This window comes from Humulus lupulus, chromosome X, assembly GCF_963169125.1.
Source record: "Humulus lupulus chromosome X, drHumLupu1.1, whole genome shotgun sequence".
NCBI classification, from domain to species: Eukaryota; Viridiplantae; Streptophyta; class Magnoliopsida; order Rosales; family Cannabaceae; genus Humulus; species Humulus lupulus.
Window position 1 is genome coordinate 137,840,182 of NC_084802.1, and position 72,089 is coordinate 137,912,270.

Genomic DNA, 72,089 nt, shown 5'->3' on the forward strand with positions numbered 1-72,089 from the left:
ATGTTAATAACACTTAGAAGCACGTTTTTAACCAAAGGACTCGGATGGCGAGTTAAATTTCCAGTTCACCGTAACTTTTCTGTAGTAACTAGGGCGTTACACTTATTATTTTAAAGAACCTTTTTTTTTTTACTGATTCCTGCGTTTTATTTGCCATGCTCACCCATATTTACCGTAGATAATATTAAGCTATTTTCTCAATGTTTTTGGCACATGGGCTTCAACTTTAAGTTTACATAGAAGGTTTAGAACATCTCTTAAAACTTTGATATTCATAGGATTGGATAATTTCTGGGCAAATTTGGGTAGTCTATGGTGATTTTTAGGAAATACCCATTTGGGATATAGAAGATGAAGGTTTGGGGTTCAAAAGTTAGATTGCTTAGGAAACATGTTTCTTGGGTGCTTTTTCTCTAAACCGCCGCTCAAGGACAGTAGTGGCCCGATTTTCTGACACACGGTTCCCTAAACGTCAAGGATCTATTGGGAAACTGAGGTGCGTAGCGTAGGGTAGCGCGTGAGATCACACAATGGGCTGAGACTAACTCAGCTCGTATATCATAAATATCATTCTCCCCCGTACATCTATGTCATAACCTTTACAAAATCTTTGGTCGCTTACTAAGTGACTCGTCATTCTTGTTCATTAGGCGATCTAATGGCACCCAAGAAGAGTGTACCCAAGAAAAATGCACCTGGCTCGTTGGCTCAACAAACCAACAAGGGAAAAGAGAACGCCTCCGAATCTCCTCTTCTTCATTTCGGCCCTGTGGGAGAGAGGGAGATCGTGATTGACCCCAACGTGTTCTTCAAGGCAGAGACGATCATCTCCAAGATCAAGATCCAAGGAAGGGTCAATAAAATAATGCTAAGCCACATCATAGAGGTCGGGTCTGGGGTCCTCATTGCCCGACCTTCGTTCGAAGAGGAACGGAGCCATGCACCCCACCAGGACGACTTCACGACGTGGAGTGACGAGAACTTAAAGGCGGGGCCTTCTTTCCCCTAAACCAATATTTTGCTGATTTCCTTAACTACGTGAAATTGGCACTATTTCAGCTCCCCCCAATTTCATACCGACTTCTGGCGGGGTTGAAATACCTCTTCTCAAAGCATCAGTGGGAGGTCCCCACTCTGGCAGATATCCTTTACTTCTTCTGCCTTAAGACCAACCCGGAGCAAAGAGGGCGAGGTTATAGATTCTACTACCTCACTAGATTCCCAAACTCAGCCTCGATTATCGAGCTCGCCAACCACCCCAATGACTATAAGGATCAATTCTTTATGTCGAACGGGTTCCGCAACTATGAGCATCGATATTACAACCGTCCTCGTAAGTCTTCTATCTTTTCTCAACTCACGAGGACGAAGAAGTCTGCGACCCTCAAGGGTCAGTATGACACCTTTTCTGGGCTCCTGCCCCGCGAGAAGGATTATCGCTAGCTCGTGAATGATGTCACAATGCTGGCGTGCCAATTGATCGGTGAAGGCCAGACTTTGGCCTTACGAAGGACACAGGCTATCATTCCGGTAGTCCATGAGCTCCTGCCTCCCCAGAAGGAGACTCTAAGGCTGCTAAACGTGAGGAACAAGAAGAAGATGAAGTGCCTCTTGTGCGAAAGAGGCGGGCTCCCGAGGCTGCTCGGGGTCCTAACCTAGAATGAGCTCCATCGGGGGCAGCAGCCGGCCCCTCCGGCCAAGGTAACCCATACCCCTATAGGGAATTAGATAGGGTTGTTGCTGACTTTAGGCTAGTTAGATTTAATTGAAATCACCGCCACCCTACCAATCCAGATCGTAACATTACCCTGCTCTAGTTCGTGGACCACTTAGTGTTGCGCCATGGTATGAGTTACCCTAGAGGTACTATTGTCGTAGATAACACCTCGACTTTTAGGTCAGCCATTTTTTAGGAGTATGGGACCAATCATAGGTCGTGGCTCTCTTTGCTCCAGGGCGCCTTTGCCCCTGGCTTTAGACAATATATAGACGAGTCTAGCCCCGAGGTAGAACCTGAGCCTGAACCTCCCATAATCCACGAAATTCTAGACTTAGATTTCCTTTCTCCTCTAGTAATCCCAAGGCCGAAGGTCGTGATAATAGACTCCTCCCCCAGCCGGAGGGTAGAACTTTTATTTATTTCTTTTATGTAAATTTCTTACTTTACTTGTGTATTAATTCCCTTCTTATTTTTTTAAGACGAAGAAATGGATCTATCCAGAGCTCCTAACCTCCGTACCACATTCCAGGGCGAAAAGTCCAGCTCGGGTCCTATCATAAAGAAGCCCCAATTTACGAAGAAAACACCTCCTGTGGCAGGAAATGCCTCCAAATCCCCTGCAAAAGGGGAAAGGTACGAGCTCAGCAGCTCCAGCTTCCACCGTGACGAAGAAAAGGATTCCTCCTCCACCTCCTCAGGATCAGGTAATACAAGCTGATCCCTCAACTCCTCTTGTCCCTACCGCTACTGTGCACACTCCAGTCGATCCTCAGGATCTGGAGAAGATCTCTGATACCTTTCAGGGGACCCTCTACGAGACGAAAAACCACATGGTGTGGCACGTTTACAAAGCCAACTCGAGGGATCTGAGGACGATAGAAGAGCGGAGCCCAGAGAACGTCCTGGAGTCAGCCTTGGGGATGACCCTCACAGTAAGATATCGTTCCTTAGTGAATTTCTTCTTTTCATTTTGCCCAAGTACGCGTCTAACTTCTCTCTTTATTTTGCAGTCGACCCTGGCTCAGCACCGCAGTATAGACCAAGCTAGGGCTAGGAATGATGAACTCCAGGCTGAGCTCCAAGCCGCCAAGACTGCCTTGGCTGCTGCTTAACAAGACGAGCAGGCCGCCAAAGCTGTCTTTACAGCTGCATAAAAGGGTGAGTATGATGCCAAGTTCACCCTTGCATCGTCTCAACAAAATGAGCAGGCTGCAAAGATAGCTTTGGTAGCCCTTTAGGTCGATGTTGCTAAGGCAAAGCAAAGCAACTAGAGGCCGAGGCTGCAGTTAAAGAAGAGAAAGCGGCCTCACTGTCTGCCATGGAAGACATGTTGTATCATTGCTTTGCATTTAACCAGGATGGCAACTTCTCTTTCATGGCTTCCGAGCTGTGGGATCCATACCTCGAGAAATTCAAAGCCCAGATCTTGCAAGATCCATCGGAGACAAGGGATACTTCCACTACGGGCGAGCAAGAGATTGAGGAGGTCACGTCCTCAGAACGCCCTGGAGGGGCTTGATGAAGCCTTCTATATTTCTCTTTCCTTTTCCATTTTTTTTATGTGTTTGTAAACAATTACCCTTGGGCTTAGTTCGAGGTTTTTCTCCTCGGGACAACTTGAATTTTAATTCATATATCTAACTTTTAATCTATTTGTCATTTCCTTGATTATCCCTCATGTTTATGCTTTCTTATACTTGCACATTCGGGATTTTAGGAATCGATAATTAGATCATGATAGATATTTCGAATTTGGTTATTTCCAAATTTAATATGTTGATTAATATCATACCTGTTATGTGTCAGGCCTTGGACCCGATTATATCCAGGGTTTTAAATTTTCAAACTTAGTTCGCATTAGGTTTATTGACATCTCGAGCTTTTAGGAAATCCATCGAATATTCAATTTTTGTTAACTTCTAAGTTTTGGGCGTGGTTGTATCTAGCGTTTTAAGTAACTTGAGCTTAGCTCGTGCTAGGTTTATTGATACCTCGTGCTCTCAAAAAGCCATTGGATAATAAAATTTCCAAGTTTCCAACCTGGTTATATCCACGATATTTTTGTACCTGGTTGTATCCAGGATTTTAAATTTTAAATCTGTAACCTTGCTCTGATTCACCTCGGGTTATATCCCCCCCAAGTAACCAGAATGTGAAGACTTTCTTGGTTGCTTTGACAAATAATAATACACGAACTAATTTATAAATAACCTTATAAAGGGAAAATATTTAAAACCATACGAATAGGAAAAACTATATAACAATCCCTCATTATTTAATTAAATGACTTTTATAACTAAGTCTTACATAGATGGTTGGTAATACTATTGATAATACTTCTTTAAGTGCATTGCGTTCCAGGTCCGTGGGGCTGTTTCTCCACTAAGCCGAGCTAACTTGAAAGTTCCCTCAAGCAAATTTTCCACGATCTGATAGGGTCCTTCCCAGTTTGGACCTAAAGCGCCATCTCTAGGGTCCTTTTTCGCCAAAAAGAACCTTCGGAGAACCAGATCGCCCAAACCAAAACTACGTCTTTTGACCTTGGAATTAAAATAACGAGTGATTTTTTGTTGGTAATGTGTGAGCTATAGTTGTGAATCCTCTCATTTCTCATCAATCAGGTCGAGAGACGCGTAAAGTAACTCATGATTCCACTCCTGGCTGAATGTCCTTAGCCTGTGCGTGGCTACCTTTGCTTCGACGGGAAAGACGTCCTCACTTCCAAAAGTCAAGGAGAAAGGAGTGTGTCCTGTGGAAGACTTGTGGGAAGTTTGGTCTGCCCAAAGTACTTGCGGGAGCTGCTCCGACCATACTCCTTTGGCCTTATCTAACCTTTTCTTAAGGCTCACCTTTAGAGTCTTATTCATAGCCTTGACCTATCCATTGGCCTATGGATATGGAACTGAAGAAAAAAATTTAATAACTCTGCACTTTTCACAGAAATCGGTGAAGAGATCACTGTCAAACTGGGTTCCATTATCTAACACAATCTTTTTAGGGAGCCCAAATCAGCAGACAATGTTTTTCACCACAAAGTCCAGGACTCTCTTTGAAGTGATGGTTGCTAAAGGCTCGACTTCTACCCACTTCGTAAAATAATCAATGGCCACCACCGCATAGCGAACTCCTCCCTATCCCATAGGCAAGGATCCTATTAAGTCAATGCCCCATACTGTAAATGGCCATGGGGATGAGATCATCGTCAGCTCGACTGGAGCAGCTCGGGCGACTGTGGCGAAGCGCTGGCATTTATCGCATTTCTTAACATGGGTGATGGATTCTTTTGTTAAAGTGGGTCAAAAATAACCCTGCCTTAATATTTTCAAGGCTAGGTTTTGCCCCCCAGAATGATCTCCACAAAATCCTTCATGCACCTCTTGCATAATGGTTTTAGCCTCCTCAGGCAGAACACACCGTAGAAGAGGAAGTGAATGACCACGTCGATATAATTCCCCATCTATTATCACATATCTCGGAGCTTGACAGAGTATCTTTCTCACGTCCTTTCTTTCTTCAGGTAGCCTTCCTGTTGTAAGGTATTCCACTATGGGGGTCATATAGGTCGGCCTTGTGTCAATCATCTCGACTTCTATCACTTTTTCTGCCACGCTTGGACTCTCCAAAAATTCCACTAGTACTACATTCAAAGTCTCAGCTTCCTTGGTGGTGGCAAGCCTTGCCAAAGCGTCAACATTAGTGTTCTGCTCGCGAGGGATCTGTTCGACGGTACCGTACTCAAATTGTGATAGCTCTCTCTTCACCTTAGCTAGGTAAGCTGCCATTTTGGCACCACGCGCTTGATATTCCCCCAATACTTTATTGACCACAATATGGGAATCGCTATAACACTGGATGACCCTTGCTTTCAATTCCTTTGCCACTCTAAGCCCAGCTAACAAAGCCTCATACTCGGCTTTGTTGTTTGATGCTTTGAATCTGAGTCTCAATGATGTATGGAATTGATGCCCCTCTGGAGAGATCAATATGATCCCAGCACCAGATCCATTCTCATTAGAAGAGCCGTCCACAAATATTCTCCATAACTCCTGCACCGGCTCCTTCAAAAACTTATCTTGAAATCTAGTGCATTCAGCCACAAAATCAACAAGGGTCTGGCTTTTGATCGAGGTCTGTGGTGTGTACAGTATCTTGAACTAGCTGAGTTCTACTGCCCATTTTAAAAGACGTCTCGACGCTTCAGGATTTTGCAAAACCTGCCTTAGAGGTTGGTCAGTCATGACGTGGATTGAATGGAACTGTAAGTATTTTCTAAGCTTCCTCGAAGCTAATATTAAGCAAAATGCTACCTTTTCTATCAGCAGATACCGTGATTCAGCCCCAAGAAGTCTTTTGCTTATATAGTACATCGGTTTTTTAGCACATTCTTCTTCCCGAACTAACACGGCGCTAGCTGCATTTTTTGTCACGGCCAAATATAGGAACAGGGGCTCTCAAGAAATACGCTTAGACAATACTGATGGTTCGGTCAAATGTGTCTTTAGGGCGAGGAATGCCAGCTCACACTCCTCAGTCCATTCAAATTTCTTATTTCCTCTAAGCAAGTTGTAAAAGGGTGAACACTTGTCAGTGGACTTTGAAATAAATCGGTTTAACGCCGCCACTTTTCCAGTCAAGCTCTGAACTTCTTTACGCAAGCTAGGCGAAGGCATCTCCAATAATGACCTTATTTTTTTTGAGTTCGCCTCTATCCCCCTTATATTGACTATGAATCCCATAAACTTTCCCGACGCTACTCCAAAAGTACATTTCTGGGGATTTAGCCTCATATTGTATTTCCTCAAGATTTAAAAAATATTCGTTTAGAATGGAAATATGGTTATCGGTAGTCTTGGATTTGACTAGCATATTGTCGACATACACTTCCATATTTTCCCCAATCTGATCAACGAACATTCTGTTAACTAACCATTGGTGGGTAGCCCCGGCATTCTTCAGCCTGAAGGGCATAACATTATAACAGTATACATTCGTTGCAGTCATAAAGCTAGTATGCTCCAAGTCTGTAGGATTCATTGCGATCTAGTTATATCCCGAGTACGCATCCATAAAACACATGAGTTCATGTCCTGTAGTGGCGTCTACCAACTGATCAATTCTCGACAATGGGACGCAATCCTTCGGACAAGCTTTGTTCAGGTCGAAGAATTCAATGCAAGTCCACCATGTTCCATTCGACTTTGGTACCAGGATAGGATTCGCGACCCAAATCAGGTATTTTGCTTCACGAATGAACCCGCACTTTAATAACCAAGCTACTTCTTCTTCCAATGCCTCAGCTCGAACTGTTCCCAAACGTCTCTGTTTTTGGGATTTCGCAGGCATGCTTTTATCCAAGTTTAGGGTGTGCATGATCACACTCGGCCTTTTTCCCACCATGTCTTCATGAGACCAGGAAAAACCTTCTAGATTCCCTTGAAAAAATTTAACCAGCTCCTTTTTCCTATTATCACCAAGATTTTTTCCAATCTTAATGACTCTTGAACCATCCATGGAATGTATTTTTACCTCCTCGAGCTCCTCAATAGCTTGGAGTTCTGACCTATCCTCGCCTATTCGTGGATCGATGTCATCATTTGGGGAAATGTCTCTATCCTTTGTTCCTTGAGGTTCTTTCGTCCCTAAGGCAACTTCCACTTCCGGGGACTCCTCACCTCCGTCACTTATGGCCATTGCTTGTTGCCCGGGTTGTGATTTTCCCTTCATGGAAATGCTATAGCATTCCCTGGCAGCGAGCTGATCGCCTCTGACAGTGCATATTCTCACAGATGAGGGGAATTTGATTGCCAGGTGGCAAATAGAGGTTATGGCTTCGAACGCCATCAATCCAGGTCGGCCCAAAATTGCATTGTATGTGGCTGGACAATCTATGACCATGAACTCGAGAAGCTTGGAGACAGTTCATGGACCTTCACCCAATGTTACCACTAACTCGATTGTTCCTATATCTACCGACCATTCACCATAAAACCCATATAGAATCACAGAGGTGGCCTTCAGCTTGGTTACAGACAATCCCATTTTTTCTAAGGTGGACATAAAGAGTAGATTCACGGAACTTCCATTATCTACTAGTGCCCTCCTAACTCTCTGGTTGGTGAGCTAAATGGTTATCACCAGAGGATCCTTATGTGGGAATTGGACATGGCTGGCATCTTCCTCTGTAAAACTAATTAGTTGTTTTTCCAATCGCTGTTGCTTTGACAACCGTTGCTCCGGGACAAACTCGACTCCGTTATGGGATTTCAGCTCGTTAATATACCTCTTTTGGGCACCTCTGCTCGTGCCAACAAAATGAGGTCCTCCCGAAATGGTGGCTATATCTCCTCATGTTATCGGAGGAGGATTTTCCTGATTCACCTGAGCTCCGGTTTGATTCATTGGAGCTTCCGGAGCTGACGGAAGGTTTTGTCCACCGGACTGACTAGGAGTTATTCGATTCCATTCGTACTAAGCCAAAGGTCCTGATGTGAGTCTTGATTTAATCCTTCAGGTGTCTGAAGTCATCAGTATTATGACCGATATCATTGTGGAATCAACAGAATTTTGAAGGGTATCTCTTCGCCCTTTGATTCTTTAACGGTTCTGGTTTCTTCCACGAAAGGTGAGCAGAATTTGCCAAGAAGATGTGTTCTGTAGTATCTGTGAGATCGCTATATGTTGTGTAGACCGGTTTAAATTTCTCCACGGATTTTTTTTTCTTTGTTACATTCTGGTCGCCCTCACCATTTCCCTTTCTCTTGTTATTCCCCCTTGGTTATTCTGGGTAACAATTTGAGTCGTAGCTGCTACATCCGTTACGGCTCCAACACGCTGGATAAGGACTTGGCTGGTTCCTGCGATGGAAGCTCGTGCCTCTGAGCTCGGTTCAAGAACTCATTAACAGTATTAACTCCTTTCCTCTGTAGCTCTTGACATAGGTCGCCTCCAACAACGATTCCCGTTCTCATTGCCATGAGCTTAGAACTCCCGTCGGCGTCTCTAGCTCATGCAGCAACATTGGCTAACCTACTTTGGTATGCTTTCAATGGTTCATCGGGTTGTTGCTTTACGTTTTCTAGAGAGTCGGCTGTATTCATAGCTTCTTGAGAAGCCCTGAACGCTCTCCTGAAATCAGCGAAAAATCTCTTCCACAAGCTGATTGAATGCCTCTTGTACTATTTGAACCATTGCCTAGCTTCCCCAATCAGAGTCAAGGGGAATATTAAGCGTCTTAGCTCGGGCCTGATGTTGTGGGCCATCATCATGGTGTTGAATATCCCCAAGTGGTCAGACGGATCTCCATCTCCATCAAACTTTGACAAATGTGGCATCTTGAAACCCTGTGGATATGTAGTCGATGCAATATTCGGGGCGAAAAGCTCGAGCTCATCCTCTGAATCACACTCATCTTTCTCTTTTTTCGATAGAAGCCTTTTCATCAGCTCCTCCCTCTGGGCTAACCTTTCGAGGGTTTGGTCCCTGGTTCCTTGGTTATTCTGGGGTTGTTCAACAGCTCCCATCCTATTGTACGCATTCTGCCGGTTATTATCCCTCCAAGTTTGGGCTTGGTTTTGTGGGACATTCCCGTTATCACATACCTCAGAAGGACCTCCCCTGTGACGAGTGTAACTAACTCCTTCATTTTGAGCTGAATTTCTTCTCTGCGAGTTTAAACAATCTCAGAGATCAGGCTATGGATCGAACCAGGGACTCAGAGCCGAACTCAGATGATTTCTCAGATCGCCTTCGGACCTGCCACTTCAGTGGCTCTCAGTGCAATAACTTCCATTAGTGAAGCTCACTGCTCGAGGTTAAGGCTGATGATCCGGACTATTGACTCGGGTCTGTGGGACATAAGTAGGGGCAGACAGAGGAGGATTTCTCCTACTTTCCCCATAAGCAGGAATGTCCCGCACAGACGGAGGAGGATTTCTCCTGCTATTTTTATGAACAGGTATATCCCGTGCAGATCGAGGCGGTGTCAGATGTCTTATGAGTGATGGGGGATGCCTGACGGGCGAGGCAATTCTTGTCCCATCAGGGTGAACTAAATTAGCCCGCGATCACTCTGCCCCACCATTTCTAGCTCTTTGCATCGGGAGATCCAATTGTGATGTAGGAAGATTGGTCGAAACATTTTGTCTCTGTGAGCCCGCCCCGACACCTCCTCGTGGGTTGCCATGGGTATTCCCATGCGCATGCAACAGTGGTACCGAACATGGGGCGTGGTTCTAACTGATCGACTGATCTGCCGATGACCCCTAGGAAGGCAACAAGGCTGAGCATTTTGGTGATCTTGAGCTGTGGGCGTAGAACTTAGGGTGGCAGTTCTGACTAACCGGCTTGGTTATGATCGGTTATTCCTGTAGGACTTATTAGACCCACTTTGCCTCTTTCCGACATTAACGTCGATTGCAAGAGGGGGAAACAGGGCCAAAACCTACTCGATTTACCTGTTTCCAGTTCTACTGCAGTTAAGTAGTCTGGGTTTGGATTCAGCGGCAATGACGCTGAACTCCTAGTATCGTCGTGGCCCACCGGTTGCTTTCCCGATCATTGTTGAACTTCAGGGCCATGCTCATTTGAAACAGTGGTATGGTGGGCTCCTGCCCACCAGGCTGTTCCATCTCATTGTCGTGCATCGAGCGAGTGACCACCATGATGAGATTTGACTGGGATTTTGATGAAAGCACCAAACTGTTGACGCGGTTTTTCGCCAACAGTGAATTAAGAAATTAACAAGGATGAATTAGTGCTTGATGGTAAACCGAAGTAAGAAAATAACTCTCAAGAACACTGGTCTTTTTACGTGATTCAGTAAATCCACCTTGTAACGCCCTGGATAGCCAAGACCGTTACACTGTGTGTTTATAAAGTGCCAGACTTGCTAACCAAGTCGTTAAAGTAAAACGTGTTACTGAAACAGTAGAGGAACTAGGGTTAAAAGTGTTTTGGTCTCAAAAGTTACATTTTCATTACTAAACATTGTTTCATTACATGGGATCCCGAAAATGACAGTTTCAAAGGTCATTTACAAAATTTACAAGGTTTAAATACATTAGCGGCCGTACTAAGGCAAAATGAGCAGTTAAGTAGTCTCTGTCCTGACACACTCCTCGACCATGGTGATCGAACGGCTGGCTATGTACATTACACCTCGGAGCTCTCCACCTCAGGCTTGGTCCAGCTTGCCCTTGCCCTTACCTGCACCACGAAGCACCCGTGAGCCAAGGCCCAGCAAGAAAACACAGCAATGACAGAGCATTAACAATTAGCAATCAAGTCATTTACTCATTTAGCATCTCATAAATTTCAAGTATATCATCATTCAAGCATACCACATACTAAGGATTTCATCTCATAAAACATAATGCACAGACGATAACCAGGACTAGCGCCCACAGGCTGCTCCCTCTGTTATCCTAATGTTTCTGGCTCCCAGTGGCCAATTCGCGCCCCGTGCGCTAAAATTATGAACGGTACTCTTAGACCGCTTATACGTGTCCCTTGGCATAATACCAACGATGACACAATACAACTTTCGGGAGCACTTAGTCCCATTCACAACCATATATTCGGGTGCGGTTTTCTTACCTTTAGCTTTCAAATGAGTTAGTTACGGGCGATACTCCTTGAGCGCGATCCGATCCTCAAGCCCTAGCTCAGTACCTAGTCACAACCATGAAGGAAGACACCATTAACAACCTTAAATGAGTTCCCAAGCCAAGTTCTAGTACTCGGAACATTGAACTTCACCAAATATAGTAAAAGACTCAACCCCGAGCACCTTAGGTTAAATTTCCAAGCCTAAAATCTCAAAATCCCAAAATCCCTTAAGCGCCCCGGCATAGGCCACCCATGCCGCGGCATGGCCCCCAAACAGAGCCATCCCAGGCACAAAAACAGGTAAGGGCCGCGGCATTGCTTGGACCATGCCGCGGCCCGCCCTTCTTTCTCAGCATGCAACACCCCTTGAAGGGTCGCGGCTCACCAAGAACCATGCCGCGGCCCGACCCTTCGAACCCAGAAAAAAATCACCATTTTCAATCTCCAAACCTCACCTAAAGCTATCCCAAAGCCCCCAAACCAAAACCAATTAATAATAACAACATAAGAATGATTTAGACAACACAATCCAACCAAAAATCCAGCCTAAGACTCACCAAAACCCCAATTCCAACTTCTGAAATTTCAACCCATAGAACTCAAAACCAGCCATGATAACTCTGAAATTCAACCATCAAACTGTAATTTAAACCTTACCTCAGTTGTAGAATCGATTTTCCAAGAATCCCCTGACCTATCTTCAAAGTCCCTAGCCTCAATTTCCACCTTGAATGTCAAAACCATAACCATTTAAAACTCAGTCATTTCTTTAAGTTCCTAACCCCAAAAACGAAAATTCAGAACTTACCTTAGCTCTATCTCAGACCTTGATCAGTTCTTGAGCTAATCCTCCAGATTACTTCCTTCAATTCCCAAAGACACAGCTCAATCCCAGCAGTTCCCTCTCAAACTCAAAAGTTTTTCCCTTTGTTTTTCTGTGTTTTTCCTTTCCTTTGGTTCCCTTTGAGCGTGCAAGTGAGCTGAGAGAAGTATACTTGGTCGGTTTGTGTTTTCTTCTAAAGACTTCCTTAAGTCTAACTTATCCTTTAAGTTAATCCCAAGGCTCGGGGTGCCGGAAACGTCCCCGAGGCCAAAACGGTAAAATCCCCCAATAATCCCGCCTAGACATCCTAACCTCAGATATATCTCCAATTATTTATTTTTATCACCCGATAGTCTAAATCACTACCCGATACCTAAAATACCCCTGACTTGTCCAAAGTCAATTATAATGCCCCGTTGTGACTTTTCCTGCTACCTAGCCCTAGGATCGCCTCGAGTCGCCGGCTGCAGAATTATCCACATCATAATGTGGTTCTCACATATATCTCAAACATATATATATATCATATCATCATATAATATAATCAATTATCATACAAGCATCATTAAACATATAATTACTCATTAAATCACAATTACTCCAGTAATGCCCTCCTGGCACACTAATCAAGGCCCTTAAGCCTTATTAGTGAATTTGGGTCGTTACACACCTAGTCCATGAGTCTATATTATTGCTGTTTTTCTCTCTCTATTTTGACAGAGTTTCAGTATTACAAAATAATCGTCCCCTTTCCTATCCAATATTCTTAGTATTTATAGAGAAATTCCTTGGACAGATTTGGGTAACCCCGTGAGTCAATCACGGATTTACGTATTTATTACATTTTTATGGAATATTCCCATTTATACTAGGATATGATCTGATCATGAAATAAATAGACTCCTAATATTTGGGGCATTAACTATCACAGGCTGGCCATAAACTATCATATAAAGTATCCGGGTCTTCGGGGATCCGCGGACATGCCATATGTTCAATTCACCCTGAGTTAAACACACCGCTGAGCTCGTATCATGGAGGCCATGCCTTATAAATACTACAAGCTCATGCTTATCAATTTATGCATCCCTAGCTCGTATAACCATCATGAAAATAATGCTGTCTACAGGGAACGTACATGGACTCCTTGGCTATTTCTTCCATGCATATATTTTCCAGCTGCATACAATCTGAGGGAAAGACCCTAGCTGAAATTAGGATACACTGTTAGTAAAGTAAATATATTCTCACAAGGGAAGGTTCAAAGCCTAACATCCATCTATCCTACGCAGGTATCAATCTGAGAACTCTCTCACCTTGTTGCATCGAGTCGTGTCAATTCAATATTTCTTAATGTTCATCAATTTCTTTCATGTGAGGGATTGTTTGAAAAAATTGAGTGAATGAGAAATTGATGCCTAAAATGGTAATGATTCAACAAATCACTTTGATTAAAGATGATATTATCTGAATATTGTGTAATTTATTCTAATTGATTTTGGCAAATCACTTTGGTCAAAATTGAGATATCAGAATATTGTGTAATTAATTCTGATTTACTGTCAGAAAATCACTTTGTGTAACAACTGATATGATCAGAATATGTGTGATTAATTCTGATTGATTATCAGAAAATCACTTTGGGTAACTGCTGATATTACCAGAATAAATGTGATTAATTATGATTGATTTTCATAAATTAAGATTCCAGATTCGTTAGATATTTGGGAATTAATGCTCTTGATTCACACACATTTTCAACTCTCCATGAAGCCTATAAAAAGGAGGCTTCTCCTCTCATTCTAGGACACACAGATACAGAGTATCACACACTTAGTCTTTTTCTCTCTTCATTCTCTGTAGTATTTTATGGTGATAGAGGGAAGGTTTGTGTCGAGTTCGCCTAAGCAAATGCGCATTCATCCTTCTTGATAGTGTTGTATCCTGGGAAGTGGTTGCTCACGAATCCTCTAGCACCGGTCAAGTAGAGGGGGCAAAATTGCTTTAAGGAAACGTGTTTCACGTGCCTCAACTCTGCTTTATTCTTTATATTGTATTTTTGTATTTCTATTCTTCAATTAAATATATTAATATGTATATTTCGTTATTCACTACTATATTATTCTAACACTTTCTTTAAAAAGAATTAGTGTCAAATAACAAGTGAAACAAAAAATATTAGGCATTAGTTGTACAGCTGAATCGTTTTTAGTCACAAATAATAATGTCATTTAGAAACAGACATCTAAAGTGAATATAGGACACATACCATAAATCAAATAAACTAATTAGATTTTTCATGAAATCTCATTCCAAACATAGAAAACAAAATTTCTACTCATAATTATACAACAAAAATTAATCAATCCAATGCATTTAATATATTTTACTACTCATAAATACACAGCAATAATTCAAGTACTTGGAATAACAAATCTATGGACAATCCCAATAACTTTAAAGTTATATAATTGGAAAAATCTTTCAAATAAAACTAGTATATAATAGTCACAAAGATAAATATCAAAATAATATATGTACATTTCAAAGAAAAATTTTGCAACGACATGAGGAAGGAAATATCACAACCCGTCGACATATTTAGCTCGAAAATTTTGTGAGAACCAAAAAATATGTTTGTTTTTCTATATAATTGAACATTTTATTTATACATGTATTAATTATGCGATTGAACACTAATACTTGGTAGGATGATGATGGAAGTCTACTAAGGCTCGGGGCAGAGCTCACCCGATCCCAAAAGGGTTGGGAGAGCCCATAACCATAATGGTTGGGATAGCACAAGTTGATCGGTAACAACTCTATTCAAATCAGTTATTTCTCACCTTTGAGGTGCCAACATGGACCAATCACAATAAGTCTATCTTTAAACATTAACCGCCCACTACTACAAAAATAGGTTTTAATTTATATTTTTTCGCTTGTTATTCTTCGGATCTGGCGGAGATATTAACTGAAGTTAATCTGAGCGAAGTTAAAAGTATTTAAAAACCGAAGTTAAAAGCTATCCTTTAACTTCGGTTTTTACATAATAACCAAAGTTGAAGGCATTTTTTCCTAAAAAAAAAATATATTCATTTTATTTGTATTTTTATATTGGTTTTTTATAAAATATTTATTAATAATTTTATTAATTCTAATTTTCAATTATTTGAATATTAATAAATATATTTGAACATTCCAATAAACTTAAAATTAAATTAAATTCACAAATTATATAGACTTAATGTACATATATATACACATTCATACAAAAATAAAAGCTAAGTACCACATAAACAACTAAAGTGTTCATACACCTAAACATGAGAAGTTACCTAAGTAATTATTCAAAATATTGAAATTTCTTATGTATTAAATATTTTTCAAAAAATTTAGCAGAATTTCCCCTATAAATAAGACTACCCAAACCTGGTGGGCAGGGGGCCCACCATACCCCTGTTTCAAATGAGTAATGCCCTGAAGTTCAACAACGACCGGGAAAGCAACCGGTGGGCCACTGTGATACTAAAAGTTCAGCGTCATTGCCGCCGAATCCAAACCCAAACTACTTAACTGCAGTAGAACTAGAAAACATGCAATTAAGGATCCATCTTGCTAAGGCAAACAAGCAAATCGAGAAGGTTTTGGCTCGGTTACCCTCTCTTGCAACTGACGTTAATGTCAGAAAGAGGAAAAGTGGGTCTCATAAGTCCCAAAGCAATAATCGATCCACACCAAGTCGGTCAGTCAGAACTGCCACCCCAAGTTCTATGCCCACAGCGCGAGATCACCAAAATGCTCAGCCTAGTGGCGATCGGATCGTCAAGTGTAAAGAGCTAAAAATGGTGGGGCGAAGCGACCGTGGGCTAATTTAGTTCGCCCTGATGGGAAAAGAATTGCCTTGCCAGTCAGGCATCCCCCATCACCCATAAGACATCTGACACTGCCTCGTTCTGCACGGGTCATTCCTGCTTATGGGAACAGCAGGAGAAATCCTCCTCCATCCATACGGGACATTCTTGCTTATGGGGACAGCAGGAGAAATCCTCCTTTGTCCGCCCCTACTTATGTCTCGCGAACACGTGTCAATAGTCCAGATCCTCAGCCTCAACCATGAGCAGTAAGTTTCGCTAATGGAAGTTATTGGACTGAAAGCCATTGAAGTGGCAGGTCTGAAGGCGATCTGAAAAATCACCTGAGTTCGGCTCAAAGTCCTCAATTAGATCCACAACCTGATCTGTGAGATCGCTTAAACTCACAGAGAAGAAATTCAGCCCGAAATGAAGGAGTTAGTTACACTCATCAAGGGGGAGGTCCTTCCGAAGTTCGTGATAACGTGAATGTCCCACAAAACCAAGCCCGAACTTGGAGGGACAACAACCCGCCGAACATGTAAGATAGGATGAGAGCTGTTGAACAGTCCCAGAATAACCAAGGAACCAGAGACCAAACCCTCGAAAGGTTAGCCCAGATGGAGGAGCTAATGAAAAGGCTCCTGTCGGAAAAAGAGAAAGATGAGTGTGATTCAAAGGATGAGCTCGAGCTTTTCGCCTCGAATATTACGGCTACTGCATATCCACAGGGTTTCAAGATGCCACATTTGTCAAAGTTTGATGGAGATGGAGATCCATCTGACCACTTGGGGTTGTTCAACACCATGATGATGACCTACAACATCAGGCCCGAGCTAAGGTGCCTAATATTCCCCTTGACTCTGATTGGGCCAGCTAGGCAGTGGTTCAAATAGTACAAGAGGCATTCAATCAGCTCGTGGAAGAGTTTTTCCACCGATTTCAAGAGATCATTCAGGGCTTCTCAAGCAATTCGGATTAAGGCTGACTCTCTGGAAAATTTAAAGCAGCAGCCCAGTGAACCGTTGAAAGCATACCTATGTAGGTTCGCCAATGTTGCTACGTGGACTAGAGACGCTGACAACAGTTCTAAGCTCATGGAAATGAGGACAGGAATCCTTGTTGGAGGCAACCTGTGGCAAGAGCTACAGAGGAAAGGAGTTAATATTGTGGATGATTTCTTGAACCGAGCTCAGAGGTGGGTTAACCTAGAAGAGGTGTGATCTTCCGTCGCAGGAACCAGCCAAGTCCCTGTCTAGCCTGTTGGAGCGGTAACGGATGTAGCAGCAATGGCTCAAACCGTTGCCCAAAATAACCAAGGGGGAAATAATAAGAGAAAGGGAAATGGTGAGGGCGACCAGAACGAAATAAAGCAAAACAAGTCTGTGGAGAAATGTAAACCGGTCTACACAACATATACTGATGTCACGGATACTAGAGAACGCATCTTCTTGGGAAATTATGCTTGCCTTCCATGGAAGAAACCAGAACCGTTAATGAATCAAAGGGCGAAGAGAGATTCTTTGAAATGCTGCCAATTCCACAATGATATCGGTCATAATGTTGATGACTGCAGACATCTGATGGATGAGATCGACACTCTCATCAGGGTAGGACCTTTGGCTCAGTACGCTCGAAATCAGGCAACTTCCAGTCAGCCTGTTGGACAAAATGTTCTGTCAGCTCTGGAAATTCCAGTGAATCAGACTGGAGCTCAGGTGAATCAGGACAATCGTCCTCCAATAATCGGAGGAGATATAGCGACCATTTCGGGAGGACCTCATCTGGCAAGCACGAGGAGAGGTGCCCAGAAGAGGTATATCAACCAACTAAAATCCCATAACAAAGTAGAGTTTGTCCCGGAGCAACGATTATCAAAGCAGCATCATTTGGAAAAACAACCTATCAGTTTTACAGAGGAAGATGCCAGCCATGTCCTGTTCCCACACAACGATCCTCTGGTCATAACCATTCAGCTCACCAACCTGAGAGTTAGGAGGACACTAGTAGATAATGGAAGTTTGTGAATCTACTATTTGGGACCACTTTAGAAAAAATGGGATTGTCTGTAACCAACCTGAAGGAAACTTCCATGATTCTATATGGGATTTCTGGTGAAGCATCGGCAGCTATCGGAACAATCAAATTAGTGGGGACATTGGGTGAAGGCCACGAACTGTCTCCAAATTTCTTGAGTTCATGGTCATTGATTGTCCAGCCACATACAATGCGATTTTGGGCCGACCTGCGTTGATGGCGTTCGAAGCCATAACCTTTATCTGCCACCTAGAAATCAAATTCCCCTTATCTGCGGGAATATGCACTGTCAGAGGTAATCAACTCGCTGCCAGGGAATGCTATAGCATTTCCATGAAGGGAAAATCACAACCAAGGCAGCAATCGATGGCCATAAGTGATGGAGGTGAGGAGTCCCAAGAAGTGGAAGTTGTCTCTGGGATGGAAGAACCACAACAAACAAAGGATAGAGGCGTCGTCCCAAGTAATGACATCGATCCATGAATGGGCAAGGACAGTTCAGAGCTCCAAGCTATTGAGGAGCTCGAGGAGGTCAATATAGATCCCAAAGATGCTTCAAGAGTTGTTAAGATTGGGAAAAATCTTGGCGATGATAGGAAAAAGGAACTGGTTAAATTTCTACAAGGGAATCTAAATGTTTTCGCCTGGTCTCATGAAGACATGGTGGGAATAAGCCCGAGTATGATCATGCACACCCTAAACTTAGATAAAAGTGTTCCTACGAAATCTCAAAAGCAGAGACGGTTGGGAACAGTCCGAGCTGAGGCATTGCAAGAAGAAGTAGCTCAGTTATTAAAGTGTGGGTTCATTTGTGAAGCAAAATACCCGATCTGGGTCGCAAATCCTATCCTGGTACCAAAGCCGAATGGAAAGTGGCGGACCTGCATCGATTATTCGACCTGAATAAAGCTTGTCCTAAGGATTGCTTCCCATTGCCGAGAATTGATTAGTTAGTAGACGCCAAGCAGGAAACGAGCTCATGTCCTTTATGGATGCCTACTCTGGATATAACCAGATCACAATGAATCCTGTAGACCATGAGCATACTATCTTTATGTCTCCAATGAATGTATATTGTTATAAAGTTATGCCCTTCGGGCTAAAGAACGCTGGGGCTACCTACCAACGGTTAATCAACAGAATGTTCGTTGATCAGGTCAGGAAAAATATGGATGTGTATGTCGATGATATGCTAGTCAAATCCAAGACTGCAGATAACCATGTTTCTGATCTAAAGGAAGGTTTTGAAATCTTAAGGAAATATAATATGAGGCTAAATCCCTAGAAATGTACTTTTGGAGTTGCGTCGGGAAAGTTTTTGGGATTCATAGTCAATATAAGGGGGATAGAGGCAAACCCAGAGAAAATCAAGTCATTATTGGAGATGCCTTCGCCTAGCTCGCGTAAAGAAGTTCAGAGCTTGACTGGAAAAGTGGCGGCGCTAAACCGATTTATTTCAAAGTCCACTGACAAGTGTTTGCCCTTTTACAACATGCTCAGAGGAAATAAGAAATTTGAATGGAATGAGGAGTGCGAGCAGGCATTCCTCGCCCTAAAGATGCATTTGGCCGAACCCCCAATATTTTCCAAGCTTATATCTGGAGAGCCCTTGATCCTATATTTGCCCGTGACAGAAAATGCAGGCAACGTCGTGCTAGTTCGGGAAGAAGACAGTGCTAAAAATCGGTGTACTATATAAGCAAAAGACTTCTTGAGGCTGAATCATGGTATCCAATGATAGAAAAGATAGCATTCTGCCTAATATTAGCTTCTAGGAATCTTAGACTATACTTCCAGTCCCATTCAATCCACGTCATGACCAACCAACCTCTAAGGCAAGTATTGTAAAAACCTGAAGCATCGGGACGTCTTTTAAAATGGACAGTAAAACTCAGCAAGTTTGAGATACTGTACACACCACGGACCTCGATCAAGATCCAGGCCCTTGCTGATTTTGTGGCAGAATGCACCGGATTTCAAGAGGAGCTTTTGAAGGAGCCGGTGCAGGAGTTGTGGAGAATATTCGTGGACAGCTCATCTAACGAGAATGGGTCTGAAGCTGGGATCATATTGATCTCTCTAGAGGGGCATCGATTCCTTACAACGCTGAGATTTAGATTCGAAGCATCAAACAACGAAGTTGAGTACGAGGCTTTGTTAGCCGGGCTTAGAGTGGCAAAGGAATTGAAAGCAAGGGCCATCTAGTGTTATAGCGATTCCCAGCTCGTGGTCAATCAAGTGTTGGGGGAATATCAAGTGCGTGGTACCAAGATGGTGGCTTATCTAGCTAAGGTGAAGGGGGAGCTATCAGAGTTTGAATACAGTACTGTTGAACAGATACCTCGCGAGCAGAACTCTAATGATGACACTTTGGCAAGACTTTCCACCACCAAGGATGCTGAGACTTTGAATGTAGTACTAGTGGAATTCTTGAAGAATCCAAGCGTGGTAGAAAAAATGGTAGAGATCGAGATGATTGACACAAGGGCGACCTGGATGACCCCATAGTGGAATACCTTACAACAGGAAGGCTACCTGAGGAAAGAAAGGACGCGGGAAAAAAACTCTATCAAGCTCCGAGGTATGTGATAGTGGATGGTGCATTATACTGACGTGGTCATTCACTGTCTCTCCTACGGTGTGTTCTACCTGAGGAGGCTAAAACCATCCTGCAAAAGGTGCATGAAGGCTTTTATGGAGATCATGCTGGGGGGCAAAACCTAGCTTTAATAATATTAAGGCAGTGTTATTTTTGGCCAACTTTAACAAAAGATTCCATCTCCCATGTTCAGAAATGCGATAAATTCCAGCACTTTCCCATAGTCGCCCGAGCTGCTCCAGTCGAGCTAACGATGATCTCATCCCCGTGGCCATTTGCAGTATGGGGCATTGAATTAACAGGATCCTTACCTATGGGAAAGGGAGGAGTTTGCTACGCAGTGGTGGCAATTGATTATTTCACGAAGTGGGTAGAGGCCGAGCCTTTGGCAACCATCACTTCCAAGAGAGTCCTAGACTTTGTGGTGAAAAAAATTGTATGTCGATTTGGGGTTCCTAAAAAGATCATGTCAGATAATGGAACCCAGTTTGACAATAATCTCTTCATCAATTTCTGTGAAAAGCATGGGGTTATTAAAAGTTTTTCTTCAGTTTCATATCCACAGGCCAATGGACAGGTCGATGCTATGAATAAGACCCTAAAGGTGAGCCTTAAGAAAAGGTTAGATGAGGCCAAAGGAGTATGGCCCGAGTAGCTCCTGCAAGTACTTTGGGCATACCGAACTTCCCACAGGACCTCCACGGGACATACTCCTTTCTCCTTGACCTTCAGAAGTGAGGTCGTCCTTCCCGTCGAAGCATAGATAGCCACGCACAGACTAAGGACATTTAGCCAGGAACGGAATGATGAGTTACTTTATGCGTCTCTCGACCTGATCGATGAAAAGCAAGAGGATTCATAGTTACAGCTTGCGCACTATCAACATAAAATCACTCGGTATTTTAATTCTTAGGTCAAAAGACGTAGTTTTGGATTGGGCAACCTAGTTCTCCGAAGGGTCTTTTTGGCAAACAAGGATCCTAAGGACGACGCATTAGGCCTAAACTAGGAAGGACCTTATCAGATCGTGGAAGATTTGCGTCAGGGAACTTTCAAATTAGCTTGGCTTCGTGGAGAAGCAGTCCCGCGGACCTGGAACACCATGCACTTAAAGAAGTATTACCAGTAGTATTACCAACCACTTATGTAAGGCTTAGTTATAAAAGCCATTTAATTAAATAACGGGGGATTATTATATAATTTTTCTTGTTAGGGTGTTTTTAATAATTTTTCTTTATAAGGTTATTGATCAATTAGCTCATGTATTGATGTTTGTAAAAGCAACCAAGAAAGTCTTTACATTCTGGTTACTTGGGGGGCATATAACCTGAGGTGATTCTATTAAAAATCTTGGATGCAACCAGGTCAGAAACTTAGAAGCTTGGAAAATTAATTATCCAACGGCTTTTTAAGTGCTTGGGATGTCAATAAACCTAGCACGAACTAAGTTCAAATCATTTAAAATCCTGGATACAACCAGATACAAAACTTAGAAGTTAGAAAAATTGGACATTCGATGGCTTTTTCTTAGAAGCTCGAGATGTCAATAAACCTAATACGAACTAAGTTTAAAATATTTCAAATCCTGGATACAACCGGGTCCAAGGCCTGACACTTAACAGGTATGATATAAACGAACACATTAAATTTGGATATAACCAACTCAAAATATCTATCCTAATCTAAAAACCAATTCCTAAAATCTCAAATGTGCAAGTCTAGGAAAGCATAAACATGAGAGATAATCAAGGAAAAGACAAATAGATTAAAAGTTAGATATATGAATTGAAATTCAAGTCGTCCCGAAAAAAAAACCTCGAACTAAGCCCAAGGGAAATTTTTTACAAACATAAAAAAAAAAAAGGAAGGAAAGAGTAAAACAATGAAGGCTTCATTAAGCCCCTCTAGGACGTTCTAAGGACATGACCTCCTCGATCTCCTGCTTGCCCGCTGTAGAGGCATCCCCTGTCTCCGACAGCTCTTGTAAGATCCGGGCCTTGAATTTTTCAAGGTATGGATCCCACAGCTCGGGGGCAATGAAAGAAAAGTTACCATCCTGGTTAAAAGACAAGAAATGATACAACATGTCTTCCATGGCGGACAGTGAGCCTGCTTTCTCTTCCTTAACTGTAGCCTCGGCCTCTAGCTACTTTGTTTTGGCCTCAGCCACCTCGACCTGAAAAGCATTCAAGGCAACCTTTGCGGCCTGCTCGCTTTCTTGAAACGATACATGGGCAGCCTTGGCATCATGCTCGCCTTTTTGAGCAGCTACAAAGGCAGCTTTGGCAGTTTGCTCGCCTTCTTGAGCAACGGTCAGGGCGGTCTTGGCGACTTGGAACTCATCCTAGAGCTCATCATTCCTAGCCCTAGCCCGGACTATACTGTGTTGCTGACCTAGGGCCAACTGCAAAATAAAAAGACAAGTTAGACACATACTTGGGCAGGATGGAAAGAAGAAATTCACTAAGAAACAATATCTTACTATGAGGGTCATCCCCAAGGCTGACTCCAGGACGTTCTCTGGGCTCCGCTCTTCTATCATCCTCAGATCCCTCGAGTTGGCTTTATAAACGTGCTCCACTATGTGGTTCGCCGTCTCGTAGAGGGTCCCTCGAAAGGTATCAGGGATCTTCTCCAGATCCTGAGGATCGACTGGGATGCGCACGGTAGCGTTGGGAACAAGAGGAGCTGGGGGATCAACTTGTATTACCTGATCCTGAGCAGGTGCAAATCGAGGAGGAGGACGTGGAGGAGGAATCCTTTTCTCCATCACGGTGGAAGCTAGAGCTGCTGAGCTTCTACCTTTCCCCTTAGCAAGGGATTTGGAGGTGTTTCCCGCCGTAGGGGGGGTTTTCTTTGTAAAACGGGGCTTCTTTATGATAAGACCCGAGCTGGATTTTCTACCTTGGAAAGCGGTACGGAGGTCAAGAGCTTCAAATTGTTCCATTTCTTCATCTGAAAAGAATAAGAAGGGAGTTAATACACAAGTAAATTTAGAAATTTACATAAAAGAAATAGGTAAAAGTCCTACCCTCCGGGCTTGGGGAGGAGTCTATTATCACAACCTCCAGCCTTGGGACTACTAGAGAAGATGGGGAATCTAAGTCTACAATTTCTTGGATTATAGGAGGTTTGGGCTCAGGTTCTATTTCGGGGCTGGACTCTTCTACATATTGCCTAAATCGAGGGGCAAAAGCACCCTGGAACAACGAGGGCCACGACCTACGATGGGTCCCATACTCCTCAAAAAATGGCTGACCTAAAGGTTGAGGTATTATCTACGACAATAGTACCTCTAGGGTAACTCATATCATGGCGCAACACTAAGTGATCCACGCACTGGAGCAGGGTAATGTTACGGTCTGGTTTATTAGGGTGGCAGTGGACTAGTTGATTTGGGTTAAATCTAACTAGCCTAAAGTCGGTGACGACCCTATCTAATTCCCTATAAGGGTATGGGTTACCTTGGCCGGAGGGGCTTGGCTGCTGCCCCCGATGCAACTCGTTCTAGGTCAGGACCTCGAGCAGGCTCGGGAGCCTGCCTCTTTCGCACCAGAGGCACTTCATCTTCTTCTTGTTCCTTGCCTTCAGTGGCCTCAGAGTTTCTTTCTTGGGAAAGAGGGAGCTCATGGACTACCAGAAGGGTAGCCTGTGTCCTTCTTAAGGCCAAAGTCTGGCCCTCATCGATCAATTTTCACGCCAACATTGTGACGTCATTCACGAGCTAGCGATAATCCTTCTCGCGGGGCGGGAGCCCAGAAAATGTGTCATACTGACCCTCCAGGGTCGCAGACTTCTCCGTCTTCGCAAATATGGCTGCACAAAAAATAAACTCAATTAGCATATGTACAAGGAGTATGTCTTTAAAATGAAAAAGAAAGAAGACTTACATGGACGGTTGAAGTATCGATGCTCATAGTTTCAGAACCCATTCGACATAGCAATTCGAAACCCAATCCCAAGCCTCCAATTCTGTAGTTTCTAGCCACAAATCCCCTTAGTTTTTCAATATTAAGCTTAAAGAAGCTTTTGAGAGGAAAAGAGTGAATGGAGAGAAAAAGAGTCGGTTTAGTGTATTTCTGATGGTTTCCTTTTTGTTTCCTTAGGTTTATATGACTTAAGTTAATCTCGAGGCTCGGGGTACCGAACACATCCCCGAGGGAAAAATGGTCAAATTCCCCAATACTCCCTCCTAAAGTCACTAATTTTAAATATATCTCCAATTATTCATTTCCATAGAACTGGTCCTTCTAGTCGTTTGGGTGGCTTGGGAGCTCGATGATCGAACTGGAGTTCGGGAATCTGGTGAGGTAGTAGAATCCGTCACCTCGCCCTTTTTGCTCTGGGCTAGCCTTATAGCAGAAGAAGTATAGAATATATGCCGGAGTGGGGACCTCCCACTCGTGCTTCAGAAAGAGATACCTCAGCCCCGCCAAAAATCTGTATGAATTTGGGGGGAGCTAAAAAGGTGCCAACTTCATGTAGTTAAGGAAGTCAGCGAAGTATTGATCCACGGGAAGGAAGGCCCCCGCCTTTAAGTGCTCGTCACTCCAGGCCGCGAAGTCATCCTGGAGGGGCGCGTAGCTCCGTTCCCCTTAGAACAGAGGTCGGGCAATGAGGACCTCAGACCCGACCTCTATATTATGGCTTAACATAATTTTATTGACCCTTCCTTGGGTCGTAATCTTGGAGGCAATGGTCTCTGCCTCGAAGAACGCATTGGGGTCGACCACAACGTCCCTCTCCACCACAGAGCCGAAATGAGGAAGAGGAGATTTAGGGGCTTTTCTCTTGTTGGTTCATTGAGCAGATGAGCCAGGTGCATTCTTCTTGGGTACGCTATTCTTAAGTGCCATTAGATTGCCTAATGAACAAGAATGATGAGTCACTTAGTAGGCGATCTAAGATTTTGTAAAGGTTACGACATGGATGTACGAGGGAGAATGATATCTATGATATACGAGCTAAGTTAGTCTCAACCCGCTGCGTGATCCCACACGCTACCCTACCCTACGCTACACGCCTCGGTTTCAAAACAGACCCCTAACATTTAGGGATCCGTGTGTCAAAAAATCCGATCACTACTATCCTTGGGGGGTGGTTTAGAGAAAAACCACCCAAGAAACGTGTTCCCTAAGAAATCTAATTTTTGAACCCTAACCTTTCGTCTTCTATATCTCGAATGAGTATTTCCTAAAATTTGCCATAAGTTACCCAAATCTACTCAGAAAAAACCCAGTTTCGTGAATGTCATAGTTTTAGGAGATATTCTAAACCTTCTCAATAAACCTAAAGTTGAAGCCTATGTGCCAAAAACATTGAGAAAACAACCTAATATTAACTATGGTGAAGCATGGGTGAGCATGGTAAATAAAGCACAAAAATCAGTAAAGAAAAAGTTTCTTCGAAATGATAAGACTTACAGTGTGTTCGTCGATAGATTAAGTAGATTTCGCGAGGGAGAGTTCCAGGAAAACTCCTGAGTAATTGAGCAATTGGGTTTCAGAGAGATTGTGCAACAATAGGTTTTTTCGGGATTTCTTTTCTCTGAGAAAGAAGAAGATTTGAAAACACAGAAGAGAGAACATAGAGAAAGTTTTCGAATAAAAGGTGATGAACTGTGGAAATTGTCTACCCTATTTATACGTAAACAACATATATCAATTTGAGCCATCCAATTTGGTCAGTACAAGATCCGAGGGCTATGTTTCAAAGGACAAAACAGCGGCAAAAAGTTGACAAGACAATTATTGCATTCCTCGAAACCCGAACAGACGCCAATTGTATTGTTCCATGTGTCCAATACTCAAGTAGTGGGCAGGAATGGTTTATTTCTATAGAAGTCTAAAAGTCCCTACTGTGTAGGTCAGAAGGTGACGTCATAAACCACGAGCAGGGACTTGGGGGGCAAATGTGTATCCTAATTTTAGCATGGGTCTTTCACTCAGATCGTGTACAGCTGGCAAATAAATGCATGGAAGAAATAGCCAAGGAGTTTGTGTATTTTCCATATAAGCAGCACGATTCTCAGGATGGTTGTATGAGCTAGGGATGCATAAACTGATAAGCGCGAGCTTATAATATTTATAAGGCATGACCTTCTCAGTACGAGCTCAGCGGCATATCCAGCTCGGGGTGATTTGAAGATATGGCGTATCCGCATATCCCCGAAGACCCGGATATTGTATACGATGGTTTATGGGCAGCCTTTGATATTTAATGTCCCAGATATTAGGAGACTATTTATTTCATGATCAGATCATATCCTAGTATAAATGGGAATATTTCATATTAAATGCAATAAATACGCAAATCCGTGATTGACTCATGCGGTTACCCAAACCTGTCCAAGGAATTTCTCTATAAATACTGAGAATATTGGAAGAGAAAGGGAACGATTATTCTGTAATACCGAAACTCTGTCAAAAGAGAGAGAAAAAAAAGCAGTAATAATATAGACTCGTGGACTAGGTGGATTTTAACCACTGAACCACATAAAAAGACCAGTGTTCTTGAGAGTTATTTTCTTACTTCGGTTTACCATCAAGCACTAATTCATCCTTGTTATTTTCTTAATTCACTGTTGGTGAAAAACCGCGTCAATACGTCCTAGAAAGTTTAAACAAAAATAAAGTACTAAAATTATTTAGTTTATATATAACTAGTACCGAACATATTAAATATTAATACAAACTAAACATTAAAACATATTTATACAAATGACTATTTGAATTTTACAACCACAACATATTAATTTTTTTTTTCAACAACAAAATATTAAATTGATTAATACACCAAATAATTATTATGAATAATAATATTTTATAGAAAAACAAAAAATTATATATTTATTAATATAGTAATATTAAATTCGGATTAATAAAGAAAATTATTATAAACACATATTTGGAAGATTCATACATTTTTAAATAGTCAAATGCAACTCCAAATCAATATTATCAACCTTAAAAACTTATACATTATCAATATATTATAAAAAATATAATAAATGCTAAATGATAAGCAAAAAAATATAAAAAAAATTCATACCAACAAATATCTAACGATCCATACCTATTTCAAAGCTCAAAAATGTGTTTGGATGTTGAAAATTTATTCAAAAACCCAAAACAATGGGTATTTTCGACCACCACCCATACCCATTATAAAATGAACAATTTTTTCCTCTCAAAACTAAATATAACTAGTTTTCTATGATCAAGATGTGTTTTTTAGCAAGAATAATGGAAGAAATTGGAAGAAAACAAGAACAATGATGGAGAATAGGTGAAACCCTTTTCTCTCTCATAGTGGTAATGAGGGTTTTCGGTTTTGTTTTGCGTTTCAAAATGAGGAGATGTGCAAGTGGAGAAGAGTTTTTAAGACCTTTAACTTAGTTATTACGAAAATACTGAAATTAAAGGGTATCTTTTAACTTCGGTTATTACGAAAAGACCGAAGTTAAAGGATACCTTTTAACTTCAGTTTTTTTTTTAAAAACTTAAGTAAAATCGAAATTATAGGTTAATACCAATGAGTGCTAAACCAAAAAGAGAAGTGAAAAGTCCGTAAAAAGATTTTAACTTTGCTTTATATGTATTTCCCAACAATTCTATGTATAAAAACTGATGTTAAAGCCTATTTTTGTAGTAGTGGCCTTATTTTTCTATAAATACCACCCACTGAGACTTGAAAAGGTGTTTTTGGGGGGGTTATGCCCTTGTAAAACTATAGCAAACCATTTTATTTTATTTAAAAGTTTGTTTATTGTTATTTAATGATTGTTTTATTTCATTTAAAATTTTTAAGTGGATAATTGATTTAATAATTTTATTTAATTATTTTGTGCATGTGTCTTGTTGTGCTTGATTGGGTGTGTGTGTGTGCGAGTGCATGACACGAAGTGCGCACGCATGAAGAGTAGGCATGAACCTAGACTAAATTATTGGAAAATGAGTGTTTCCCCAATTATAGATTTCTAACAATTTAGGAGAAAGTTTTAGAGAGGCCTGTGTTCACATTTGGAAGAGAAGAGAGAGAGAGAGAGAGAGAGAGTAGGCGTGTGGGAGTGAAGACCAAGGAAAGGAATTTGTTTCCTTATTTAGCTAAGTTGACATATCATTTTCATTTATTATTTTTATTTTAAAGCAAAATAAAGGAAAAATAAAATTTGGGAAAGTTTCCATTTTCCTCACTACAAGAAAAAACATTTACGATAACTCTATAAAAGAGTTATCAAATGTAGTTTATAATACTTTAGCAAGTGTTAAGTCTGCCCATGTTATTAAAAGTCTTGACATTTGATTATATTTTTTTCATGTTATTTAATAGACTATTAAAACGTTATTTTGGTGTTATATATTGTCAATAGTAGCATTATCTAGATGTTATGATTCTTCATGTTACTATATTTTTTTCATTTATTTACATTTTCAAGATGTAATCTTATTATCTTTAATTACATTTTCAAGAAATAATCTTATTATCTTTAATTACATTTTCAAGATGTGATCTAGTTATCTTTAATTACATTATCAAAATGTAATCAAATTATTTTTAATTACATTTATTTGATAAAGTAATCTATTATTTAATAATGCATTTAGAATTTGATAAAGTCTAATGTATTTTTTCTTATCAACCAAAATATTCAATACATGTGTCCCAAATGAGAAAATTTCAAGTGCAAAATACCATAATAAAAGTTTATGCTTAGAAATAATGTCTAATGAGTCTAATAAAAGGCAAATTGTAACATTTTTCCAATGTTATCTCTTTATTAATGACAAGCATCCAATTCTCGTGTCACTATCTTCATCACCTAGATAACATGGAGAAAAAAATGCAATAAGAAAACAAAACTAATGTTATTATCATAAGAATTACGCATACCAGTTGGTTGTTATTTTTCTAAAAACAAATCGACAACATAACATCTATTTTTCAATAAATCCTAAATTTTGAAACCTGCAATTAAATCTCAGATATTCTCAGAACAGCTCCAAAAACAATGACACAGCTCATTATAATATGTAAAATCAATTTTTACCTCATTATGACTTTGTCGGCAGGCCAAGCAATAACACTTCCTACAATTTCTTCAATACAAGTTATCCCTGAAGTAGGCCTCCACAAAAATGCATCAAGCTCTCTTGCAAAATCAACACCAACCTTCATGGTAAATGGTCCAATAGGGACATCAAGAACTAAATCTTTTGCATCATTTGAAATGAAATATCCATAAGCAACAATATTCTGATAACCATTCCAATCCAAAAGCTTGCATCTTTGGCCTTGAATTCCAACACTTCCACTCTGTAATCATCATCCAACCACAAAAATTTCAAAGAACAAAAATATTATTAGAGTTTAGAAGTAATTAATTAACTGGACAATTTATAAGCAAATTGATAATATTGGAACCTTACCAAAGTAGGACTATGTGCATTGGATTGCTCTCCACTCAAACTAGATTGAGACTAACCATCACAAACAAAATGTTAGATACAACAAATAAAGTGCATGCAAAGTAAATGTAAATAAGAATGAATAAATTTACCTTGGGATTCATGAAAGAGTGAATCAACTGCTCCATAACTGCCACTTTTTCCATCAACTCTTTATAATTGTTTTCCATTCGAATTATATGATCATCTTTCTCAGATGCAATTGCCAACTTTGTTTTGGTAACTCCTTTGCCATAAGCTCTCAAATAAGAACCTTTTTCAGGACCAATTATCTTTGAAAGAAGATCTCTTTTTTCTTTTGGAGTTTTTGAAGATAATGATGAATCATCCAGCATGTCCTAACAAAATAACCAGATACAAATAACATATAATCATATTCAAATTATAAATAACTACATTGAAATAATATCAAAAACTAAATTGAAATTAGCAGGTGCATACAAAAGCTTCAGCAACATTTAAATTAACAAGTTCCCCATTTTTCTTTGTGTGCGCCTTAGTTCAGACATCAACCCTAGAAGGTGCTTCTTTACTTGTACTACTATTTGTCTATATGGAAAGAAAACATATGTATAAATGTATAATAATAGTTATTATTAACATAAAAGACTTGAAGTAAATTATTATTTACCATATCATCAATTAATCGAGCATATCTTTTGCGGCTACAAGTGTGCGGGATTCGTTTGTTCCTTATCTCTTTGTACTTATCACTTTTAGCCTAAAAAATTAAAACAAATTTTAAGTTAATATTATATGCAATAATCTAAATCTCAAATGTCTCAAATTATAAGTGAAAAACAGCCACATAATAACCTACATATAAATGTATGAAAATGTTAGATTTCTAACCTTAAATTCAGAGCTCGTTTTTTCTCTAATAAAAGCTCTCCACTCAACATCAGATTTGATAATATCATGCCGCAGTTTAATTCTTTCTTGTTCGTTTGGTGCCTTGCTTATTTTAGCAACCGGCCTTGATTTAGAAGCTCTCCAAAGATCAGTCATGGCTTTAAATATATAACTTTTCCCCCAATCTTTTTCAACAAATATCTTGCCTAAGAAATTAAAACATGAAAATCTATTAATATAAGTAAATATTTTTCAAATTAAGTGAATTGGTAAGATAAATTAAGCACAAGAAACATACCTGACCTGATTTCCACAAAACCTATTTCATCCCAGGAGTAATCTTTCTCCAATCAATTATAGTTGCTAGTACAATTTCCCTCATAAGTGGTCCAAGAAATGAAGATAAACCTATTGATGCATCTCCAATTGGCTGGCCCAATGCATTGATTTTGACTTCTAATCGACCATCACTACTTGTAGCAATTGTGTTCATTTTTGTTGGACCTCTTTTCTTCTTTCCCACAGACTCTTCTAAAGGGCATGCAACATTTCCATGTATTGGTGAGGTGCCTATAGACCTCCTTCTCAAAGATCCCCTAGTGTTTGTTGCATGCGAGTCTATGGCATGCACTAAATATTCAGGTTCAGGAGATTCATCAAAGATTCGAAATCTACGCTTTGGCTTGTCCTTAACATGCATTGACTTTTCAAGTTCAGGAGAATCCTCAATGATTCGAATTCTATGCTTTGGCTTGTTGTTGACATATGTTGACTTTTCAAGTTCAGAAGAATCCTCAATGATTTTAAGGTCTACGCTTTCGCTTGTGCTTCAAAGGTGCAAGATACGCTTTCGCTTGTGCTTCAAAGGTGCAAGAGACTCATTCTCTCTTCGTTCTTTGATCCTTGAAAGTTTTCTATTCCTTTCATTAGCCATGGGTGTCAACCTATTTAAATAACAATACAACATAATTATTCATGAATAGTACAATTTAATGCAAAAGATAAAAACATCGTATACCACTTGAGGAATCAAATATCACTGTAGAAATGAAAATAAGATAAATAACCAATAGAATAAATTAAAATGTATTATCGAAAAAGTTCTATCATAATTAAAATATAATCTTGAAATTGTTCTACATAATTGAAATACAAACTCAAAATGGTTCTACATATTTCTCAAACTAATATGCCCTCACAATCCTCTCTAATATGGATCATCCTCACTTGTATCTTCAAGATAAGTATCAATCATTTCTTCTACCTGTTGAGAACTTGTACTCATATACTCATTTGCATCATACTTCTCTAACTCATAAAATCCTCTCGGAGGTGCTCTCAACACCACATACCAATTGGATGAATCATGTTCTCTTGAGTAGAATATTTGCCTAGCTTGGGAAGCTAAAATAAAATGATCTCTCACAAATGGGTTTTGGCTTTGGTGTAGGTTAACTAAAGTAAATCCATATTCCACATTAACACTATTTCGAACATTAGCTCAATCACATTTGAATACTGGAATTTGAACTATGTGATAATCTAACAATATTATTTGTTTTAGAACCCCATAATATGAAACTACATCGGCAACTTGTGAAACATCCTTTGCACTTGATCTACACATAGTCGTTGCTTCAATTGAAACACCATTATTCTATGTCTCTCAATTTCCTTTGTATGAAATCTCTGACCGTTGATGATGTATCCAGTATAAGAAACTGCATCTTTTCTTGGACCATATGATAGCCATTTTAACAAATCTTATTCACTTGAGGAATGTATAGGAACCTTTAAGTAATATAATAATATTTATAAAATATTAATGTATAAAGTAAACAGTTTTGTTACAAATTAATGGCCACTTTGTAGGAGTAACTTTTCCTCAAGCCATTCTGAAAAGTGCTTTGTATGTCTCTTCCAAAGTAAGCTATTATTCTTCTTATAACTTTTGTTTATTTTCCTTAGTTCATCAATATGCATCCTAAAAGTTTGAAGACATTAAAATCACTCTAATAGTTTATCAAGAAGCATCCTAATAGTTTGAATATTATAATAACTAAGTAGCGATATTAAAAACTTATTGCTAAAAAAGTTCCACAATAGTTGTATTCATCAAAATGCAACGATGAGAACTTTCTAATAACTCATTAGTAAAGATAATTGGTTTCTTCCCAGAAATTGGACGACCTCCAAGTATTACATCATGGCTCCTCTCTTCATTACGAACTTCTTTTACATTAAGGCCACTCCTATGCTTAACGAATTCACTACAAAAATTCATACTCATCTGCAAGGTAACTCTCAGCAATATAACCTTCAGGTCTTACACGATTCTTAACATGGTCTTTGAGTATCTTCATGCGTCTATTAAAGTAGACATGAAGATGTTAATAAATTGTCCATATTAGTAAATTTAAAATATCAAGCATGATAAAGTCACCTTTCAAATGGGTACATCCATCGAAACGAGGTAAGTTCTATTCCCTCTCTCTTCTGGATGCAATTCAGTCCTAATACCCATTTCTTTTAAATCCAAACGAGGTTTCAGCCCATCTTTGGTTTTTCCAGCGACATCTAATAATGTATTAGTGATGCTTTCACACACATTTTTCTCTACGTGCGTCACATCCAAATTGTGACGAACTTGTAATACCTAAATAGACAATTCCAAAAAAAAATATTAACTTAAATTTATCTAAATATTTCTTAAAAAAACATTAAATAATTGTCACATTGACCTTCCAATAAGGCAACTCAAAAAATATTGATCATTTTTTCCATATGTTGTCAGCTTCATTATTGTTTCGCTTCCTTTTCTTTGACTTGGATTTTCCCCATATATTATTAAAATCTTTTAATTCTTCAAAAAATTTAGTACCATTCAAGATCCTTGGGGTAAGGTCATTCTCTTCTTTTCCAACAAACCAACTTTTCTTTGTTCGAACTAGATGATCAACTGGAAAATATTTTCGATGGCCTCGAAAGGAAAACTTTCCACTATGTTTAAGCCATTCTGAATATATATTTTTACCACATAAAGGATAACTACAACTTCTTTTGGTTTTGCAACCAGCAAGATTTCCATATGCTGGAAAATCTTGTATTGTCCACATCAACATTGCTCTCAATTTAAAGCTTGAATCATCAAATGCACCATAAGCATCAACTCCATCAACCCACAATATCTTCAAGTCCTCTATGAGAGGCTCTAAATATATATCAATATCATTGTCAGGTTGCTTGGAACCAGGAATTATCAGTGTCAATAAAATATTGTCTTGCTTCATACATAACCAAGATGGTAAATTATACATAGCCAATATCACAGGCCAAACACTATACGTATTACTTAAATTGTTGAATGGATTGAAACCATCTGTGGAAAGGCCTAGTCTGAGATTACGTTCTTCATTTGAAAATGAAGGTCATTCCATATTCACCAAATCACAAGCTACAGAATCTACCAGGTAGCGCATCTTCCCATCCATGCTTCTATTATTATGATGCCATTTTAAATTTTCAGCCATCTTTTTAGACCTAAACATTCATTTAAACCTCGGTATTAATGGAAAATACCTCAACACTTTAGCAGGGACACCTGTTTAAACCTTGTCAGTATGTAATTCTGACATCCAACAAGAAGTTCCACATTTTGGGCAGTTTTCCAAATTCTCTTTATCCTTTCTAAACAAACAACAATCATTGAGGCAGGCATGAATCTATTCATATCCTAAGGCAAATGTTTGAAGAAATTTTTTAACAGAATACATTGATTTGAGGTTCACATTACCTATTGGAAATATATCATGTAGAAGTTCTAGAAGTTTGTCAAAACTATTAAGCCATTCTAAATATGTATTTTTACCACATAAAGGACAACTACAACTTTCCTTGGTTTTGCAACCAGCAAGATTTCCATATACTGGAAAATCTTGTATTGTCCACATCAACATTGCTCTCAATTTAAAACTTGAATCATCAAATGCATCATAAGCATTAACTCCATCAACCCACAATATCTTCAAGTCTTCTATGAAAGGCTATAAATATATATCAATATCATTGTCAGGTTGCTTGGAACCAGGAATTATCAGCGTCAATAAAATATTGTCTTGCTTCGTACATAACCAAGATGGTAAATTATACATAACCAATATCACAGGCCAAACACTATACGTAGTACTTAAATTGTTGAATGGATTGAAACCATCTATGGAAAGGCCTAGTCTGAGATTACGTTCTTCATTTGAAAATGAAGGCCATTCCATATTCACCAAATCCCAAGCTACAGAATCTACCGGGTAGCGCATCTTCCCATCCATGCTTCTATTATTATGATGTCATCTTAAATTTTCAGCCATCTCTTTAGACCTAAACATTCATTTAAACCGCGGTATTAATGGAAAATACCTCAACACTTTAGCAGGGACACCTGTTTAAACCTTGTCAGTATGTTTGTCTGATATTCAACGAGAAGTTCCACATTTTGGGCAGTTTTCCAAATTCTCTTTATCCTTTCTAAACAAACAACAATATTTGATGCAGGCATGAATCTTTTCATATCCTAAGTCAAATATTTGAGGAAATTTTTTAACATAATACATTGACTTGGAGATCACATTACCTACTGAAAACATATCATGTAGAAGTTCTAGAAGTTTGTCAAAACTATTATTTGACCAACCATTGATAGTTTTTAGCTTGTATAAAGAAACAATGGCCGATAATTTTTTGTATTTTGTGCACCCTGGGTATAATAAAGTTTCTGCATCTTCCAATTGTTTGGCGAAATATTTTTCTTGAACACTTTCTTCTTGTTCATTATAATCATCATCTCCGATATTTGTTACTCTAAATTGCATACATCATCATTGTCCCTTTGTGCTATATCTTCACTTCTAGATAATTTCTCCCCATGATGATACCAAATAGTATATGCTAGATCAATTGCATTGATAACCAAATGCTCATAAAGAACACTAACATACTGGTGACTTAAATTTCGACAATCTTTGCAAGGACAACAAATCAACTTTGTTGGATAAGCAACTTCCTTTTCTATAGTCTCTACAAAATACTTTGCACCTTCCTTATACTCATTTGAAGCTCTACAATGGCATATGAAATCGCACTTATATATCTATTAATAAAATCCTAAGTATATACATAAGAATTCACTAAATGTCTCTTATCCTATTACCTGCTAAAGGATACCCAAGTTTTATCCATCATAAAAGATTCAGTTGATTTATCCTGCTATAACCACCACATTATATGTTAATGCATCATATTATATATATATATATAAATAGGATAATGGCCTACTGGTGGTACTCCAAAGCATTTATCGAAGCTTCAACATATATAAACAGAGGCAGGTGAAAAACCACCCCAAACAAAGGCACTAAAGTAAGTTATTCAAAGAAAAATGTCACTTAATTCTTTTAATTGCTTTTGTAAAAATAAATTAGTACTTTTTTTAAAAAAAAATAATATTAACCACTACGGCCACATTGCTACAGCACACACTCCATACTCGTTCATCAATCTCAAACCTATAAGCACATAGGTTTACATCCCATACATCCCAATCCTTAATACCCTAGTTCCTCTAATCCCAACTCTCTACAAAGTATTAGCGAGGAATTTTAGCAACAATTTTGTTATCTATATTCGACATAGCAAAGATTTACAAAGCTTTAGAGACAAAAAAATTCCTCTCTAAAATCCTTTTTTGTTATAGTGCCAACACAAAATGATATTTACAAGTGTATGTTTTTAACAATCTAATTAATGTACCAATAATCAAACAAATCAAGCAAACACAATTCAATTATAAAATAGCAATACTAGATATGTCTATAAAATCAAACAACATTTCAACTAGACTAGCAACTAACCATCTGTCAATCAAGGTTTTGAAAGGCGAAATCGCGAGGCGAGGCGTTTTCTCTTAGTACCGCGAGGCGTAAGCCTCGAGGCGCAACGAGGCGTACGCCTCAACTATAAGAACAAATAAAATTTTAAAAATATAATAAAATTCATAAAATTCATGAAATTTCATAAAATTCATAACAAACAACACATAAGTTCATATCAAAGTCATAAAAGTTCTAGTTATAAGTCTTAAAATCATAAATAAAATGCATTAAATCTCCAAGAACTCTTCACTTTCTTCATCATCACTCTCATGAAATTGTATAGCTCGTCCATCATCTCCATCTTCACTGTCATCTTCTCCTCCTTCAAATTCATCTTCCTCATCCAAATTCACTTCAATTGGTGCTTGATTTCTTTTCCTCTTCCTCGGTGCTAAACTTCCGCCCTCATCCTCAATCTCAATTTCCCCACCAACTTCGATTGCTCTACTATCACCATCCTCTTCATCATTTGGATTGGCTACCCATTCATCATCAGAAGACACATTTTCAACAATCAAAGGATCATCTTCCTCTCTTCGTGATTGTTTCTTAAAAAATTTGTGCTTCAACTTTTTGTTGTACATAATGTACACCAAACTATTCATCTTTTTTGTGCTCAGACGATTTCTTCTCTTTGTGTGCACTTGATTGAACGTACTCCAATTACGTTCACATGCCGATGCTGAACAAGTAAGACCTAGAACTCTTGTTGCAAATGACTTGAGTTCTGGAACTTCATCTCCAAAGTTGTCCCACCATTCAACTATACAAATTAAAGACATGAAAAAAGAAGCAAAGTAATGAATAATTTATTTTATAATATTAATATAAACTATAATAAAACAAAAAATGAGATAAAAGTTTAAGTATTCACCAGGTGGACGTGATAAGGATGATCTGAAGCCAAACAATCCTCGCTTGTATTTATACTCATCAAGTTGGGCATCGACCTTCACATATGTTTCTTGGTCCTTGATGAGTCTATCCATGCACTTATACAAACCAGTTTTAATCTCTGGATGCTCGGAAACATTGGGACTCCATCTGAATCGAGGATTCAAGTAATATGCAGTTGCATGCAAGTCGCGATGCAATTGAAACTCCCACTTTTGATCAATGATCTCCCAAATCTCCTTATATGAAGACACGTCTCCATCTAAGTTCTTTGCTATCTTTTCTTTTGCCTCATCCATAGCACCATAAATAAATCCCATTGCCGGTGTCCTCTCACCATCAACTATTCTTAAAACATTCACAAGGGGCTTTGTGGTTTTTATGGAATAAACCACACTAGGCCAAAATGTATTATCATTCATTATGATTTTCTTCACAGCTTTCCCTTCAGGTTTCTTTGCCCATGCACAACTTGACCATTCTTTTGAAACAAACATCATTTGTAGTGATTGCTTCAATTGATGCATACTTTCTAAAGTTAGAAAGGCAGTGGCGAATCGTGTGACAGCTGGTCGAAGAAGATCTTTCTTTGCAAATTTTCTTGTTAAACTCAACACCCATTGATGGTTATGGATGAAATTGCTAACTCTCTTTGCTTTAAGCAAAGCATTTTTATGTTGTGGCAATTCTCCAATTTTCTCAAGCATCAAATCAATACAATGAGCAGCACACGGAGTCCAATACAAACTTTTTCTCTTCTCCATTAATAATCTTCCAGCGGCCTTGTATGCACTTGCATTATCTGTGACCACCTGAATGACAATATCTTCTCCAATTTCTTCAACAACATCATCAAGCAATTCAAACAATTTTTGTGCATCTTTTACACAATCTGATGCATCAATAGTTTTCAAAAAAACAGTCCCATAGGGATTGTTAACTAGAAAATTGATCAGACTCCTATTTCTCATATCTGACCAACCATCTGATAATAATGAAACCCCTGTTCGTTTCCATGTTGCTTTGATCTCATTCACAATTTCGGATGTTGTCTTCTCTTCTTCTTTTAGTATCCAAGTCCTCATTTCATGCATTGTTGGAGCTTTCAATCCTCGACCATAATTCCCAACCGAACGCAACATATTGAAATATGATGGGCTTCTTGCACAATTAAATGGGATCCCATTCTCAAAAAAGAATCTCCCAATATCTAAACATACTTGATTTCGATGCTCTTTAGCACTCGTTGGAGTCATTTTTGTGGCAGCGGTATTTTTTTCATTTTCCTCATCTCCTTTATTCTCCATAAATCGATCCATAGGCCCTCTAACACCTCTAGAACTATTGCTAGGACAAGAATTCACACCCTCCAAAGGATTGCCACTACCAAAACCACTAGGTCCATCACCAAAGTAGGATCCACAATCCACCGCCTCATCAAACTTTCGTTGAGAAATAAATTTTGTAGTTTCATAGTCTTTCAAATATTGACTTATCTCCTCCTTGACTTCTTTAGGTACTTTAGGACATGGTTTTACATCTCTGTGTGTGCAAGCAAGATGTTCTTTCACTCTCTTCACCCCTCCCTTAATATCTTTACTACAAAAATTACACTTTAAATACTTTGTATCCTTTTTTTCCACCTTTTTCCGGCACTTCTATTTCAACACTATACTTCCAAGCAGGATATTTTCTACTCATCCTTCCCAACTTAAATTCAGCAACTAAAAGCATAAAATAAAATTAAAAATTCAGCAACTTTAAAACAAAAACTAAGGAAATTAAAAAACAAAAAACAGAGAAGATTAAGGAAATTATTTACCTCTCTAAAATAATCAACTTTGACAAAAACTAAGGCTGGTAGCTGCCTTGACTTTGAGAAAAAGAGGTGAAAAAAAAAAAACTGAGATGATGGGTGAGAGGAGAGAGCTTCTTGCTTGAAAATGAGAGAAATGAAAAGAGTGTGAGGGAGAGCTTGGATGATGGAGAGAGCCTACTGTGCAGTTGGAGCTTGCTGTGAAGTGTGAGAGAGAGCTTGGTGCTGCCGTGAAGGAGAAAGAAAAGAGAGAAAGATGGGAGATGTTGGTTCTGCCGTGAAGGAGAAAGAGAAGAGGGAAATAGGAGAAACTTAGGGTTTTTTTAACTTAAAATCTGATCACTTAAGCCCAAATTTTAAGCCCATTTAATTAAAAAAAAGCCCAAAACATTATTTTGAAAAAGGCCCCACGGTTTGAGGCAATAAAACAGCCATAAAAAATCAAGACCATGAGGCGTACGCCTCAGACCGCCTCGAACCGCCTCGCCTCGGACCGCCTCACCCACGTGAGGCGTGCGCCTCACTGCCACACTATGAGGCGTCGCCTCAGATACGTTTTTTCACCGCCTCGCCTCGAGGCGCGCCTCGAGGCGTACGCCTCAAACGTTTTTTTAAACCATGCTGTCAATATCAATTCAACTAAATCAAACAACACTATGATAATCTTTCTTATCTCGCCACAACACACAAATTTCTCAGATCCTACTTCACTAAGACACACAAGTTCTCAAGCTCCCGTTATCACCACAGCAGACAATAATGATATATATCAGAACCTACTTCACTATGGATGAATATTTAAGATATTCAAACTCCTCTAACATTTGCATAATATTAAAATAAAAATAAACGACATACCTCTTGCAAAATGCAAACAAAAATAAGAGTTTACCATGAGGCAGCTCAATTATCTGCACAACGCATAAAATAAATATTGAAGTGTCAAATCTATGTTGCTATCTCATATATGAATTAATTTTATTAATTAAACATATCTCAAAATATATATTACTGAATGGAAAAAAAATTATGGATGGAAAAATTGTAAAATTTCTTTCACCAACAATAAAGATATGTAAAATTTGTGGTTTGTATATTCCTATAGGCAAGACAGTACTCTATTTATTCTTGCTTATACTCATGTATCACTTTCTAGGAAATTGTATGAGACTCAGTTAGACAAATCCAGGTGTACAAAAGAGACTTTTCTATATCATGGACTGATTGTATCCGCGCATGGTGCTTTCCATAAACTAAAGTACATTTCTAGGAAGTTTATTTATTTTAATATCTTGCTTATCTGAAATTCTCCAACCACATATTGAAATAAAATTAACTCTAACAAGATAAACAAAGACCTCCAACAAGCATATCAACAATTAAATTTGAGTTAACATCTGTACATACAGAAGAAAATGGAATTACTGGTTATTGAAGAATTTAATCAAACAGTTTATATGCACACCAAATTTCGAAAAGAACAAAATATAATATCATCGTAAATGGAAAAATATAACAGAAGAAAGAAGCAAAAATTCATTCCCATTAAGATACAGATACATACAAAGAGAAGAAGGAATAGAAATAATATCCTTACAGAACAAACATATAAATTCATTTCCATACACATACAGAAAAACAGAGAGAGTGAAAGCTTACTCAATTACGCCATTGTAGCTTCATATAAAGCTGTGAAAACTTAAATTACTAAAGGGAAATTGGTTTTCTTGACCATCCACATATGTGTCGGCTAGTGCTTTATTTCAATGGGATTGAAACAATTTTTAAGCAGCTGAGTAAGAACATACCTATTTGTTGAGGATACGAAAGCTTTTGAGGTGGTTTAGAGAAGTCGGCAACGTTAGCTATGTTGATGCCCCATTTAAACGTTGGTGCCCAAAAGTGAACTGCATGGAACAAGCAGTCAATCAATATATAAATCACCAGTCCACAACTTCGTAATTCATAGAGTTGGTGCCATAATTAGAGTTTTCTATCTTGTAAACTTCTTAGACAAGAAGGTCATTGAAATTTTCACCATATGCAAGCTAAGTCTATTGTATTAAAACCATTCAAAAGAACAACATTCTCAAACATGATAGATTTTTATATCCCAATATTGACTATTCAGTTAAAAACAATTAATTTTGTGATCAACCAGAGAAAGCTAGTCCAAGTAATCAGTTGTTTTAAAAATACTCGAACCCTTTTTCCATTTTTTTTGTAGAAGACTATCTAATTTGCATAACAATTACCCAGAAAAACAACATCATGAATTGTTTGCTGGAATTCATAGCCTTACTATTTTTTAGATAAAAAAAAAACCATCAATTGAGCACCCTCGACTAATATTTATCTTAATTCTATACATCTATAATGAAACAACGATTATCCCCAAACCTAAAACGGTTCCCCCTCCCCTACTTAGAAAAGAAAAAAAAAAAAAAGATTACTCTACGAAGATGTATTAAATCTAACATCAAAAGATCGAACATTCCAGTGCCACTGCGAATGAGATCCGTATTATAGAAGAAAATCATATAAATATAAAATGTAATTCGCTAGATATATATATATATGTAGAGAGTGTCGAGAGAGCACACTCGAAATGAATAATAGATTGAATAAAGGGATTTCACTAAAGTACCTATCCATGTTGATGAGAGCTTGAGATCACGAGAATGATTGCTAAAAATCCATGAGGGTGATTGGAGAAATGGAAGAGACAGTCAGGGATGAGGAGAAATGGGAGAGAGAAAGAGAGAGATTGAGAGAGTTGTACTGTATCTTTTTACTTTTTTTTTAATATCGAGCTTATTACTAAATAATTAATAAAATATTTATTGTTTTTAATGTAATTTGGTAACCTTTTTTAATTCGTGTTATGATCTAATGTAATTAAATAATAAAATTCTTGTAGTGCGTTTAGCTATGACATTCGGTCACTATGCATTTAAGAGGAAAAGAGTGAGCTTGAGTGCTCACTTGGTGACTGCCGAAACACATAGAGGGAAAGAGAGACATAACTCGTGAGAAAGAAAGGAAAAAAAAAAGAAAGGGAATAGAGAAATGAAGAGACTTCGAACCTTGGAGAGAAAGGGAGAAAAGAAAGTAAGGTAATCTTGTGTTTTGAATACTTTTAATGACTTTTTCTCTTCTTGATTCTAAGCAATGGTATTTTTGGGTTTTGATGAGCCTAGCTTATTGTGGTGCTAACTAGGGTGTCAAAGGGCTTAACCTAGTGCTAAGTGTTGTTCTACACTATGAAGAGGTAATAGAAATTTTGTTATTTATTTCTTTTCATGATTGATTTTTCATAGGAAAGCATGCTATAATTGTGGTTTGATTGTTGGGAAATTTACATCACAATACTAGTTTTTGAAAATTATTATAGTAATAACTTATGATTTCAACTCTTTCATTTATAGCTTACTTTTTCTTATACTATATTTTATAATGCCGGATATTTAATTTTATATTCATTAATATCTAACGGTAAAAGATATAGGATTGCATTTCTATATATTTTGAATTTCCCAATCATCATTATGTTAGGGATTGCATATCGATTTTCCATTAGAGAAGTTTACATAAATATGGGAAAAATATATATAGTTTCTAAATTTATGGGAAAAAAAATAATTGTACAAAATATGGTAAGTTTTGGAAAAAAAAGTTAAAAATATGGTAAATAAATTACCATAAACTTAATTTTCTTATTTTATTTTCTCTCATCACGATCACTCTCTCTTCTCATTTCTTTCTTTCTCTTCCCCAATTCAATGGCCATCTCAGATTTCTTCTGGCGTTGTTACCTCCGCTGCTGCCTCCGACGACGACGACGAACTGATTTTCTTCTTCTTCTTCTTCTTCTTCTTCTTCTTTCTTTCTTTCTTTCTTCGTCTTCTTTCTTTCTTCTTCTTCTTCTTCTTCTTCTTCTTATTTGGTCTTTCTTATTCTTCTTTTTCTTTCTTCAAATCTAGTTTTCTTCTTTTTCACATCTGATTTTGAACTTCATATTTGATTTTTCTGGGTTTTTTTTTTCTAAATTTGTTTAAGTAACCAGGTACTTGACTTCATATTTGATTTGATTTAAGAAATGTACTTAAGAAAAGTTGACTGCTATTATTTAGTGTAGACTAGGGTAGTATAAGAAGCTAGGTAGTTGAATATTTTAGGGTACTTTTAACATATGAAAGCTTAGGTTAGCTGATTAGTTTTTTTGGTTGAAAAGGGCAAAAGTTGTCAAAAGGTTCTTCTTTGTGATGTTTAGATCAATAGGTTTAGCAGCCAAACATTCATCAAATAAGGTTCTAACATAAATATTTATGTGTTTATTGATTATTTAAAGAAATAGAAATAGAACGTTTGCTCAAAAAATGTATCGATAGGTTTACAAAATTTATTCAGAATACAAGTACAAGAAATAAAAAAACAAGCAAACAAAACTTTTGATTTTTCTGGGTTTTTTTTTTTCCAAATCTGTTTAAGTAACCAGGTACCATGACGCCTGAATCATTTTATTCATATCAGATTTTTTTTAGACCTAGGTGTAACCAGTTACAGTAGCGATTAATTTAGATTTTTTTGTTTAGATTTGATTTTGTTTTCACACCTGACTAAGTAACCAGGTACCATAGCAATTGGTTATTTTTTTTAGAATTGATTTTTTTTTTTTTCAAACCTCGCTGTAACCAGTTACGATTATGATTAGTTTATATTTTTTGTTTGAATCTTATTTTTTTTCCAAGATTGGCTAAGTAATCGTTTACCATTGCAACTATCTCTGTTTTTTTTTCAGACCTAGTTATAACCAGTTACCTTCAAGATCAATTTAGTTTATTTTTTTTCATATCAGTTTTTTTTTCCAAATCTGTTTAAGTAACCAGGTACCATGACGCCTAATTCATTTTATTCATATCTGATTTTTTTTAGACCTATAAGTAACCAGTTACGATAACGATTAATTTAGATTCTTTTGTTTAGATTTGATTTTGTTTTTACACTTTACTAAGTAACCAGGTACCATAGCAATTGGTTTTTTTTTTTAGATTTGATTTTTTTTTTCAAATCTCGCTGTAACCAGTTACCATATCTTCCTACTAAGCTTTGAGCCTCTCAGCCATTTTTTCTTCTCCTCATTCTTCAGTAGTTTAATTCATCCCCCATCCTCTTCACAAAACCTCCATTAAAATTCCTTTCTTTTTACTCAGTTCAATATATACATATATTTTTTCCACAGATAGATCTAATCTAATCTAATCTTAGCTAGATGTTACTAACAACCAAAACCAGTAGAAGATGTCTCCAGTACTCAGTGAAGTTCTTCTTTCTGGGTATATGATAAGCTCCAGCCCCAGATCTAGCCTTGCCCTTCGCCAACCTCCCCAGATTTTTGCATCGCGAGCATCACGATACCATGACCATGCCTGAGCGCCTCTGCTTGTCCGTCGACGGAGATCGACATCTGCCTTGGAGCTTGCTGCAATATTGACGATGCAAGAAGAAGAAGAAGAAGAGGAGGAAGAGGAAAAGGCGTACAAGAAAGAAACTGGAAAAGGAATCACAAATTGATTTTCATTTTAGACTTTAAGTTTAATTAAATTGTTTTATTAAGTTGTGATGGGGTCTGAGTCGTCATTTGTCAGTCTCTCTCTCTGTGTGGCAGGTCAAGGAAGAAATAGATTAAATTTTTTTATCAAATATAAATAATAAAAATTAATACAAATAGATTAAAATTATAAAAATAATCTCAAAATAATAAAAATTAGGTACTAAAAAAAGTATAAAAGATAAAATATGGTATACAAATAAAATTTTACAAAAATATGAAGAAAAAAAACTCCCATAAAAATGTAAACAATCTTTTTAAAAAAAAATTGCCATATTTTTCAAAGTTTATAAAAAAATCTCATATTCAGTGTAATTTCCTCTTTCCATTGTATGGTCCGAATAAGAGCTTTCTTTTTAAGGGCTCAACCACCCAATCCTAAAGAGAGCCCACATACCGACGAAGCAATGTTTAAAAAACACGTATGTTGTGTTAATACTTTAGGTTACTGGTTTAATTTTCTTATATGCATTGTCTTCATCATGTGATATCTTTTTTTATACCAGAGCTTTATTGCATTCCTAAATTAAAAGGGTTTGAGGTATATTGTTGCTTTAGCATGAATGTATGCGTTACTAGTATTATAATACTATATAAGTTAGAACAACCGTAATGAAATGCTAAAAAGCTTGTGCAATATTATATTTAACATATTTTATAAATAATATAACTACAATAGTCTTCCAAAAATTGTGTCAAATTTGGCACATACTAAAAGTTATGGCAAATTTGACACAAAATATAGTATAGACCTAATTTGGTATATCTGCTACTTTTTTATTTACTATATTGTCATTAATTATTATAATTGAGTAATTGAAAATTAATGACCAACTAATTGATACAAAATATAACATAGGACAAAATTATTATTTTTTATTATTTTTTTAATGTCAAATTTTTTGGAGTAAATAATTTGGATAATAAAAAAATTAATTTTTATATGTTCTCAATAAATATTAAATGAATTATTAATTTTTTTTTTTTTTTGTTAATTTATATTTTGTGCATTGGAGACATTGCATTGGAGATGGTCTTAAGTTGGTATACATAAATTGCTATTAGTTTAATTGGATAGTATTTAGTATTTGTGATTTTGTGAGTTTATAATAATAGTTACTTACTAGTATATAATCAATTCTATGCTCTGTATATGAATTTCATTTACCCTTTTTGTTGGTTTATACTTTTTAGTATTTTCGTGATTTTGTTAGTTTTGGTACTATTTAGTAGTTTGTGATTTTGTTAGTTTATATTAATATTTACTTACTAGTATATATCCATGTAATCATTCATATTTTCTGTAGTTTTTGTGATTTTCTTAGAATATATATTATATTATATTGAGGGGAGAGATTCAAACTCGGACCTCCTCTTTATTAGTTTATATTATTTAATTTATTTTATTTTCTTTTTTTTTATGCATGAGAAGTCATATTTTGTTGTTTGATCTCTCCAAATGTGTGAGATTGATGTACAAAAATGAATAATTATTATTATTTTATTATTTATTCATTTTTTTATACAACTATATATATATATATATTCAGATGTTAATAATGGCAATGGTCAAGCAAAAAACTCAGCCAAATTAAATGTAACGTTGTTATCATAATTTGGTTTGTGTTGTGCTTCATATTTTTTAGTATACATATGATCTTATTTTTTTTATTTGAGAAATTGGTGAAAATAATTTTTTTTTAAGTGATTTTGTATTCTGACCTACTTTAATAATTTTTTTGTAAAATTGTCTCTATCTAAAATTTGACCAGTTGTTTAAATTTTTCGACCAACTGTCTAAAATTTTCGACCGGCTGTTTGGATTTCTTGATTATTTGTCTAAATTTTCGAATGACTATCTAAATTATAAGATGTCATTTTGCAAAGAATTATTAAAATTAAGATAGAGTACAAAATAATTTTTAAAAATAAGTGATTTTGCAAAAAAAAAAAAAAAAGACCTTTTTTATTTAAACATTATTGTTTTCCAGTTGTGAGACTTTTACATCAAGCTCCCCAAGATGTGATAGGTGGTAAATACACGTTCTGGTCGGATCAAAATGTCATAAGAAAAATAAAATCCAGACAAAACAATGAGCAATTAGACTTATTTGGAGGTACATGTCTACCCGAATCCTTATACTATGCAAGCTCAATTAATGCACCATGCTTTGACGAGGGAAGCGTTTCAATATCATGATGATGAGATGTGGTTCCAATTTGGGTCTTGGAGGGTGAGGTTTGATATTGGTGAGTTTGCAGTCATAACTGGTATGAAATGTTTGAGCGATATAGATTTATTCAATTCCATTGTGTATAATAGAAATATACTTTCTAGTTACTGAGTCTTTATTCTATTGTTTTTTTAATCCTTTGGTTAGTTAGTTAGTTGTTGGGCTAATGTTTAATCTTGAGCTTCTGTTTCAGCCTATATATATTGGCATCTTAGGTGTAATAAATTATGTATTTTTCTCTTCTTATTTAAGATATTCAGATCAGTTTTTTTCTTGGCCCAAGTGTTTTTTTTTGATCTGGTTCTTTCTTGGGTCCATTGGTCCAAAATGGTATCACAGCCATCATAAACCCTACATTTCTTTCTTCCTTTCTTTCACGTATACCTCCATTCAACCCTAGCCACATACCAGTGAAACCCTTGACTTCTCCCACGATTCTTTCTGCCTTCCAGCCGCCCAACTCATCTTCCATTAGCCTCCATTGTTGCCTTCATCAGCGAGTACTTGATCTCTTTTCCATACTCACCCGCCCATCTTCACTTTCAGTTTTTTTTCTTTTCTTCTCTTCCTTCTCCATGGCAAGAACACGATCTCAGCAGCCTCCCTCTGAAACTGAAGCCACCTCCATCGCCCATGGCATCCCAGCTGCTCAATTGGATGTTCCTCCTCTCATTGATGGTCGCACCTCTCCCGCCGTTCCTCCACCGTCGGCTGCCGCTCCACCATCCGCAGCTCCACCACCTATGGTTCCTCCTGTCATAGAGCCTCCAATCCCGCCCATATATGAGAATCCATATTCTCTTTCTCACTCTGACCAACCAGGGGCGGTTTTGGTCTCTAGCATCCTCCAAGGCAGCAACAACTACAACTCTTGGGTTCGATCTATCACCATTTCTCTTGTTGCCAAGAACAAAATGGGTTTCGTTCTTGGTACGATACCCATGCCCTCGGTTCATGATCTGCACTATATTTCTTGGACCCGCTGCAACTCAATGGTTATGGGGTGGATTATTAACTCTATTTCACCTCCTATAGCTACTAGTATTTTGTACCATGATCGTGCTTCTGCAATGTGGCAAGATCTTCATGATCGGTACTATCAGAGCAATGGCCCTCAGATTTATCAACTGAAGCAGTCCATTTCCAACATCAAACAAGGGGATCTTGACATTGCTACCTATTTTACCAAGTTGCAAACTCTCTGTGATGAGCTGACTATGTTTAGGCCACTTTCTGATGGTACCTCCTCGAACTATCAAGAACAAGATTATGTTTTGTATTTTCTAATGGGTTTAAATGAATCTTATGCCCAAATCCGCTCCAATATTCTGATGATGGAGCCCCTCCCTCCCATTAACAAAGTTTTTTCTCTCATCATTCAAGAAAAAAAACAAAGACCTTTGTCTAATCTTCAGTTACCCATTGTTGCCCCTGTTCATACAAACAAATCTTTTGGGAAGAAACCTTTACTATGCACTCACTGTGGCCTCTAAAATCACACACGCGATCGTTGCTACAAGCTCCACGATTTTCCCCCTGGTTGGAAGCCAAAACCTCGTGACCCAAATGTTTCTTGGACTGCCAACAAACCAGATTTTCAACCCAAGTATCAACCAAAACAGGGAGTAGCTGCTGCCATTTCTAATGGTCCGCCTACAGCAACTTTCACCACTGAACACTCCTTACATATCTTGCTAATCAGATGCAATCTCAACATCCAGAGACCACTGCCTCAGTTTCACAAGTTTCTGGTATACATTCTAACTCATCTTCTTAGCTACTTGATACAGGTGCTAGTCACCAAATTTGCAAAGATAAACTTTTGTTTACTAAGTTTGATGATACTATTTTTCCTAACTTTGTTTCCATGCCTAATGCCATGACTGCCCCTGTCCTTAACATTGGCACTATCAAATTATCAGCCACACTTATTTTACATAATGTGTTATTGTTCCTACATTTACCATAAATCTCATATCTATTAGTGCATTATGTCAAAAATCTGCTTATAATGTAATATTCACACTACATGATTACATTATTCAGGACAAGGATTGCCATACTCTGATTGGGAGGGCTAAATGTATTGGGAACTTATATGTCATGGAACTACCTAGGATTGCATCTATCTCTACTGACATATGGCACTCCAGACTTGGACACCCTTCTTTACATGTTTCTACTAATGCAAATTTTTTTACTTTCTTTTTTAGCTTTAAACAAACAGGATATTCCTTGTAATATTTGTCATTTAGCTAAATAAAGAAAATTGTCTTTTCCTTCAAATAGCCATATTTCCAATTCTATTTTCGATTTAATACAATTTGATATATGGGGACCTTTTATGCATGAGACTAGAGAAGGATATCGATATTTCTTAACTATTGTAGATGACCACTCTCGTTGTACTTGGCTTTTTTTATTAAAAATGAAATCTGATGTCTCCACAATTATACCAAATTTTTTTACAATGATTCACACACAATTTGGAGCTAAAATAAAAGGGGTTAGATATGATAATGCAAAGGAATTAGCTTTCGATAATTTTTTCAAATCACAAGGCATTATTCACTACTTATCTTGTGTTGATTGTCCTAAGCAAAATTCGGTGGTTGAACGGAAACACCAACATTTACTCAATGTTGCAAGAGCTTTAATGTTTCAATCAGGAATTTCTTTGGTATATTGGGGTGATGCTGTTCTTACAGCCACTCACTTGATCAATCGGCTTCCCTCCAAGCCTCTCAAAAAAATTACGCCTTATGAGGTATTACATTCTCAAACTCCTACTTATGATCATTTAAAATGTTTTGGCTGCTTGTGTTTTGCTTCAACCTTGTCAAGCTCAAGAAACAAATTCTCTCCACGAGCTATTCCCTGTCTATTCCTAGGGTATCCCCAAGGTATGAAAGCTTACAAAGTCATGGACCTTGTTGACCCTGATTTTGGGCAACTGACACGGAGTCAAAATACGCTTGACGTGGATGAATGCGTTGAAAAGAACGTAATAGCGAAAATAATAAGAGCACGATATTTTATAGTGGTTCGGCCCCAGAATCTGGTAATAACCTACATCCACTTAGATTGTTATTGATGTGAGATCCAAAGGAGTGATCAAAGAACTAGGGCTCAATGAGTTTCACTAACCTCTGAAGAACAATACAACGTGATTGATATGATCACTCTAGACTCCAGCGATTTAGAAGTCAGAAAAAGAGAAAAATATCGGATCCCCTTCCCTGAGCCCTCTTCTACTATTTATAAGCTCAGGGAAGATTTACATTGATTTGTTACAGATATTATTTCCTAAATAATCGGATACTCAGGAAATCATGGGAGAGAATTTCGGATTCCATCATAACTGCCTAAGATTTCCTCCGCGTGTTACGTGCCTACGACCAGACTGGTCGCATGAAGAGACCGTTCGCATAACTCTGAACATCTTCCTGGTCGATAGTCGAACACAGGTTTTGCCAGGTGTCAGCTACGTGCAATTAATTCCTGTCATGTCATTCACTTCTGATTTTTGGGATAACAGACCTAACCACTAACAAAATAGTTATATCTAGAGATGTTGTATTTTATGAGAAAGTTTTCCCTTTTCTCAAAAATAGATCTATTGATAACATCAATAATTTCTTTTCTAACATCACTTCTTCATTGTCCATGCATGTACCAAATGGAGCGGCTGCCCATGATCCTTCCTCTCTCGAAATGGATATTTCACAAAGGCACCAAACCCATTTCGGCATTGACAACAACACAAATGAAGTTATCACTAGATCAGGGAGACCTTCTAAACCTCCCTCTTTTTTACAACAATATCACTGTTACAATAGCTTAGCATCTACCAAATCTTATACTAAATATCCTTTATCTGATTGCCTTGATTATTCTAAATTGCATCCTTCTTTTTATACAATTATTTGCAATGCTAGCTCTATAAGTGACCCCACATCTTACAAGACAACTAGCCTTTCCTTAGAATGGACCAATGCTATGAATGACGAACTAAATGCTTTAGACAATAACAACACTTGGACCATAGTTGACCTTCCCACTACACATAAACCGATAGGATGCAAATGGATTTATAAAATTAAAAGGAATTCCAAGGGTCTTGTTGAAAGATATAAAGCTAGGTTAGTTGCTAAAGGCTATACCCAACAAGAGGGAGTAGATTATTTTGACACTTTTGCCCCTGTTGCTAAAATGGTCACCGTTAAACTTTTGTTGGCCATTGCTGCCCATTATGGTTGGTATTTACACCAATTAGATGTAAATAATGCTTTTTTGAATGGTGATCTTGATGAAGAGATTTACATGTCTCTACCTCAAGGATACACACTTAAGGGGGAGCAAACTAATTTCCAAAAACCAGATTGTAAAGTACACAAAAGTCTATATGGTCTCAAACAAGCTTCTAGACAATGGAATACTAAACTAACTACTTTCTTACTTGCCTATGGTTTTCAACACTCATATACCGATTATTCTTTGTTCGTTAAGCATGACAATACAATCTTTTTAGCTCTATTAATTTATGTTGATGATGTTATGATTATAAGCAATTCTACCCATGCCATACACACTCTTATTCTATACTTATCATCTTGCTTTCAATTAAAAGATCTTGGTGAACTAAAATTCTTCCTTGGTCTTGAAATTGCTAGGAATAACAAAGGCCTTTTCCTATCTCGGCGAGGATATGCTCTCCAAATCCTTGAAGATAGTGGAACACTTGGATGCAAAACAACATCTTCACCAATGGATGTCAACCTCAAGTTATCCGCTGAAGATGGTGAACTTCTTGAGGACCCACAAGCCTATAGAAGACTCATTGGTCGCCTCATCTACTTGACCATCACACGGCCCGATCTCTCATATGCCATCAATAGATTAAGCCAATTTGTTTGTTCGCCGCGACAACCCCATTATCAAGCTGCTCTCAAAGTGATACACTACATCAAATCCACTCCCAGACGTGGTCTATTTTATCCAACCAGCAAGAGCTCCATTACTACTACACATTGGCCCTTAGAACATTCCATCAAAGTTTTCTGTGATGCTGATTGGGCTACTTGTCCAGACACTCGACGTTCCATTTCAGGTTTTTGTGTATTTTTTAACGACTCTTTGATCTGCTTGGAAGTCAAAGAAACGACACACCATCTCTCGCTCTTCCGCTGAAGCTGAGTATAGATCCATGGCTAATGCCACCACTAAAGTTATTTGGTTGCTCTTCTTACTCAAAGAACTTGGTTTTCCTCAAACAAAACCAGTTCTTCTTCACTGTGACAGCCAAGCAGCTCTTCATATCTCTTCCAATCCTGTCTTTCATGAGAGAACAAAACACATTGAGATAGACTGTCATTTAGTTCGTGACAAGATCAACCAAGGCATCATCAAAACCTTACATGTCTCCCCCAACAACCAGCTTGCTGACATCCTCACCAAAGCTCTACCAATAACTCTGTTTCACAATCTTGTCTCCAAGATGGGTCTTCACAATATCGTTGCCCCATCTTGAGGGGGAGTAACAGAAATATACTTTCTATTTACTGAGTCTTTATTCTATTGTTTTTTTAATCCTTTGGTTAGTTAGTTAGTTGTTGGGCTAATGTTTAATATTGGGCTTCTATTTCAGCCTATATATATTGGCATCTTAGGTGTAATAAATCATGTATTTTTCTTTTCTTATTTGAGATATTTAGATCAGTTTTTTTCTTGGCCCAAGTGTTTTTTTTTGGTCTGGTTCTTTCTTGGGTCCATTGGTCCAAAAGTGTATGAGTTTTGTTTGTTGAATTCGTCAAGAATTATTTCTTGTTCGATACTTTTTAGTATATAATTGAGCCTATTATGTTATTTATATATGGCAAACAAATGAGAAGTGAGATCCTTATGTACCTCTAACTAATCTTAGTTTACATAATATAGACTAGTTTTGAATACCAGTTAGTAGAATTACAGAAACTTATTGAAAAACTACAAACTAAACAGTATGCAATCCAAAGTAATTCAATACAAGCAAAAAACAATCAAAAGAAATTGCACAAATTGGAAAGAAGCCAATGTTACGATTTAATACCAATTAATAGAATTAGTAGAATATAAAGAAAACTAATTGAAAACAAATATACTAAATACTATCCAATATCCACAAGCATATCAATATAAATTGAGAGATACATGTAAAATGCTCTAATTTAATGCTTTGTAAAACTATTACATGCTCATAAACTTATAGAAGAAAGTCACTTATTATATGAAAAATTCGAGTGGGGCATTGCTAAAACATGCAAGTTGGGCCCAATAGTTCAAAATAAAAATAATAGTTTTCATGCAACGTTTTCAAAATAAATAAAGCTCAAGTCCCACTGATAAGTTTTGAAAAGTAAAAAAAAAAAAGCATAACATTGTTCTTTAGAAATTGGCATTAAGATGATCGTTTGTTCACCCATAGTATACCCCCATGCCATACACACCCTGACGTCGGAACTCCACATATCACCACGAGTGCCAAAGAGAAATCCTATTTGTTACTTGGAAGGAAAGTATGGGGGTGAGCTAAAAGCCCAGTAAGAAAGTATAAACAACACATAAGTAAATACAACAAAACATATTCACATTCATACATCTTTATACATCATAAACATAATTATCATAACCGTCATCATCATAAACATAATCATCATAGACATTATCATCATAAGCATCATCATCATCATATACATAATCATCATGAACATTATCATCATAAGCATCATCATCATATCATTGTGAACATGGCCCACTAATTTGTTTATGTCACATCTTGAGGTAAACAAGATTTATAGTCCTTGAATAACATCGGCGCGTTCACCCTATGAGTTACGTCTTCACATCCTTAGTAACTCGGGTTACGTCTTCATATCCTTAGTAACCCCTTTGTTGTATTGCGTTCAACACGCTAACAACCATTACATATCATACAACATACAGAAGTACATGCAATTCAGTCATATTACAGTCAAGGAAAACTACATGAATTTCTTAAAATCCTCATATCATATCAAAATAACATTTCATACATGGTACATCACCATATATATCATTTATATTCATACAAGCCAATCTTACCGTTCATAGCATAAACAAATATAATTCTTTCTAACTTCCATACTTCAGGTCCAAGCAAAGCAAAAATTGACAACATTCACAACGAGCCTATAACCATAATCAAATAGCATTATTTAGCATCACATAAGACTGTCTTGTGCCCAACTCATATACCCCATGTCTGCATGGGCCATGCACACATGGTGAAAACTACACATATTTTCCAAACATGCATATTTACACATAAAATCACCAAAAGAATAATGCAAATTATACATATTTTACATGCATGGTTTTTAAGTAAAAATCATATGGTTGAACATTAGACATATTTTTTAACGTAAAAGTGCATTTGCATGCGACATGCATACGTGGAAACGTTGTTAAAAAGTGATGTTAAAAACGATAATTCCTACGCGCTTATTTCTATCATTTTCAAAATAAGGATTTAGCAACATACTTTTCATACTATTATTTATCTCTTTAAAATCACTAAGTTGATTAAACCTCTAAAACATTATTTTTATTTCATTAAAATAATTTATTTAGCCATTTAGAAAAGGAAATTTACTCATTTGGTACCCTGTGATTTTACAAAGTATCATTTTGATATCCTCTGTTTTCAATAATGCTCATATGATACTCTATATTTTAAAATCATACATATTTGGTACCCTAGACTTGGATTTGATATATAAATTTTGTCAATATGACCAAGCTGTCATCAGTTATATGTAATTAAGTAATTAAATATAAATTTGGAACTTATATAATTGAGAGCATTTTGATTAAATTTTAAAATTTTATTAATTAAATTTGAGTTTAGGGTATCAAATATGTATAATTTCAAAATACAGGGTACCAAATGATCATTATTGTAAACACATGGTACTAAAATGATACGTTGCAAAAACACAGGGTACCAAATGGTTACCTACCCTTTAAAAAATATAATAAATCTGTTTATTATTTAAATTACATAGAAATAATAAAGGCTTGAAATTATTTAAAATACTTATAATTATCATGTTTCCTTTAGAAAATAACCATTTTATTTAAATTAACAAAATTACAAAAAAAAAATTGATGTGGGAAAAATATAAATTTTAGATGTGAAAAAAATATATTTTACTTATATTATTTTAAGACTTAATCTTTCATAAGTGATAATCAAATAATTATTTTTAAATTATTAAACTAAACTTTCAGCCACTATTTAATTTATTTAAAAATCACAAGTGAATTAATCTCAACATTAAAATAAAGAAAATCATATCTATTAAAAGGAACACTCATGGTTACTTTTAAAAATACCATTTTTAATATTTACATAGTTTAGGTGTTATATTATTTCACAAACACACAAATTTTCTTTTAATTAAAAGACTTTCCAATATTTTTACCAAAAATTCCAGCAACAAAATAAACTCTCAAAAATCACCATCTTGAAATTAATATCTCATATTTTCCCTAAAAATATATATATAAAAAAATTGTAGGTATTCATTTGAGCAAAAACACCATTTTAATGTGTATCAAAATTCTCATTAATTTCTTAAAAACATCATAGCACTTGCAAAATCATTTAAGCATGCAAAGTCCTTATTTTCATCATATTCTAAATCATTTAAACACCAAAATCAGCAAGCTTAACAAATCAAGAATCCATATTTTTCATCATGCTTCACAAAATTTACATAATAACCATACATGTTTAAATCTATACAAATAAATCACAAACCCTAGCATGTAACTATTATCATATTGGTAATCTAAGAAAATCTCCATCATCACATAGACAAGTAAATCATAGGCATGCTTCTAAGATCACAAGAGTTTGTATTTAATTACCATGCCAATATTTACATAGGATCCTAAAACATGGATCTAACAAAATTGAAATACCAAACATATAAGAAAGATCCCTGTTGACGCGATTTTTCGCCAACAGTGAATTAATGAAATAGCTAGGATGAATTAGTACTTAATGACAAACCATGATAATAAAATGATATTCAAGAGACCAGAAAAGAACTCTCAAGAACACTCGCCTTTTTACGTGGTTCGGTGGTTAAAATCCATCTAGTCCACGAGTCTATATTATTACTATTTTTCTCTCTAAATTTTGACAGAGTTTTTGTATTATCGAAAAACCTCTTTTCTTCCTGTCCAGTATCTCAGTATTTATAGAACCAATCCTTTAGATAGGCTTTTTGGGGTCTCACATGACTCAATCACCCCTTTTCATATATTTTACATGTATTATAAATATTCCAATTTATCCTAAGGCATGGTCTAATCATGGAATGAAACTGATCCTGGATCCTCAGGGATCCGCGGTCATGCCATATATGACCATTCACAATCGAACAATGTGTATAATGTATCCAGATCTTCAGGGATTCGCTGTCATGTCATATCTGGCCATACACAACCGCATAACGTGTATAACGTATCCGAATCTTCAGGGATTGTCGGACATCCCGTATCTGACCATGCATGACTAGATTACGTGTCCGGGTTTCCAAGAGACTGTGAACACGCCATATCTTCACCCTATCACGAGCTAAATATCTCGTCGAGCTAGCACCCGGGGGCCATGCCTTATACAGTTCATAAGTCCCGAGCTCATGAATTTATGTATCCCAGCTCGTGCCAGAAGCACAGGAACCGTGCTGTCTTTATGGAGGATACATGGACTCCTTGGCTATTTGTGTTATCTTTATTTGCCAGATGTACATGAGCTGTGTAAAAGACTCGTACTGAAACTAGGATATAAATTTGCCCCACAAGTCCCTGCCCATGTTTTATTATGTCACCTTCTGACCTACCCAGTAAGGACTTTTAGACATCTGTTGCAATTACCCATATTCGCCCACTACTCGAGTACTGGACATGTGGAACACCACGATTGGCGTCTGTTCGGGTTTCGAGGACTGCAATAATGGTCTGGCCAACTTTTTGTCGTCATTTCGCCCTTCGAAACATAGCCCTTGGATCTGGTTTTGGCCAAATTGGGTGGCTCACATTGATCTATGCAATAATGGCTGGATTTTCTGACACACGGATCCCTAAATGCCAGGGGTCTGTTGGGAAACCTAGGCGTGTAGTGTAGGTAGCGCGTGTGAACACGCAACGGGCTGAGACCAACTCAGTTCATATATCATAGACCCTTCTTCCCCACTCATTCGTGTCATAATCTTTATAAAATATTAGGTCACGTACTAAGTGATTCATCCTTCTTGTTCGTTAGGCGATCTAATGGCTCCCAAGAAAAGCGTACCAAAGAAGAATGTACCAAAGAAGGACGCTCTTGGTCCGTCTGCCCAGTAAATCAGCAGGGGGAAGGAGATTGCCTCTAAGTCACCCCTTCCCCACTTCGGCCTTGTGGTGGAGAGGGAGATCGTGGTGGATCCTAATGCTTTCTTCGAGGCGGAGATGATCGTCTCCAAGATCACGATCCAAGGAAGGGTTAATAAGATAATGTTGTCCCACAAAATTGAGGTCGGGCCCGGGGTCCTCGTAGCCCGACCTCCGTATGAAGGGGAAAGGATCTGCGCGCCTCTCTAGGATGACTTCGCGGCCTGGAGCGACGAGCACTTGAAGGCGGGGGCTTTCCTTCCTTTGGACCAGTACTTTTCCGACTTCCTCAACTACGTGAAGTTGGCGCCGTTTCACCTTCCCCCGAACTCATACCGACTATTGGTGAGGTTGAAGTATCTCTTTCTAAAGCATGAGTGGGAGGTCCCCACTCCAGCGGACATCCTTTATTTTTTCTGCCTCAGGGCCAGCCCAGAACAACGAGGGCGAGGTGATTGGTTCTATTACTTAACCCAATTCCCGAACTCGCCCTCGGTCATTGAGCTCCCCAGCCATCCCAACGACTATAAAGATCAATTCTTTATGTCGAATGGGTTTCGCAACTGTGAATACCAATACTTCAACCCTCCTTGTAAGTCTCTTTTCCTCTCTTAGCTCATGAAATCATTCTCTTTGTATCTAGACCTACTTCTTGTGTATATGCTAATTGAGTAGTATTTGTGTGCAGCCATATTCGTGAGGACGGACAACTCTGTGACCCTCGGGGGTCAATATGATACACTATCTAGGCTTTTGCCTAGTGAGAAGAACTACCACCAGCTCGTGACCGAAGACACGATGTTGGTGTGTAAGTTAATCGCTGAAGGCTAGACTCTGGCCTTGAGAAGAACACGGGCTACCCTCCTGGTGGCCCGCGAGCTCCCGCCTACCCATGAAGGGGATGCCGAGGTCATTGAAGGCAAGGAGTAAGAAGAAGACGAAGTACCTCTCGTGTGGAAGAGGCGGGTTCGCGAGGCTGCTTGGGACCCTGAGTTAGAGCGAGCTTCATCGGGGGCAACAGCCGGCCCCTCCGGCCAAGGTAACCCATACCCCTATAGGGAATTAGATAGGGATGTTGCTGACCTTAGGTTAGTTAGGTTTAATCCGAACCAGCTTGTCCATCGCCACCCTAACAATCCAGATCGTAAGATAACCCTACTCCAGTGCGTGGACCACTTAGTGTTCCGCCATGACATGGGATATCTTAAGAGAACTGTTCTCATAGATAATACCCTATCCTTTAGGTCAGTCTTTTTTGAAGAGTATGGGACTAATCTTAGTTCATGGCCCTCTCTGCTCTAGGGTACCCTTGCCCCTGGACTCAGACAATACGTAGAGGAGTCCAGCCTTGAGAAAGAACCTGAGCCTGAACCTCCCCTGATTCAGGAAATTGTAGACTTAGGTTCCCCATCTCCCCAAGTAGTCCCGAGGCCGGAGGTCGTGATAATAGACTCCTCCCCCAGCCCGGAGGGTAGGATTTTTTTTATCATACTATATATATAAACACATTTTTTTGTGTGTGTACATTACTGACCTTATCCATGTATTAAAGTCCCTTCTTATTCTTTTCAAATGAAGAAATGGAGCGACCCGGAGCTCCCGATCTCCGCACCGCTTTCCAGGGTGGGGAAGTCCAGCTCAGGTCCTGTTGTAAAGAGGCCCCGATATACGAAGAAAATGCCTCCTGCAGCAGGAACCACATCCAAGTCCCCTGCTAAGGGGAAAGGTACGAGCTCAGCAGCTCCGGCCTCCACCGTGATGGAGAAAAGGATTCCTCCTTCTCTTCCTCCTCCTCGGTTTGCGCTTGCTCAGGATCAAGTCATACAAGTTGATCCCCCAGCACCTGCAGTCCCAATTTCCACTATTCGTATTCCCATGGATCCCCACGACCTGGAGAAAATCCCCAACACCTTCAGGGGGACCCTCTATGAGACTGCGAACCACATGGAGGAGCATATCTACAAGGCTAAGCCAAGGGACCTCAGGACGATTGAGGAGCGCAGCCCGGAGAACGTCCTGGAGTCAGTTCTGTGATGACCCTCACTGTAAGATCTTTAAGTTAGTGAAAGTTTTTTTTTTTCAGTTTTACCCCCCAATATGCACCTAACTACCCCCTTTGCACTCTGCAGGCGGCCCTGGCTCAGCACCGTAGCATAGCTCGGTCTCGAGCTAGGAACGATGAGGTCCAGACCGAGCTCTTGGGCGTAAAGACCATCTGACCGCATCTCAAGAGGGCGAGCAGGCTACCAAAGCTTCCCTTGCAGTTGTGAAAAAGGGAGAGCACAATGCTAAGGTCACCCTTGCATCGTCCCAAGAAAGCGAGCAGGCCGCGAGGGCCGCCTTGGCCACCCTTCAGGTCGAGGTCACTGAGGTTAAGGCAAAGCTACAAGAGGCTGAGTCTGTGGTGAAGGAGGAGAAGGCGGCCTCCCTGTCTTCCATGGAAGATATGCTGTACCATTTCTGGGCATTCAACCAGGATGACATTTTTCTTTCCTGGCTACCAAGCTGTGGGATCCTTATCTTGAGAAGTTCAAGGCTCAGACCTTACAATAGCCATCGGAGACGGGGGAAACCTCTATTGTGAGTGAGCAGGAGGTTGAGGAGGTCACCTCCTCGGAGCGTCCTGGAGGAGTCTGATGCGGAGCTCTAATTTGTTGTTTTGTTTTGTTTTATTTTTATGTTTGTAAACGATTGCCTTCGGGCTAGCTCGAGGTTTTTTCTCCTCGCGACAATTTTCTTTTTAATTCGTATATCTAATTTTAATCTTTTCCTTAGTTCTCTCATGTTTATGCTTTCTTACATTTGCACATTCGATATATTAGGGATCGACTATTAGATCGGGATAGATATTTTGAATTTGATTACATTTGAACCTAATGTGTTGATTTATATCATACATGTTAAGTGTCAGGCCTCGGACCCAGTTATATCTGGGATTTTAAATATTTCAAACTTAGTTCATGTTATGTTTATTGATTTCTCGAGCTTCTAGGGAAGCTATCGAATTTTCAATTTTGCTAACTTCTATGTTTTGGACCTGGTTGTATCCAGGATAGTTTTGTACCTGGTTATATCTAAGATTTTAAGTGTTTCAAATGTTCTGATCTGTCTCGGGTTATATGCCACCAAGTAACCAGAATTTTGAACTTTCCCGGTTACTTAGACAATCGTTATCACATGAACTAATATATAAATAAACTTGTGAAGGGAAAAGCTTAAAACTATATGAAAAATAAGAGATACATAACGATCCTTTCATTTCTTAATCAAATGGCTTTTATAACTAAGCCTTACATAGATGGATGGTATCATCATTGATAATACTTCTTCAGGTGCATGGCATTCCAGGTCTGTGGGACTGTTTCTCCACTAACTCAAGCTAATTTGAAAGTTCCTTCATGCATGACCTCCACTATCTGATAGGGCCCTTCCCAGTTCGGACCTAAAGCACCATCTTTAGGGTCCTTGTTCGCCAAAAAGACCCTTCGGAGGACTAGGTCGCCCAAATCAAAACTACACCTTTTGACCTTGGAATTAAAGTAACGAGTGATTTTTTGTTGGTAATGCGCGAGCTATAGTTGTGAATCCTCTCGTTTATCATAAATTAGGTTGAGAAATGCATTAAGCAACTCATCAATCCGCTCCTGGCTGAATTTCTGGAGCCTGTGCATGCTTACTTTTGTTTCGACGGGAAGTACGGCCTCACTTCCGAAAGTCAGGGAGAAAGGGGTGTGTCCCGTGGAGGTCTGGTACGACCATAGTACCTACGGGAGCTGCTCAGGCCAGACTCCCTTGGCCTCGTCTAACCTCTTCTTAAGACTCGCTTTGAGGGTCTTATTCCCAGCCTCGACCTGCCCATTGGTCTATGGATACGCAACCGAAGAGAAACTTTTAACTCTGCCGTGCTTCTCACAGAACTCAATGAAGAGATCATTGTCGAACTGAGTTCCATTATCTGACACGATCTTCTTGGGAAGGCCGAACTAGCACACAATTCTCTTAACCAAAAAGTCGAGGACTTTCTTTGAGGTGATGGTTACCAAAGGCTCGGCCTCTACCCACTTCGTGAAACAATCAATGGCCACTGTTGATGCGGTTCTTCGCCAACAGGTAATTATACGAATAAATAGGATGGATTAGTGCAAATTGGTGAACCGTAATATGAAAATAATTATATTCTGGATTTGAGAAATTAATAGCATGGGAAGATGGTCACTCCTTTCTTTTTAGGTGGTTCGAATGTTAAAATCTCTCTAGTCCACCAGTCAATATTATTGATATCTCTTGACTATTTCTCACAGTGTTTCTTTACAAAAATATGCCAACCCCTTGCACTACCCAGGGTCTTGGTATTTATAGGAAGAAGATATCTGGGTTGGCAATGGGGTCATCCCGTGATCTCTTTACCCTTCACGTCATCTCTGTGACACTGATGATTAATTCCTAAACTTTGCAGTGAAGTGTGGTCTAATCAATAGGTAAGGAGGGATAATGGGCCGCATGTCCCAAATCAGGCGTGGGATGTTTGAACACGCACTTTTATACTGCGTGTCTGAGAATTCAGGAATAGAATAGACACGTGATGTCTGATATATGCATGTTTATATTGCGTGGTTGACTTTACAAGGATTCGGGTGTCATATCTCTGCTGCATTCCGAGCTTAATGTGGCACCAGCTCGTGACACTCATACTGCTGACACGATGCCTCCGAGTAGCTGTTAACTCTCTAATAAACTCGGACTGGATAGATGGAGGCCCGTAATAAATAGCTCCGGGTGGACTATTTACACGTGCCAGATCGAATTAGGCCCTTTTCTAGCTCGCCAATACTGCGCGGATATTTACGGCGTACATTTGCCCCCCAAGCCCCTGCTCGTGACCCATGACATCATCTGTGACCTTCACAGTGGGGGCTTTTATGTTTCCCTTTCGACTCTTCATGTCCCGCCCACTGCGTGGGTATCAGACACGTGGAGCGCCGTGGTTGGCAGCTGTTCGGTTTTCGAGAATTGCATTAAATGGCCTAGCCTGCCTTCGGCCGTCATTTTGCCTCTCGAGTTATGACCCTCGTATCTCGCATTAATTTGATTGAACGGTCCTTGTTTCTTTATGCCTCTTACGTATATATAAGGTTGGCCATCTTTCGTATTAGCCACTCTTCATTTAAAATGTTTTCCTCATTTTCTCTCCTTTTTAGTCTCAGAAGTTTTTCTTCTTTTAGTTATCATCCCAGAGATCCCTATGCTCTCGCCACAAGAGTTTCTTCATCAATCCAGCTTTAAAGGTTCGATCAGGACTCCGATTCCTACGCTTTTTGCGACTTTCACACGGAAAATACACTGTAAGTCCTCTGCCTGTTGCATGTTTTGATCTTTCCATTTTTCTGTTAGGTAAACCTCTTTCTTAGTCGCACACTGTAGGTTATTTTTGGCTGGTTTTTGGTGCATAGGTTTTGATCCTAGGCATATCGACTATGCGAGAACATGTCTAGGAATGTGATGCTTTATGGCAAGATAATTTATGGGTAATTTTTCTGGGTAGCTTTAGGGAATGCCTGCTAGGAAAATGGAAGGAGAGAGGTTTCTAGGGTGCAAAACCAGGTAGCTTAGGGGTCACGCTTCCTAGGCGGTTTTGCTTTTTAAAACTTTCCCTCCAAGGCAAGCATTATCCTGACCCTCCTGACACACAGATCCCGATCAATCGGGGATCCGTTGGAAACGTGAGCGCGTGACCACGGCAACGCGTGGCTTCACATACCGCAGGCTGAGATTACCTCAGCCCGTGTACGAAAATCATTTCTTGCGCTATATTCCCTATTCTATTTTTAGGTTGCCTATTTAAACTTTTCTTCATTCTTGTTTGTTAGGCGATCAGATGGGACCCAGGAAGAACGTACCTAAGAAGAGCATAACTGGCTCATCATCTCAGTAGGCCAGCAAGGGGAAAGGAATTGCGGTGGATTCTCCCATCCCCCACTTCAGTCCCACGGTGGAGAAAGAGGTCAAGGTGGGACCTGACGCCTTCTTCGAGGCAGAGAGGATAGTCTCGAAGATTACGACCCAAGGGAGGGTCAACAAGATCCTGCTGTCCCATAACATTGAAATTGGGACAGGCACTCTTGTTGCCCGACCTCCCCTCGAAGGCGAGAGGAGCTGCATGCCTCTTGCACGCCTCTCAACAAGGAGTTCGCGGCTTGGAGAGATGAACACCTCAAGGCTGGGGCCTTCCTACCTCTGGACCAGTACTTCACGTATTTCCTGAATTACGTGAAGCTGGCTCCCTTCCAACTGCCCCCTAACTCCTACCGTCTGCTGGCGGGGCTTAGGTACCTCTTCTTGAGGCACGAGTGGGAGGTCCCTACACCAGCGGACATCCTTTTCTTCTTCTATCTCAAAGCCAGCCCGGATCAACGGGGGCGAGGCGACGGGTTCTACTATTTGACCCGTTTTCCAACTTTCCTGCAGTCATCGAGCTGCCCAGCCACCCCAATGACTTCAAGGACCAGTTCTTCATATCGACGGGGTTTCGCAACTGTGAATACCACTACTTCAACTTTCCTCGTAAGTTCTCTCTATTCTCAGCTTGCGAAATCACCATATTGCTTTATTTCTTTTTGCGCGTATTGATTTGAACATCATCGTGCAGCCATTTTTGCGAGGATGGCCAAATTGGTGACCCTTGGGGGTCAATACGATACCTTGGCGGGGCTCCCACCAAGTGAAAAAGACTACCGCCAGCTCGTATCTGATGAGACGATGTTGGCGTGTAAGTTAATTTCTCCGGGCCAGACTCTGGCCTTGAGGAGGTCACGGGCTATCCCAGTAGCTCGCGAGCTGGTGCCTATCCCCGAGGGGGTGCCGCGGACAGTGACGAGTAGGATGAAGAAGATGAGGTGCCGCTCGTGCGACGAAAGCGAGATCTCGAGGCTACTCATGGCCTCAATGTGGATCAGATTCAGTCCGGGGTAGCAGCCGGCCCCTCCGGCCAAGGTAACCCATACCTGTTTAGGGACTTAGACAGGGCCGTTGCAGACCTAAGGCTTGCAAGGTTTAATCCAAGCCAGCTCGTACATCGTCATCGAGATGACCCAGACCTTAACATAACCCTACTTCAGTGTGTAGATCAACTAGTGTTGCGCCATGATATGGGCCGTCCTAAGGGCACCGTAGTAGTAGACAACACCCTGTCCTTTAGGTCGGCCTTCTTTGAGGAGTACGGGACCAACCTTAGGTCGTGGCCCTCCCTTCTGGAGGGTGTAGTCGCTCCAAGGCTTAGGCAATATGTAGAGGAGTCCAGTCCTGAGGCAGATCCGGACCCAGAGCCCCCTCTCATCTGTGAAGAAATAAACTTAGACTCCCCCATAGAAGCTCCGAGGTCGGAGGTCGTGGCAATAGATTCCTCCTCTAGCTCGAAGGGTAGGACTTTTTCAATAGACCTTTAGATTTTTCTTGTAATAAAGTAACCTTAGATGTATACTAACGTTCCTTTCTTTTTGTTTCAGGCGAAGAGATGTCACAGCCCGGAGACAACGTCCTGCGATCCATCTTTCAGGGGGGGGGGGGAATCCTCCCTTTGGATCATCTGGGTCACTGGTCAAGAAACCCTGGCTGACCAAGAAGGCTCCTCCTTCCGGGACCACCTCCAAGTCTCCCACCAAGGGGAGGGGCCAGGTCCCTGCAGCCAGAGAGAACATGCCCCCACCTCCCCCGCCCCTACTCGAGAACAGGAGGCACCAGTTGGAACCTCGCCAGTTCCCATTCCCACCGTGCGCATCCTGGTTAACACCCAGGCCCTGGAGAAAATCCCCAAGGCCTTTCGAGGGACGGTCTACGAGACCGCGAGCTATACGGTGGAGCATTACTATAATGCCACCCTGAGGGACTTGAGGGAGATCAAGACGAGGAGCCTCGAGAATGTCATGGAGTCTTCGTTGGGGATGACCCTCACGGTAAGTTTACTTAGTTAAATTTATTTGCTTTCTTCCCAGCACGTGCCTTACTATCTATGTCTTTGCAGGTGGCTTTGGCTTTACACCGCAGCATAGCTCGGTCCAGGGCCAGGATTGATGAGATTAGGGGCGAGTTCCAGACTTCTCAAGCCGCTCTCGCGTTTGCCCAACAACAAGAGCAAAGTGCCAAGGTTGCCCCGACGGCTGCCAAAGAGAGTGAAAAAGCCGCACATGTCGCCTTAGTCGCTGCGAAGACCGAGCTCAAGGAGGCCAAGGCTAAGCAGTTGGAGGCCGAGACCACCATCATGGCAGAGAGGGCGTCTTCCAGCTCCTCCATGGAGGCCATGCTTTACCATTGCTGGGCCTTCAACCAGGATGGCGACTTCTCCTTTTTGACGCCCGAGGTGTGGGAGCCATTCCTTGAGAAGTTCAAAGCCGTCTTCAGAAGGAGCCGCCTTCTGAGACTGGGGAGACTTCCCCTGCTGGCGAGCAAGAGACTGAGGGGGTGACCTCGGCGGAGCGGCATGGGGGGGCCTAGCACTCTTTGTATTTTTTTTTATCTATCTGTAATAATTTATCATGAGGTTTTTCATCCTCGAGACAATTGATTTTAGTTACCCTGAATTTCATCATTTATTTTTCTTTTTAATATGATGTGATTGATAAAAACCTAGTTCGCGTTAGTTTGACTTTTTCTTCGAAACTTCAACGCATTGCCTATCAATTTTAACCAACTTCTAAGTTTTAGGACCTGGTTATGTTCAGGACATTAATTTTTAAAAAGCTTAGTTCGCGTTAGTTTTATCGACACCCCGTGTTCTTTAGGAAAAACACTGAATTAATCAATTTAACTAACTTCTAAGCTTCGAGATCTGGTTGCGTCCAGGACATTCATTTAAAAAACTTAGTTCGTGTTAGTTTTATCGACACCTCGTGCTCTTTAGGAAAAACACTAGTTAGTCAATTTAACTAACTTCTAAGTTTCGGGACCTGGTTGTATCCAGGACATTTATTTAAAACTTAGTTCGCGTTAGTTTTATCGACACCTCGTGCTCTTTAGGAAAAACACTAGTTAGTCAATTTAACTAACTTCTAAGTTTCGGGACCTGGTTGTATCCAGGACATTTATTTAAAAACTTAGTTCGCGTTAGTTTTATTGACACCTCGTGCTCTATAGGAAAAACACTGGTTAGTCAATTTAACTAACTTCTAAGTTTTAGGACCTGGTTGTATCCAAGACATTAATTTAACAACTTAGTTCACGTTAGTTTTATCGACACCTCATGCTCTTTAGGAAAAACACTAGTCAGTCAATTTAACTAACTTCTAAGTTTTAGGACCTGGTTGTATCCAGGACATTAATTTAACAACTTAGTTCGCGTTAGTTTTATCGACACCTCGTGCTCTTTAGGAAAAACACTGGTTAGTTAATTTAACTAACTTCTAAGTTTTAGGACCTGGTTGTATCCAGGATATATGCCCCCCAAGTAAACAGAAAGGGATCTTTCTTGGTTACTTGGAACACGCTCTTCTAACACTACCCGCACACAGAAACATACAACGATATACAAAAGTACTTCTCATTTTTTAATAAAATAAGGTGGCTTTCATAATTAAGCCTTACAAAAGTATGACTATTGATAATATTTCTTTAGGTGTATAGCATTCCATGTCCGTGGGACTGCTTCTCCATTAGGTCGAGCTAGTTTAAAGGTTCCTTCCTTTACAACCTCTATTATCTGATAGGGTCCTTCCCAGTTTGGTCCCAAGACTCCATCCTTGGGATCCTTACTGGCTAAGAAGACTCTTCGGAGCACCAGGTCGCCTAAGTTAAAGATGCGTCTCTTGACCTTTGAGTTGAAATAATGAGTGATCTTTTGTTGATAATGCGCGAGCTGCAACTACGAAGCTTCTCGTCTTTCGTCAATTAGATTGAGGGACGTGCTAAGAAATTTGTCGTTCTGGTCTTGGTCAAATGCCTGGACTCTATGTGAGGCTATCTTTGTTTCGACAGGAAGGACGGCCTCACTCCCAAAAGTCAGGGAGAAAGGAGTGTGACCCGTCGAAGTTTGGTACAAGGTCTGGTAAGCCCACAGCACCTGAGGGAGCTGTTCAGGCCAAACTCCCTTGGCTTCATCCAACCTCTTCTTAAGACTCGCTTTTAGTGTCTTGTTCATAGCCTCGACTTGTCCATTAGCCTGGGGGTAGGCCACAGAGGAAAAACTTTTAATTATGTCGTGCCTCTCGCAGAATTCGGTGAAGAGGTCGCTATGGAACTGGGTTCCATTGTCCGACACGATCTTCTTTGGCAAACCGAATCGGCAGACAATATTCTTAACCACAAAGTCGAGGACCCTCTTTGATGTAATCGTTGCTAGGGGCTCCGCTTCTGCCCATTTTGTGAAGTAGTCAATAGCCACCACCGCATAGCAAACTCCTCCTTTTCCCGTGGGCAGGGCACCAACTAAATCAATTCCCTAGACCGCGAACGGCCACGGGGACGAGATCATCTTCAGCTCGACTGGAGGGGATCAGGCGACCGTGGCGAACCACTGGCACTTGTCACACTTTTGTACATAAGAAATCGAGTCCTTCGATAGAGTGGGCCAATAATATCCTTGCCTTAATATCTTCAAGGCCAGGTTTTTCCCTCCAGAGTGATCTCCACAAAATCCCTCATGCATCTCTTGCAGAATAGTTTTTGCTTCGCTTGGCAGAACACACCACAGAAGAGGTAAAGAAAGACCACACTAGTACAACGTCCCGTCTACCATTGTAAACCTCGGAGCTTAGTAAAGTGTCCTCCTCACGTCGTTTTGCTCTTCAGGTAACTTTCCTGTTGTGAGGTACTCGACTAAGGGAGTCATCCAGGTCAGCTTGGCGTCAATCATCTCGACCTCCCTCCCAGTTTCCTCTATGCTTGGCCTTTCCAAGAATTCCACCGGTACCAGGCCCAAGGTTTTGGCCTCTCCGGATGTGGCGAGCTTTGCTAAGGCGTCAGCATTGGCATTTTGGTCCCGAGGTACTATTCAACTAGGTTGTGCTCAAATGTGGACAATTCCTTTTTTACCTTGGCCAGGTAGGCCACCATCTTGGTTACCCGCGCTTGGTATTCTCCTGACACCTAATTTACCACGAGCTGGGAATCGCTATAGCACTGATGGAGCTGGCCTTCAGCTCTTGGGCCACCCTTAGCCTAGTCAATAAAGCTTCGTACTCGGCCTCATTGTTGGATGCTTCAAATCTGAACTGCAACACGGAGCAGAAATGATGCCCCTCCGAGGATATCAAAATGATTCTAGCTCCGGATCCGTTCTCGTTAGATGAACCGTCTACAAAGACTTTCCACGAGGCTCGTACCGGTTCTTCCACTAGTTCTTCTTGAAATCCCATGCACTTTGCTACAAAATCAGCCAGAACTTGGATTTTGATCGCAGTTCATGGCACGTACAGTATCTTGAATTGGCTGAGCTCGATAGCCCACTTCAAAAGAAGCCTCGATGCCTCAGGTTTCTGCAAAAATTGCCTTAAAGGTTGATCGGTTATGACATGGATTGAATGGGACTGGAAGTACGGCCTGAGTTTTCTGGAGGCCGTGATACGGTAGAACGCCATCTTTTCCATCATCAGATATCTAGACTCGGCTCCAAGAAGCCTCTTGCTAATGTAGTAGACCGGCTTCTGAGACCGGTCCTCCTCACGAACCAGCACGGCGCTGGCTGCATCTTCCGTTACAGCTAGGTAAAGAAAAAGAGGCTCTCCTGCTGTTGGCTTAGATAACACGGGCGGCTCAGCTAAATGTGCTTTTAGGCCGAGGAAAGCACGATCACACTCCTCGGTTCACTCAAATTTTTTAATTCCCCGGAGCAGGTTATAGAATGGCAAACACTTGTCGGTTGATTTGGAAATGAATCGAATAAGGGCTGCCACCCTTCCTGTTAGACTTTGGACGTCTTTTTAAGGGGTGATGGCATCTCGAGTAGCGACCTGATTTTATCAAGGTTCGCCTCTATTCCTCTGGTGTTGGCTATGAAACCCAGAAATTTTCCTGACACAACCTCGAAGGTACACTTTTGGGGATTCAGCCTCATACCGTACTGTCTTAAAATCTTAAAACATTCCTTCAGATCGGGGACATGGTTATCGGCAATTTTTGACTTGACCAACATGTCATCACCGTACACTTCCATGTTTTTCCCGATCTGATTAGCAAGTATCCTATTGACCAATCTCTGATATGTAGCTCCTGCATTCTTCAGCCCGAAGGGCATGACCTTGTAACAATAAACGTTAGTTGGGGTCATGAAGCTAGTGTGTTCCTGGTCCGCAGGATTCATGGCGATCTGGTTATAGCCCGAGTATGCATCCATGAAGGACATAAGCTCGTGCCACGCAGTGGCATCTACCAATTGGTCAATTCTTGGCTGGGGGAAGTAATCCTTGGGGCAGGCTTTATTCAAGTCAGAAAAGTCGATGCAGGTCCGCCACTTCCCATTGGGTTTCGAGACCAAAACAGGATTGGCGACCCAGATCGGATATTTTGCCTCGCGAATAAAGCCGCACTTTAAAAGTCGAGCTACTTCCTCTTCTAGGGCCTCAGCTCGGGTCGTGCCCAGGCGCCTTGTTTCTAGGACTTCGCAGGCACGTTTTTGTCCAAGTTGAGGGTGTGCATGATGACGCTTGGGCTGATCCCTATCATGTCTTCATGAGACCAGGCGAACACATCTAGATTCTCTTGTAGAAATCTCAGCAGCTCTGCCTTCCTCTTATTACACAGGTTTTTCCCGAGCTTCACCACCTTCGAGGGGTCTTTCGGATCGATGTTCACCTCTTCAAGTTCTTCGATGGCCTGGAGCTCGGATCTATCTTCGCCTACCTGGGGTCGATATCATCATTTAAGGGGATACCTTCCCCATTGGCTTCCTAAGGTTTTTCTATCTTAGGAATAGGTCTTATTTCCTGAGATTCCTCATGTCCACTTTGAATGGTCATCGTCTGCTGCCCGGGTCATGATTTTCCCTTCATGGAAATGCTATAGCATTCCCTGGCAGCGAGCTGATCACCTCGGACCGTACATGTCCCTGTAGAGGAGGGAACTTGACTGCGAGATGGGGGATAGAAGTTATGGCCTCAAATGCCATCAACGTAGGTCGGCCCAGAATATCGCTGTATGCGGTGGGACAATCGATAACCACGAACTCGAGGAGCTTAGAGACAGTTCACGGCCCCTCTCCCAAGGTTATTACTAGCTCGATTGTTCCTATCGCTGCCGACCCTTCTCTGGAAAATCCATATAGCATCATGGAGGTGGCCTTCAGCTCGGTGACAGACAATCCCATTTTCTTCAACGTAGACCAGAACAGCATGTTCACCGAACTCCCATTATCGACTAGTATCCTCCTAACTCTCCAGTTGGCGAGCTGGGCGGTTATGACTAGAGGATCGTTATGGGGGAACTGGACGTGACTAGTGTTCTGCTCGGTAAAAATGATTGGTTGCCTCTCCAATCGTTGCTGTTTTGGTAGATGCTGCTCCGAGACAAATGCCACTCCGTTATGAGCCTTCAATTCATTGACATATCTCTTTCGGGCACCTCTACTCGTGCCGGCCAGATGGGGGCCTCCGAAGATTGTGGATATCTCTCCTCCTATTACAGGAGGAGGGATATCCTGACTTATCCGGGGCCCGGGCTAATTTATCGGAGCTTCTGGGCTGGCTGACTAGTAGGAACCCGGTTCCGCACATACTGAGCCAAAGGTCTGGCTCTGATGAGTGTCTCGATCTCATCCTTCAAATGCCTACAATCGTCAGTGTTGTGGCCGATGTCATTGTGGAATCGACAGAACTTGGAAGGGTCCCTCTTTGCCTTCTGGTGCTTCAAAGGCTCCGGCTTTTTCCAGGGGAGGCGGGCAGAATTTGCTAGGAAAATGTGTTCCCTAGTGTTTGTAAGCTCGGTATAGGTCGCGTAGACTGACTTAAACTTTTCCACGGGCTTATTCTTCTTCGGACTGTGCTGTCCACCCTCGCCGCTCCCTTTTCTCTTACATCCACCCCTTGGTTATTCTGTGTAACAGTTTGAGTCATTTTTACGACATCCGTTTCCACTCCAACAGGCTGATCAAGGGTTTGGCTGGCTCCTGTGACCGATGCTCATGCCTCCTCTAGGTTTATCCATTCCTGGGCCTTGTTCAGGAATTCATCCATGGTGCTGACACCTCTTCTTTGTATCTCTTTCCATAGCCCGC

At 39.5% G+C, this 72,089-nt stretch overlaps 2 protein-coding genes across 6 annotated transcripts; both read right to left on the minus strand.

Moving 5' to 3' along the window:
* Window positions 1–10,677: 10,677 nt before the first annotated feature.
* LOC133807296 (uncharacterized) lies at window positions 10,678–42,428 on the minus strand. 5 transcript variants are annotated; one of them, XM_062245535.1, is made up of 11 exons: window positions 42,240–42,428; window positions 41,401–41,499; window positions 40,451–40,503; window positions 31,257–31,902; window positions 30,959–31,164; window positions 30,738–30,827; window positions 30,199–30,444; window positions 30,068–30,118; window positions 29,689–29,954; window positions 23,122–23,594; window positions 22,508–23,043 (listed from the first exon to the last, which is right to left on the minus strand). In XM_062245535.1, the coding sequence occupies exons 5-10, from the start codon at window positions 31,112–31,114 to the stop codon at window positions 23,591–23,593; spliced, it is 813 nt and encodes a 270-aa protein (XP_062101519.1). In that variant the 5' UTR covers window positions 31,115–31,164; window positions 31,257–31,902; window positions 40,451–40,503; window positions 41,401–41,499; window positions 42,240–42,428; the 3' UTR covers window positions 22,508–23,043; window positions 23,122–23,590. The 5 variants fall into 5 exon arrangements, with proteins under 5 accessions (XP_062101520.1, XP_062101519.1, XP_062101518.1 ...); XM_062245536.1 differs by lacking the exons at window positions 22,508–23,043; window positions 23,122–23,594 and adding an exon at window positions 10,678–10,924; XM_062245534.1 differs by lacking the exons at window positions 22,508–23,043; window positions 23,122–23,594 and adding an exon at window positions 29,248–29,460 and having other exon boundaries at window positions 31,262–31,902; window positions 42,240–42,423.
* LOC133807295 (uncharacterized) lies at window positions 34,038–39,639 on the minus strand. Its single transcript, XM_062245532.1, has one exon. It carries the CDS (start codon window positions 39,093–39,095, stop codon window positions 37,692–37,694), a length of 1,404 nt encoding a protein of 467 aa, XP_062101516.1. The 5' UTR covers window positions 39,096–39,639; the 3' UTR covers window positions 34,038–37,691.
* Window positions 42,429–72,089: the final 29,661 nt, after the last annotated feature.

Bases quoted from the DNA above. Each gene is read 5' to 3' on its own strand.
- LOC133807296 (XM_062245536.1), bottom strand. From the start codon at position 31,114: ATGACTGATCTTTGGAGAGCTTCTAAATCAAGGCCGGTTGCTAAAATA. The intron at 30,445-30,737 runs GTAAATAATAAT...TTATTTTGTTAG, and splicing joins CTCGATTAATTGATGATATG to GACATGCTGGATGATTCATC. The intron at 29,955-30,067 runs GTAAGGTTCCAA...TGATGATTACAG, and splicing joins ATGCACATAGTCCTACTTTG to AGTGGAAGTGTTGGAATTCA.
- LOC133807295 (XM_062245532.1), bottom strand. From the start codon at position 39,095: ATGGATCGATTTATGGAGAATAAAGGAGATGAGGAAAATGAAAAAAAT.